Consider the following 72,089-nt stretch of genomic DNA (forward strand, 5'->3'; position numbering starts at 1 on the left):
TCAGTTTTGGGTTCTTTCCAAATGTGTAAACATGGTCATGGCTGATAATTTTGGAAATTAAAACTCACTATCTCATAGCTTTGGAAGGCTAAAGTAAAGTAATGCAGTCATGCCAAAAACTTTGAGCATAGCCAGTGATTTTGCTCTGAGTTCATAAATGAGAATTAATGGCTTCAGCCTTTGATAAATTCGATCCCATGATATCAAGATGAATGAAGACTATTCTCAGAAACGTGAATTTGCTTTGTTTAGGTTTTTACACTATTGTTTACTTTTAAAGATACTTTGAGAAGGATTGCTTATTTTTTGCTGTATGCAGATGTCAAATGATATGTTTTAAAAAAACCTTCTTAAATATGTGACCTTCGTATGGTTACTATTGCAAATCTCCTTGTCTTAAGTTACCCAGGCTGAAATGATTCTTGGGAGGAAGATCCAAAGAAGATACAATAAATAAACATGGCATGTCATTATCTCAACTTTGAGTAAATGCAAAGAAACAAAACAAACAATCTATCCAGGAGCCTTCTCTTTCTTGAGAATGACTTAGGAGTGCAAATAAAAGCCACCAATAATTAGCTGGAAACACGCCAACAAGATATTAGAAATCTAAATAGCCAAAAAGGGCTTTTCCCAACCACATAACATGCTGCACTGTGATCATTTAGCCAGTAGAAAAAGGCTCAAGAAAATGCCAGGTCTTCTAGATGAGGTGCTTATTTACTGCAGAAATCTAGTAGTATATGTATTATAAGGAATACTCTTCCACAACTTGGGTATCATCAGTTACATGTAGATAATTCTTAAAATACCCTGTTACTCTGCCCATTACTGATACCCCAATTGTTAAAATTCAGAGGTTAAATTGTGAAAGGCAAATATAGCTAAGTTGGTCTAGTTAAGGGGAAGGGCCATTTACACATAGCTAGGGAAATAGTTTAAATGAATACTTGAAAAACTGCCATCGGGGTCACCCTCATAAGACTCTAAAAAGCTTGTGAGGTGTATGATTTAAGACCTGCCCACTTTTTAAATTGCAACATTGTATTTTCCTATTTATTTATTTGTTTTTTATTTCTTTATATGTCACCCATCCCACTATTCAAAGCAAGTCTTGTCAGTTTACAATAAAATTATACATTTAAAAACACTTTTAAGACAACCTGCTTGGTTCAGATGTCTTTTGTCCTAAATCATTATTAAAATGCATCCAGAAAGACAAAAATGTAGGTGCATTTCAAGATTTATACTTGCATAATTTTTTATGCAAATGTAAATCTTGCATCGTATATTCTTAGGAATATACTTAAACGTGAACTCTCTGCCTCCCTTCTGAAAAACAAATAAACATTGGCTACTTTTGAGCAACATTGGTTGCTCAAAACCTGTTTTAAAAAAGTCTCCCAAGGATTAATAAACTCTGATTATATTAATAACATGTTAACAAAACAATCAATTTTAATTTTAAAAAAATTATTTGTGGCACTTAAAGCAATACATGCAGGAAAATATAACTGGGGACCATTTTCATGGTGGTTGTGTGAGTAACAGTAACAGAGTTGGAAGGGACCTTGGAGGTCATCTAGTCCACCCCTGCTCACACAGGAGACCTATACTAGGGATTCGAACTGCCGACCTTTCTGATCGACAAGCTCAGTGTCTTAGCCACTGAGCCACCTAGTCAGTAATGTCCAACATCATTCCTTCCTGCCATCCAAAAATGACTGGTAGCCTATACTGGTAATGAGACAACAGCTGCCTTGGATTGTTATAACAGTCTCAGTTCCCAAGCAATACCCTATATATGTTGGGTTGCAATCGTATAGTTACTTCCATTAGTTCTACCTAATCTTCTGAGGCATTCTTTTCTATGTCAGTCCCACTAGGTAGACCAGACCAGGAAATCAACTCCACAGAAAAGCTAAAACTACTTTGATGAAATTGTCTGTAATAGTAGAATCTCACAAGACTGGTTGTGTTGTATTTCCTCCCTTTCTTATATGGTAGTTAAACAGCATTTGCCCAAACTGCTTCCAAATGCTATCTCATTGATCTGGACTTGTGTTTCAACTGCTTTTGCCTAGGTGACATGTTCTTGCACATCTCCATCAAGGTCATTGTCCACACTCTCTACAGAAAGCATATATAGCAAACTCTATCTATGATCAATCATCATCTGCCATCCTTCAATTATTGTCTTCCTGAAAAGTATTTCATGCAATTTCACAACATTCATGGTGTAGACAAATTATTTCTGCATTATTTTTGACATAATTGTGCTGGGTTTTCAAAGTACAGCTCCTAATGCAGATGGAATATTTAAGCCCTTCCTTCCTCCCTTCCTCCTGCCTTGAATTATTTTGATTAATTTTTAATTAAAAATAAATTTAGACTTATTAGTAAATCTGGCTAAGCTAGTTTGTAATTCTTTTCCACCCCAGAGAAACAAAATAAACCCATCATCAGGCTGTGTTTTTATGTAGCAAAATATTTATAACTACATATCATGATGGTATAATATAGACTTTGGAGATTTAATGAGCTAAAAGATTCATGTTCTATGTCTGGACAGAAAAAACATGAAGTACAGCATTACATACTTATTGAAATGATTAATTTGAAATAAATGCTTAAGTATCTTTTCACTACTTGTTCTGTTTCCATACTGTCTGTAGAAACAAATGGATTTTGCTGTTTTCAAAACTCACAAATAATAAAAAATAACCTGTACATTTTTATAAACAGCAAAATAAAGCAATAAAAAGATATAGTGACATCTAAAAATTAAGTAACACCTTCAAATAAAAATACATTCAATATTGTCATTGATTTATCACACATTTCCTATTTTATAGTATGTTTTCTATGTATGACAGAGATAGAGACAAAGTAATGAGCACATTTTTTTTTCTTCTCTCAAAAATGAAATTACCAATACTATATCACAGTCTTTCTGGCTATGTCCTGCTGGTTCAGATGCTATTTCTTTTAATTTTCTCCTCTGATTCAATAGCTAAGGTGCATGCTATACAAAACAAAAATTTCTGGAGAACACTGGTAATTCCATGAACACTATACACTAGCCATTTAAGGCCCATTCACAAGAATTAAGACTAGCAAACACATTAACTGTTGCACATATATATGTCCAGAAATAATTCCTATCCATACTGAAGGCTCAGAAATAATTTTAACAAGCCACTATGAAGAATTGACAGACTCTTCAGCACGAGGACAATGGCCAACTTGATGATCTTGAAAAGATTAATAGCTTTTATTTGACCACAAAAATTAAAATAGCTGAAGCAGTGGCCTTTTCAGGGGCATTCAATTTAGAGAACTAGGTATCAAGAAGTAGTGACAAAAATAAAATAAAACAAGGATCTATCAAAACTGAACATTTAATAGAATTATTAGGCCTACTTGAATATTCAAGAAAACCAATCAGCCTAACTTGGGCCACATAAGCTTTTTTATATTATTATATGACAAGAGATTTTCATATTCAGGACATGTGATGGAAACAGATAATGGAGTACAAAAACAGCTAGGCTGGCAAATTTAATGAAAGGAGAAGACAGTAGGTAATGTGAAAGGGCAGGATCAAAAAGATTATAAAAGTGTCCTTGGAAGATTTGTGGATTATTGTGATGTCAGGCTGAGATAGTAACTATTATGAGGTGAAGATTAGCCAATGAGGCAAAGTTATGACTCATTATCATTGCCATTAGATAAGGTATTTCTTCAGAGTAAAGGTATTCTCTCAGATATACAGTATTGTACAAATGTTTTAGGCAGTTGTGCAAAAATGCTGCAAATTAAGAATGCTTTCAGAAATGTAAGTGTTAATGGTTTATTTTTATCAATTCAAAAAATAGAAAGGAAAATGAACAGAAGAGAACTCCAGATCAAATCAATATTTGGGGTGGCCATCCTTTACCTTCAAAATAGCATCAATTCTTACACTTGCACATTTGCACAAAGTGCGGGATTTTGTAGGATTAGAGCTAGGTATATGATTAAGCAATTATACCAAGCAGGGGCTAATGATCATCAATTTCATATGTAGGTTGAAACACAGTCATTAATTGAAACAGAGGGGTAGGAGGCTTAAAACTGGGTGAGGCACAGTCAAACTCTGCTACAAAGGTGAGATTGTGGAAGGCAGTTTCATGTCACAGATCATACACCGGTAAAACTGAGCATAGGAACAAGACGAAAGATCGTTATACTGCATCAGCAAGGTCCCTCCCAGGCAAAGATTGCAAAGCAGATTGGGGTTTCAAGATGGGTTCTTTTCAAGCTCTTTTGAAGAAGTACAAAGAAATGGGCAACTTTGAGGACCACAGATGCAGTGTGGGGCCCAGATACACCCATCTATTGTCTGGAGAGGTCTGGCCAGAAGTGGTCTTCATGAATTGCAGCCAAAAAGCCATACCTCCAATGCAGCAATACAACTAAACAACTCAACTTGGCACGCAAACATTACAACTGGGGTGTAGAAAAATGGCAGCAGGTGCTCTGGATTGATGAGACAAAAGGTGAAATATTTGGCTGTAGCAGGATGTGGTTTGTTAGTCAAAGGGCTGGATAGTTTACATAATGAGTGTCTGCAGGCAATATGAAGCGTGGTGGAGGTTCCTTGCAAGTTTGGGGCTGCATTTCTTCAAATAGAGTTGGAGATTTGGTCAGGATCAATGGTGTCCTCAATGCTCAAAAAAGCAGGTAAATACCTATCCATCATGCCATTCTATCATAGAGGCTTGTGATTGGTCCCAAATTTATTCTGCAGCAGGACAATGACCACAAACATACAGCCAATGTCATTAAGAACTATCTTCAGTATAAAGAAGAACAAAGAGTCCTGGAAGTGGAAATTTGATCCCCAGAGAACCCTGATCTCAACATTTATTTATTTATTTATATTTATTTTGTCACACAGTATATATAAGCATAAGCATGAAACATATATAAGCATATATATAAGCATGAGTATGTAATAGCTATATTAATTGGATATAACGAAAGGAAACAATAGGAGAGGAACGGTAGGCACGCTTGTGCTCATATGCACGCCCCTTCATCATCCGACTCTGTTCAGGATTACATGAAGAGGCAGAAGGAGTTAAGGCAGCCTACATCCATAGAAGATCTGTCATTAGTTCTCCAAGATGTTTGTAACAACCTTGAAGTAACCTTGTCAAGTTCCTTCAAAAACTGTATGCAACTGTATCTAGAAGAATTAATGCTGTTTTGAAGGCAAAGGGTGGCCACTCCAAATATTGATTTAATTTGGATTTCTCTTCTGTTCATTTAGTTTCCATTTTGTTAACTGATGAAAATAAACTATTAACATTTCTACTTCTGAAAGCATACTTAATTTACAACATTTTTGCACAAATGCCTAAAACGTTTGCACAATACTATATGCCTAGCTCAGTCTAAATTTGCAGTATTTTGCAATACTTTTTACTCAAAACAGAACATTTCTTCCATCATTTAACCTAATATTTAACAGGTTATATGAAGACAACCTGGAGGTTATATGCTCACTTCATTTCAGGTTGTTTATTAATTTTTCAGTCCTTCTGTGAAGAGTGACTCACTGGATTAAAAAATCTTTTTATTTGTGAAATATTTTTCTGCCTACGTTCTAGGACTCCAGAGAATTCTTCCACAAGCAGGCTATGTCAGAAAGTTATTCAGAACTCTGCTGATAAGTGAAGTTTAATTAGCTAATTCTATCATTTAGTTTACCAAATAGTTGGTTTACTTTATTTATTAATCATATTTAAATTCCACCACAATCCCTAAGGACTGTTAGTAGTTCATCAAGATAGAAGTATCTGAATACTAGGGCCTTCTCTGTTGGAGCTCCTACGCTTTGGAACGAACTTCCCCCTGGTCTACATCAAGTGCCTGATCTTTGGACTTTTCGCCGTGAGCTGAAAATGCACCTATTTATTCAAGCGGGACTGGCTTAGATGTTTTACTAAATTTTAATTGGGGCTATTTATATTTTAGGGTCTTAAACTGTTTTAAATTCCGGCCATCTTGTAATATGTTTTGTTTTAGTCTTGTTTTAAAGTGTATATTGTGGGTTTTTATTTGGCTGTACACCGCCCTGAGTCCTTCGGGAGAAGGGCGGTATAAAAATTGAATAAAATAAATAAAATAAATAAATATAAATATAAATATAAATATAAATATAAATATAAATATAAATATAAATATAAATATAAATATAAATATAAATATAAATATATATATAGTCGTGTCCCACCCCCCACTCCAACGAACGAGTCAAGGAAGTCCGTGACAAACTTGGAAGTCTGCAGCTTGCCAAGTTCCTTCGAGGTTTATCAGGGCAGGCAGGAGTCCAAGTTGTGACTTCAGCGATAGGGTCCGGTATCAGCAAACTCGATAAGACTTTGCTTGACTCAAGGTTGGAATGCCAAAATCAGGTCCTTTATATAGGCTGTGCGGTGTGGCTCCATGACTCAGCATTTATCCAGGCCTGCCCCTCCCTTCCTTCTGCTGGCGTCGCCTCTCAGATCTCTGGAAGCGAGGATCCTCCCACTTTGAATTGTCTTCAGCTAGATCTGCTGTCTGGGAAAGGGAGGGGTCAAAAGGAGTAGGCCCGAGCAATTCCAATACCTGGCTGGCTTCCTGCTCTGACGGCTGAGCCAAAGGAACACACGCTGTATGAGTTAGATTTATTGGGCTACTCCTTTCACTCCTGGAATTGTCTCTGGGCATGGGGCCAGGGCCGGGGGCTGGAGGCATGACAGGCCGTTCATCTTCATTATCAGACTAGGAGTCTGATAACAGGCCCGGTTGGAGACGGGAGGGGCCCGGCTGAGGAGAGGAGGGAGGACGAGTTACAACATATATATATATATGCAGATTTTGGTATGTTCAGGTCTTTTCCCGTGTAAGATTGGAAGTATTTAGGCCTAAATACTTCCAATCTTACACGGCAAAAGACCGAACATACCAAAATCTGCATACATATACCGTGAAAAACTACGAAAACAAATATATATATCCAAAATCCAAATTAAAATTAAAATAAAAGTTGGAGTACAAAAATATACAAATAAAAAAGAATCAATCTATTAACTTAACATGTAACCAAAAATCCTCCAGAAGAGCTCTGTTTTGAGGTTCTTCTGGAACACTGTCAAAGAAAGCAATCTGATGTCCACCAGAAAGCCTTTCCAAAGGACTAGTACTGTCACCTAAAGTAAAGAGCCAAAATCAGCTTTTCCTGGCTAAATTGAATTGGCCTGGTTGAAAAATATGGTCCTGGATAGGCCAATCCTGGTTTTATAGTTTTGTACTAAGGCTTTAATTTGTACCCAGAAATCTATCAGCAATCAGTATAAGAACTTCACTATTGGTAAAATGTGCTCCTACTAGCAAACACATGGGCAACTGTACTTCTGAGTAGTCTTTAAAGGCAGTCCCATGTAAAGTGTGTTGCAGAAGTCCAAACAGGTGGTATGAGGACATCAGTCCCTGTAGCAAGGATCTTCTCCCGTACATTGGGCTACACGTACTAAATTATCCAAAACTGGATGAAGTCATCCCTGACTAACCTGTGCCTGCTGCTCAACAAGTTTAAAAGTTGCTTTAAAAATCAGCTTTTAGGATGCATGTTTTAATTCAATATCTAAAGAAGCTAAATTAGGGCTGTCAAACTACCAGCCCACGAGCCAGATCGTCATGCACTGGCCCCCCCCACACCTGGTTTAGTGAAGAGGAAAAAAGTCCCAATACGTCACGTGACGCCACTGTGATGACGTGAGTTTGACACCCCTGATCTAAATGCTGCTGGTGTGGCTGTGATGAGATCATCCCAGGTGCCTTGAAAATTGACAGTCTTGAACTACATGTTTTATAGTATTTTTTCCAGAGCATCACAGTCTCATTGTGGGCTCTTGCCATTCCCCACTTAAAGAGCTTTGCCTTAGTTCTGGCATGGTCTGTCCTGATTCTGTTCAGATGGCTCCATATTTTGGGGGCAACTGCATTTCTGGAATTGATTTTGTTGGATCTGCATGATCTGTTTGGTTGTAGTTATTAAAGGTCACCCATCTTAATCATCCTTTGTCATCTAGAACCCAAGATATATTATTCCAAATTTGTTTCTTAGATTTAAGTCTCATGAGAAGTAGAGTGTCTAATATTTTATGTATTGGAAGATTCTCTAGGAGTTGATGACATGTTTACCACTGTTAGAATGTCTGTTGTTTTTGCGTGAGATCAGGAGGGCCAATGTTAGAAAGAACATGGAGTCATAAAAATGGTATGGATTTAAGACTTCCAGATATTATTTTCATGTTCATCAAGGTGAAAATTAATCTTGTTGATATCACAACTTCTTCTCCATACAGGTGCACAGTATTCAATATGGTATGGTATGAAATCTCCGATCTTAATTGCCATTCTTCATCAAGATCATAAGATATAGTATACTATCCCAAATTGATTTCCTAGACTTAAGACTACCTCCATAATGGTATACTCTGTGCAACATATTGTCTTAACAGAGCAGCTAAAAATCTATACACATGGCTACCAAGCTGGTTATTGCATCCCTCACAGAAGAGGCAGCAATTAGACTACAACAGTTATTTTAAGAACTCACTGAAAAAAGATATTGGATTCCAGATCATATTTTGCAATTAAATCCAAAAGACTTACCGTATATACTCGAGTATAAGCCGAGTTTTTCAGCACGTTTTTTGTGCTGAAAAACGTCCCCTCGGCTTATACTCGAGTATATACGGCTTATACTTGAGGGTTTTTTTTTTCTTCTTTTTTTCACATTATACCGGATGGTGCAAACTTCGCGGGCTTTTGCATTAGCACGGGGAAGCCCTGCCGGTGCAGTGAGAGGGCGGGGCGGGGGAGCCGCCAGCCTTCTCGGCTGAGGGAGGGAGGCTTTCCCTGACCGGTAGCTGCCTCATTTCCCTCCCTCGGCTTATACTCGAGTCCCCAGTTTACCCCAGTTTTTTGGGGTAAAATTGGGGACCTCGGCTTATACTCGGATCGGCTTATATTCGAGTATATACGGTAAGTAGAAATAAATGTGATTGAAATGTGTTTGAATATTACTAGCTCAAGTTGGTAGTTAGGTTGTTGGTTTGAGTTCCGAGCTTGGCAGTTTGGTTGCAAACGTTTCATCACCATTCAAGGAGATGTTGTCAGTGAGTTTTGAATTTCAATTCAACTCAAACCAGCAGCATAAATGTGATTACCTAAGAAGATTGTCCATAGATAATAGATGTTATAACACTACAAAAGATTTATTTGGTTGACAAGGAACAAATTAAAGCTCAAGGAAAAACCCTGGGGTACAAAATTGTAGCAGACATAATGTTTAATGTTCGTGGCTCTATTTAAAAAAATCAGCATAATGTATACATTAATTTACATTACATTAAATCCATACTATAAAAACCAGGGTGGGTCCTTACAGAAGCCCACAAGGGTGATTGGAAGGGAGTGTACACTATGTTGGTGGTAGATTGTTTGCTTTACATAGCAAAGATCCCAGGATCAAACCTTGGATCTTGAGTTAAATTTAAGAACATAATTGAAAATATTTCTGCTTTAAATCCTACCATTTGGGTAGACAGGTAGACATTCTGACCTGGGATAAGGCATTGTTTTCCTGTACTTTTTATATTTGGTTTTGTTTTAGGTTACACACTAACTTCCATCACTATGTTGATCAGTCCACCGAGTTTCTATATGTATGAGCTACAGTAAATAAGCATCTAAAGCCATCCAATGCTCCCCTACAGCTATGAATTTCAAAAGGGGAAGTGACAAGCTGTCACTAAGATCACTCTGTTTTCCACTGGTAACCCCCAGTAGGTTTCCTGGAATCCCTAGGAAATATTTGGATAACTACTTAACCCACCCTTAGTCATTTGTTTTCAGAAGAACAGTTTACTGCCTGTGTCTACTGTCCCTTCTTGCCCCCTGACTGTTTCACTCATCAGAAAATCCACAGCACTTTAAATATGCTGAAGATGGAAACTCAAAGATGTTAGAGACAAAAAAGGGAAGGGTAGAAAATAGAACTTTCACTGTGTATATCTTAGATTTTCCCCCCTTTTGCTTCTGTAAAGAAGAATAATCCATTTTCAAGATTATTTTCACACAGATTAGATATCTGAATTTTAATTTTCTATTGTATTCTCTATAAAAGGAGAATATTATTCTGATAACATTCCTATATTCATGTATGCATGCATTCATACATTCATTCATTAAGTTCTAGTTCTATTATATTTCAGTGGTCTTATAAATAGTGTGTTTTTAACTTGATTTGCTCCTCATTGTTTTCATTTAGTCTTGTTTTAAAGTGTATATTGTGGGTTTTTATTTGGCTGTACACCGCCCTGAGTCCTTCGGGAGAAGGGCGGTATAAAAATTGAATAAAATAAATAAAATAAATAAATATAAATATAAATATAAATATAAATATAAATATAAATATAAATATAAATATAAATATAAATATAAATATAAATATAAATATATATATAGTCGTGTCCCACCCCCCACTCCAACGAACGAGTCAAGGAAGTCCGTGACAAACTTGGAAGTCTGCAGCTTGCCAAGTTCCTTCGAGGTTTATCAGGGCAGGCAGGAGTCCAAGTTGTGACTTCAGCGATAGGGTCCGGTATCAGCAAACTCGATAAGACTTTGCTTGACTCAAGGTTGGAATGCCAAAATCAGGTCCTTTATATAGGCTGTGCGGTGTGGCTCCATGACTCAGCATTTATCCAGGCCTGCCCCTCCCTTCCTTCTGCTGGCGTCGCCTCTCAGATCTCTGGAAGCGAGGATCCTCCCACTTTGAATTGTCTTCAGCTAGATCTGCTGTCTGGGAAAGGGAGGGGTCAAATGGAGTAGGCCCGAGCAATTCCAATACCTGGCTGGCTTCCTGCTCTGACGGCTGAGCCAAAGGAACCCACGCTGTATGAGTTAGATTTATTGGGCTACTCCTTTCACTCCTGGAATTGTCTCTGGGCATGGGGCCAGGGCCGGGGGCTGGAGGCATGACAGGCCGTTCATCTTCATTATCAGACTAGGAGTCTGATAACAGGCCCGGTTGGAGACGGGAGGCCCGCTGAGGAGAGGAGGAGGACGAGTTACAACATATATATATGCAGATTTTGGTATGTTCAGGTCTTTTCCGTGTAAGATTGGAAGTATTTAGGCCTAAATACTTCCAATCTTACACGGCAAAAGACCGAACATACCAAAATCTGCATACATATACCGTGAAAACTACGAAACAAATATATATATCCAAAATCCAAATTAAAATTAAAATAAAAGTTGGAGTACAAAAATATACAAATAAAAAGAATCAATCTATTAACTTAACATGTAACCAAAAATCCTCCAGAAGAGCTCTGTTTTGAGGTTCTTCTGGAACACTGTCAAAGAAAGCAATCTGATGTCCACCAGAAAGCCTTTCCAAAGGACTAGTACTGTCACCTAAAGTAAAGAGCCAAAATCAGCTTTTCCTGGCTAAATTGAATTGGCCTGGTTGAAAAATATGGTCCTGGATAGGCCAATCCTGGTTTTATAGTTTTGTACTAAGGCTTTAATTTGTACCCAGAAATCTATCAGCAATCAGTATAAGAACTTCACTATTGGTAAAATGTGCTCCTACTAGCAAACACATGGGCAACTGTACTTCTGAGTAGTCTTTAAAGGCAGTCCCATGTAAAGTGTGTTGCAGAAGTCCAAACAGGTGGTATGAGGACATCAGTCCCTGTAGCAAGGATCTTCTCCCGTACATTGGGCTACACGTACTAAATTATCCAAAACTGGATGAAGTCATCCCTGACTAACCTGTGCCTGCTGCTCAACAAGTTTAAAAAGTTGCTTTAAAAAAATCAGCTTTTAGGATGCATGTTTTAATTCAATATCTAAAGAAGCTAAATTAGGGCTGTCAAACTACCAGCCCACGAGCCAGATGCGTCATGCACTGGCCACACCCACACCTGGTTTAGTGAAGAGGAAAAAAGTCCCAATACGTCACGTGACGCCACTGTGATGACGTGAGTTTGACACCCCTGATCTAAATGCTGCTGGTGTGGCTGTGATGAGATCATCCCAGGTGCCTTGAAAATTGACAGTCTTGAACTACATGTTTTATAGTATTTTTTCCAGAGCATCACAGTCTCATTGTGGGCTCTTGCCATTCCCCACTTAAAGAGCTTTGCCTTAGTTCTGGCATGGTCTGTCCTGATTCTGTTCAGATGGCTCCATATTTTGGGGGCAACTGCATTTCTGGAATTGATTTTGTTGGATCTGCATGATCTGTTTGGTTGTAGTTATTAAAGGTCACCCATCTTAATCATCCTTTGTCATCTAGAACCCAAGATATATTATTCCAAATTTGTTTCTTAGATTTAAGTCTCATGAGAAGTAGAGTGTCTAATATTTTATGTATTGGAAGATTCTCTAGGAGTTGATGACATGTTTACCACTGTTAGAATGTCTGTTGTTTTTGCGTGAGATCAGGAGGGCCAATGTTAGAAAGAACATGGAGTCATAAAAATGGTATGGATTTAAGACTTCCAGATATTATTTTCATGTTCATCAAGGTGAAAATTAATCTTGTTGATATCACAACTTCTTCTCCATACAGGTGCACAGTATTCAATATGGTATGGTATGAAATCTCCGATCTTAATTGCCATTCTTCATCAAGATCATAAGATATAGTATACTATCCCAAATTGATTTCCTAGACTTAAGACTACCTCCATAATGGTATACTCTGTGCAACATATTGTCTTAACAGAGCAGCTAAAAATCTATACACATGGCTACCAAGCTGGTTATTGCATCCCTCACAGAAGAGGCAGCAATTAGACTACAACAGTTATTTTAAGAACTCACTGAAAAAAGATATTGGATTCCAGATCATATTTTGCAATTAAATCCAAAAGACTTACCGTATATACTCGAGTATAAGCCGAGTTTTTCAGCACGTTTTTTGTGCTGAAAAACGTCCCCTCGGCTTATACTCGAGTATATACGGCTTATACTTGAGGGTGTTTTTTTTTTTGTTTTTTTCACATTATACCGGATGGTGCAAACTTCGCGGGCTTTTGCATTAGCGCGGGGAAGCCCTGCCGGTGCAGTGAGAGGGCGGGGCGGGGGAGCCGCCAGCCTTCTCGGCTGAGGGAGGGAGGCTTTCCCTGACCGGTAGCTGCCTCATTTCCCTCCCTCGGCTTATACTCGAGTCCCCAGTTTACCCCAGTTTTTTGGGGTAAAATTGGGGACCTCGGCTTATACTCGGATCGGCTTATATTCGAGTATATACGGTAAGTAGAAATAAATGTGATTGAAATGTGTTTGAATATTACTAGCTCAAGTTGGTAGTTAGGTTGTTGGTTTGAGTTCCGAGCTTGGCAGTTTGGTTGCAAACGTTTCATCACCATTCAAGGAGATGTTGTCAGTGAGTTTTGAATTTCAATTCAACTCAAACCAGCAGCATAAATGTGATTACCTAAGAAGATTGTCCATAGATAATAGATGTTATAACACTACAAAAGATTTATTTGGTTGACAAGGAACAAATTAAAGCTCAAGGAAAAACCCTGGGGTACAAAATTGTAGCAGACATAATGTTTAATGTTCGTGGCTCTATTTTAAAAAATCAGCATAATGTATACATTAATTTACATTACATTAAATCCATACTATAAAAACCAGGGTGGGTCCTTACAGAAGCCCACAAGGGTGATTGGAAGGGAGTGTACACTATGTTGGTGGTAGATTGTTTGCTTTACATAGCAAAGATCCCAGGATCAAACCTTGGATCTTGAGTTAAATTTAAGAACATAATTGAAAATATCTCTGCTTTAAATCCTACCATTTGGGTAGACAGGTAGACATTCTGACCTGGGATAAGGCATTGTTTTCCTGTACTTTTTATATTTGGTTTTGTTTTAGGTTACACACTAACTTCTATCACTATGTTGATCAGTCCACCGAGTTTCTATATGTATGAGCTACAGTAAATAAGCATCTAAAGCCATCCAATGCTCCCCTACAGCTATGAATTTCAAAAGGGGAAGTGACAAGCTGTCACTAAGATCACTCTGTTTTCCACTGGTAACCCCCAGTAGGTTTCCTGGAATCCCTAGGAAATGTTTGGATAACTACTTAACCCACCCTTAGTCATTTGTTTTCAGAAGAACAGCTTACTGCCTGTGTCTACTGTCGCTTCTTGCCCCCTGACTGTTTCACTCATCAGAAAATCCACAGCACTTTAAATATGCTGAAGATGGAAACTCAAAGATGTTAGGGACAAAAAAGGGAAGGGTAGAAAATAGAACTTTCACTGTGTATATCTTAGATTTTCCCCCCTTTTGCTTCTGTAAAGAAGAATAATCCATTTTCAAGATTATTTTCACACAGATTAGATATCTGAATTTTAATTTTCTATTGTATTCTCTATAAAAGGAGAATATTATTCTGATAACATTCCTATATTCATGTATGCATGCATTCATACATTCATTCATTAAGTTCTAGTTCTATTATATTTCAGTGGTCTTATAAATAGTGTGTTTTTAACTTGATTTGCTCCTCATTGTTTTTCATTTCCAATGCTGTTGCAGCTATGTCCATTTTTTGGTATGCTTGGTTACCATCCCCTGGTGACATAATTGTGCCTTCCTTTTAAAAGGGCAAATTCTTCTCCTTAGCTAAACAATCTGACAGCTCAGTAAATGAAGATCTTGGGTAGCCTTGGTTGTTTTCTCAAACACCATCCCATTTTTCAACCAAACATACTAATTATAGGAGAGATGTTTCATCTTATTTATCATATTTTGTCTTCCTTTCCTAGAACAGGTATCTTCCTCTTTCTCCTCCTCTTTCAAAAATCTGGTTCTTATATATTTGTATATTACTGATAAAGTGGTTGCCTGGGAGTTGACAAATGTCTATCTATCAACCCACACTGCACCAGCAGACATAGACATAGACATAGACATAGACATAGACATAGACATAGACATAGACATAGACATAGACATAGACATAGACATAGACATAGACATAGAAGAGTTGGAAAGGACTTTGGATATCTTCTAATCCAATCCCCTGGTCAAGTAGGAGACCCTATACCATTTCAGACAAATAGTTATCTAGTCTCTTTTTGAAAGCCTTCAGTGATGGAGGATCCATAATTTCTGAAGGCAAGCTAGTCCATTGGCTGATTGGTCTAACCATTAGGAAATTTCTCCTTAATTTAGGTTACTTCTCTCTTTGATTAGTTTCTATTCATTGCTTCTTGTCTTGCCTTTTGGTGTTTGGGAAAATAGTTTGCCTCCCTTGTCTTTGTGATAACCCCTCAAATATTGGAACACTGCTATCATGTCTCCCCAGTCTTTTTTTTCTTCATTAACTTCATTAGACTAATTATGGGTGATTATTATCATCCAGAATCTGCAATTAATTGATTTGTTATAATAATAATAACAATAATGTTATTGGTTAGAGGTTCCCAGTTCAGTAGGAATCAGACAGCTTCCAAATTCAATAATAAAATAAGATGAAATAAAACGTATTTATTTGATTTTTACAGCAGCCCTGTGAGTCAGCAAGTGATTCTTATCAATATAAATATTGTTAATATTGTAAATATTGTTATAAACAATATAACAATAACATAAAAGTGCATTACATGTACATAGTTATTAGGAAGAGAATGGAATTCCCAGTGTTGGTGACAGTTAGAATTGGCAAACCCAAGGAAGAAAATGGGGAAATTGGACATTGTGCAGGACTTTGCTTTTGTTTATATTTTTCCTTCCTTCTCTTACACTTTGAGGGACTTTCTTTTGAACAAATATGTGTATAGAAATGTAAAAAAAATTGCTGAATCTTTATTATTTTTATGTATATTTTATGTTTTGCTGGCTGCAGTATATCTGTTTGGTAGCCTTTGAGAAGAACGTTTATTTATATCTGCTGGAACTGTGCCTCTGAGAAGAGCAGCAATATACAGTAAGTCCAGCATTTTCTTCTCTAGACAGATTGCAAAATAAATAAATAAATAAAAAACAAGTTGGAGAGATATAAGCAACACTTTAAACAAAAATAAATCTGAGGAAGTCTTCCATGATGTTTGACTTTTTTATATACTCTCGACGGATATTAGCATGAAATTTATCATCTCGTCTGCTATATATTTTCCGTTCTTAGGAATTAGATTTGCATCAACATATTCTAATCATCATAGCAAGGTCTAGAACATTATAAATACAAACCTTTCAGAAAAAAGAATTCATTTAGCTTTGGCATCATAACATAGGATTAACCATTGCTTTAATTTCAAAATAATTACATGCATTTTAACAAATGTATCCTCTTCCCCCAAAATCCTCATTAAAAAAAAAAAAATCTGCTTCACAATATATTTGCAGATAGCTGGTAACCCAGCATACTTCCAGACCTCCCACCAAGATATAATTAATTTGAATGAGATGTTTCAATCACAAAAGACAAAGGTGGCAGAAGTGATGTAACACTACCTGTCTTATGCTGGGTTTGCACTGCTCCTTCCTTATAACTGGCTTCATGCACTGATTAATAGTCTCTTTCCACTTCAGACTTTAATTAAAAGCTATAAAAGCAGTCAGCTGTAATCCATGAATGTGTTGGCGACAAAAAAAGTGCCATTATATAGTGGTAAGATCAAGCACTGTACAAATTTAGTGTGAAACCCTGTTAAATGGATCCATATGCCTTCATTTAATGTAATATTTCAAGGGCTACTTGGTAGGAGTGGAAAACGACTGAGATAGGCAAGTATCAATTAAAGTCAGAACCCATGGTATGAGGCATAATTATTTTTACTTACATAGCGATAGCCTGAAAGGCAAGCTGCATTGTAAGAGATTATCTATTCACAACAGTCAATGCATATTATATAAAACAATTCAGATCTTTTGGCAATTTAAGCAATTATATTGACCTCTGTGGGGGGGGAAGGGAGAGGGAGAGGGAGAGATGAATTTGCATTCATAATGATACAGAGATTCATTTGTGAGATTCTGGCTCACAAATAGATATTTGAGAAGATAGATAATGATGCAGATTATATATAATCTTTCTTCTCCAGAAAGATTACACTACTAACCAGGGATGGGTTCTATTTTTTTTACTACCGGTTCTGTGGGCGTAGCTTATTTTATGGGTGTGTCTTGATGGTCATGTGACAGTGGGTGTGGCTTGATGGTCATGTGACTGGGTAGGAGTGGCCAACTCAATGTCACTCACGTCAAGGAGTACCTTGCCTGGCCCCTCCCCTCCCAGCCATTCCTTGTCACACCCAGCCTCAACGTATCTATAGTTCTGCAAAAATGTTGTTCATCTTTTTTCAGCTTTATTATCTACATACTATATAGATCAGGGGTCTCCAAACTTGGGCACTTTAAGACTTGTGGACTTCAACTCCCAGAATTCCTCAGTCTTTGCTGTCTTGAAGTCTTAAAGCGGCCAAGGTTAGAGACCTCTACTATAGATGCACTATCATGGACCACTGAAAGGAGGAAATGGCTCACATGCTTTGCTTAAAACGGGTTTTAAGGGACTGCTAGAAAGAACGGGGGGGGCAAAGTATTTTCCAAAGCACCAGAAGGCAAAACAAGAAGCAATGGATAGAAACTCAACAAAGAGAGAAGCAACCTAAAGCTAAGGACAAACTTCCGAACAATGTGAACCTATATAGGTTTCAGTCATAATTTCACATAAAATAGCCATTCATGTAATACAACCTGCATATTGTTCAAAACAGTCATTAGTATTATGGCTGATGTTTGACAGCAAGCCCAAAATCCCCATTTCCTCCCCACTCCAGGGGAAGGTTACTTCAAAATCCCCATTTCCTCCCCACCCCACTAATCTGTTCTGGGAAGGAATCAAACTCCCCCCTCTTCATTTCCCAAATAAAATATCCCAGATAATTAAGGAATAATCAAGCTGCTAGCAAGGAACCTGCCTGGAATTCCACATTCCTGCCAGCTGCATAAAGGAAACTTTGTAAGCAGAAAACAGCTACTGGTGCTTAGAGGTGGAAGTCGGAAGTTCGGCTCCATTTACAAGCAGGCAGAAAACTCATTCAAGACAGGATACTTCACAATGGAAATCGCCCAAACCCTTTTAGAAACACAAAGCCCATGTTGCACAAACCCCAAAACTTCAAAAACTTTGAACCATATAAGAATTCTTCCACTTATCCAATTTGTTGTTCAGCTGACCCAGAATGGAGCTTCCAGCTCTGTCAATTTAAAGCTACAGCATTTTTTTTTCCCCTTCTTTTTTGCCAAGAGATCTCCTGGCTGAGAAGCAGTCCTGATTTTTTCATTGTAGCCAAACAGTTGGGAGGCTTCTTGGCTTCTCAATTTAAAATGACGGTGTCTTCTGGTTTTTTTTTCTCTTCTTTTTCAAGTGAGCCCTGAATTTTTTCCTTCCAGCCAATCAGCTGGGAGTCGGGAGGCAGCAATAGATTGTGGGCGGGGCCAGGTAGAATTTTTACTACCGGTTCTCCGAACTACTCAAAATATTTACTACTGGTTCTTGTGAACTGGGGAGAACCGATAGCAACCCACCACTGCTACCAAACACAGCATACAAAACATTTGCTAGACCAATTCTCAAATACAGCTCGCCTGTCTGGAACACACACCTCATTTCAGACATTAATACAATTGAGCGTGTCCAGAAATATTTTACAAGAAGAGTTCTCCACTCCTCTGATCACAACAAAATACCTTATGCCACCAGACTTGAAATCCTGGGTTTAGAAAATTTAGAACTCTGCCGGCTTCGGCATGACCTGAGTATAACTCATAAAATCAGTTGTTCAGGAAGATGGGTGACTTGGTGCTGGGCGACTTCGGGGGCGAGGGGAGGAGCCCCGGAGGGGTTGCGCCCAGTGGAGATCTGGAGGGCCTCCCGGGCTCCCGTCGGCCTTGTTGGCTTCCTGGCGGCGGTGGCGGCCTGGCTTTTCTTCGTTTGGCGCTGGCGCCGGTGGAGCCCCGGGATTGCTGGCAGGATTTGGCGACTGGCGTCCCTTCCTAGATGGTGGGGATGTCGGTGGCCTCATGCGGCGGCGATGGGACGCTTTCGGCGGCGATGGCCGGGCGGAGGTGGCCGGTGGCGGCGGCCTGCCTCGGTGTTTCAAGGCGGCGGACGGCCTGTTTACATCTTTATCATCGGTCCCCCCCCTCCTTCTTCCTTAGTCCACCCCTGACTATTTATATGGGGTGGTGAACTGACTGAGTGAGCGGTTTTGTCCTCTACCGCACAAGGATCACCATTGACTGTTTCCCATCAGGACAGACTGGTCGTGGTCACTGTATCATCTGTTACCATCTTGACCGGCCCAGGATGGGCCTCCTGCCGGACTTTATCTGTGATGCGAACGTTTACTGTGGCTGACCTTCTTGCCCTGCGAGATGCCCCTCTCTCGTGGGTTTGGCCCTCCATATTATCGAGGGCCCACCTTGAGGACGGGCTTTGGAGCCCCGAGAGGTGGCATGCTAAAAATAGGAGGCTTAGGGGCTTTTTAATTAGCTGTTTTAATAGATTTTTTAAGGGGAGTTTTAATGGGAATTTTAAGGGTTGGGAGGGGGGGAGGGATTTGACGGGTAGGGGAGAGAACCCGTCGGGGAGGGATCCAGCCCCTGTGCTTGTTTGCGACATTATTACATCTGGTCCGAAGGCAGGGGGGGAGGGTTCTGTTCCAGGACTAGAGGGTTGTTCAATCTGTACGGTAAGTGGGAGAGGCAGATATGGCGGAGGGGGGGGCATATCGAGTGTTGGGAGCACGTGCTCGATGTTTGACGGCAATCACGTGCTCCAGCCCCTCAGTCCCTACACGTTCCTCAGGCGGCCATGATCCTCAGAGCCTGGATCTTCGGTTGATGTTATGTAATGCCCGGTCCGTGGCTAATAAAGCCCCCCTGATTTGTGATCTTATTCAGGGGGAGTCCGCGGACCTTATGGGCATTACGGAGACCTGGTTGGGTCCGGAGGGGGTTCCCTCGTTGAGCTGTGCCTCCAGGTTTCGAGCATTTCATCAGCCGAGGCCCAAGGTAGGGGTGGGGGGGTGGCGGTTGTCATTAAGGAAGATCTAGAGCCGAGGGAGGCCACTGTTCCTCAGATTGCCGGTTGTGAATCCCTCTATGTGAGGTGGGGCCATGGGAATCAGTTGGGCTTGTTGATCGCGTACCTGGCTCCTTGCTGCGTGACCACAGCCCTGCCCGAGCTGTTGGAGGTACTTGCCTCTGTGGTGGTTGAGACCCCCAGACTTATAGTCATGGGGGATTTCAACTTGCCATCGGCTGGCTTGTTATCGACTGCAGCTCGGGAGTTCCAGGCTTCCATGACGGCCTTGGACCTTATTCGGGTAAATGATGGCCCCACGCACATGGGGGGAGGCACACTGGACCTGATTTATATCTCTGGACAGTGGTTAAATGATCTGGAATTAGATGATTTAGTAACAGAACCGATGTCATGGTCCGATCATTTCCTCCTTCGACTAGACTTCCGAACCGCCATCCACCATCGCAGGGAGACGGAGCCTATATGGTGGTTCCGTCCCAGGCGCCTGATGGACCCTGAGAGGTTCCTGATGGAGCTTGGGCCATTCCCTGAGGATCTGGCCCACGGCACGACTGAGGAACTAGTTGCGGCCTGGGAGCGGGCCGCGGCTGGGGCCTTGGACCGTGTCGTGCCTTTGCGACCTCTGACCCGGCGTAGATCTCGTTTGGCCCCTTGGTTCTCCGAGGGGCTGAGGGAGATGAAACGCCGGAGAAGACGTCTAGAGAGCACCTGCAGGTCCAGCCGTTCCAAAGCTGATCGGACACTAGTTAGGTCCTATTCTAGGACCTACCTAGTGGCAATGAGGGAGGCGAGGCGCTCATATGCCTCCACCCTCATTGCGTCGGCAGATAACCGCCCAGCCGCCCTGTTTCGGGTGACCCGCTCCCTCCTTCATCAGGAGGTGCGGGATGACCCGTTGCAGGGACGTGCTGAGGAGTTTAGTGGTTATCTATACGATAAAATCGCTCAGCTCCGGGATGGTCTGGACCGAAATTGGGATGATCCAAGCGAGGGAGAGGAGACACGTCTTGTTGAGTCCATTTGGGATGAGTTTGACCCTGTGGCTCCCGAGGACGTGGACAGGCTGTTGGGGAGGCTTCACGCCACTACATGTTTACTGGACCCGTGTCCTTCCTGGCTGGTACTGGCCACTCAGGAGGTGACACGAGGCTGGCTCCAGGAGATTATCAACGCTTCTTTGTTGGAAGGGGTTTTCCCTGCCGCCTTGAAAGAGGCGGTGGTGAGACCCCTCCTCAAGAAGCCCTCCCTGGACCCAGCTATTTTGGGTAATTATCGTCCAGTCTCCAACCTTCACTTTGTTGCAAAGGTTGTAGAGAGTGCTGTGGCGCGACAGCTACCCCAATACCTGGATGAAGCCGTCTATCTAGACCCGTTCCAGTCCGGCTTCCGACCCGGGTACAGCACGGAGACAGCTTTGGTCGCATTGGTGGATGATCTCTGGAGGGCCAGGGACAGGGGTTATTCCTCTGCCCTGGTCCTATTAGACCTCTCAGCGGCTTTTGATACCATCGACCATGGTATCCTGCTGCGCCAGTTGGGGGGATTGGGAATGGGAGGCACCGTGTATCGGTGGTTCTCCTCCTATCTCTCTGACCGGTCGCAGACGGTGTTGACAGGGGGGCAGAGGTTGACCGCGAGGGACCTCACTTGTGGGGTGCCGCAGGGGTCGATTCTCTCGCCCCTTCTGTTCAACATCTATATGAAGCCGTTGGGTGAGATCATCAGTGGCTTTGGGGTGAGATACCAGCTGTACGCTGATGACACCCAGCTGTACTTCTCCACCCCAGGCCACCCCAATGAAGCTGTTGAAGTGCTGTCCCGGTGCGTGGAAGCCGTACGGGTCTGGATGGGGAGAAACAGGCTCAAGCTTAATCCCTCCAAGACGGAGTGGCTGTGGATGCCGGCACCCCGATTCAGTCAGCTGCAGCCACGGCTGACTGTTGGAGGCGAGTTATTGGCCCCAAAGGATAGGGTGCGCAACTTAGGTGTCCTCCTGGATGAACGGCTGTCGTTTGAAGATCATTTGACGGCCGTCTCCAGGGGGGCCTTCCACCAGGTTCGCCTGGTTCGGCAGTTGCACCCCTTCCTTGATCGGGATGCCTTGTGCACAGTCACTCATGCGCTCGTTACCTCTCGCTTGGATTATTGTAATGCTCTCTACATGGGGCTCCCCTTGAAGTGCACTCAGAGGCTTCAGTTAGTCCAGAATGCAGCTGCGCAGGTGATAGAGGGAGCTCCGCGTAGCTCCCATATAACACCGCTCCTGCGCAGACTGCACTGGCTGCCTGTGGCCTTTCGAGGGCACTTTAAGGTGCTGGTTACGACCTTTAAAGCGCTCCATGGCTTAGGGCCTGGGTACTTATGGGACCGCCTGCTGTTACCACATGCCTCCCACCGACCCGTACGCTCTCACAGAGAGGGACTTCTCAGGGTGCCATCCGCCAAGCAATGTCCGCTGGCGGCCCCAGGAAGGTCCTTCTGTGGGGGCTCCCACACTCTGGAACGAACTTCCCCCGGGTTTACGCCAAATACCTGACCTTCGGACATTCCGTCGCGAACTGAAGACACATCTTTTTATTCGCGCGGGGCTGTCTTAAATTGAATTTTATCAAATTTTTAAAATTCTTATTAATTAATTTTAAATGGGGTTTTTAGCTCACTGTATATTTTAATTTTCAGGCCAATTTTAAAATAAGTTTTTTAATTGCATTTTAAATTATATATTGTACTGTTTGTTTTATTTTTGCCTGTACACCGCCCTGAGTCCTTCGGGAGAAGGGCGGTATAGAAATAAAATAAATAAAATAAATAAATAAAATAAATAAATAAAATCATCTGCTACAATGTCCTTCCTGTCGAAGACTACTTCAGCTTCAATCGCAACAATACACGAGCACACAATAGATTTAAACTTAAAGTGAACCGCTCCAATCTTGATTGTAGAAAATATGACTTCAGTAACAGAGTTGTTAATCCCTGGAATGCACTACCTGACTCCGTGATCTCTTCCCAAAATCCCCAAAGTTTTAACCAAAGACTATCTACTGTTGACCTCATCCCATTCCTAAGAGGTCTGTAAGGGGCGTGCATAAGAGCACCAACGTGCCTACCGTTCCTGTCCTAATGTTCCCTTTGATTGTATCCAATTCGTATAGTTATTTCATGCTTATATATACTGTTGTGTTTGACAAAATAAATAAATAAATATAATATATTCTGGATGAGGAATTCTGGGAATTGACATCCATACATTTTAAAGTTTCTTTAAAATGTATGGATGGAGATGGAGAAACACTGATCTAGATGATGAAAATCAAGTTGAAAGACTGATTGATTGACTAATTAAATAAGTAAATAAATAAACATCAAATAGAGTTACAAAGCATCCCTTTATTAAAGCCATCTTTCATACCTGTAACTGGGGACTCAAGACACAAATTCTCAGGTGTTGATTCCCTGAGGACTAACTGTAACCTTGTCAAGCCATGTTATTGTCATAAAATTGAGGTCAAAGTACTCAAAATAGATTTTTTTCTCCAGTAGTTCTTTTATTCTTGTGTTATTCAGACAAAAAGCAAAGAAAGCGTGCAACTAAGCTTAATTAGTTCCTTTATATTTGTACATATATAGTACTTGTCTAATTTCAAAGCTATCTTGCTATAATAAACTGTGCCCAACAAGGCTATCAAGAAACTATGCTCAACAAGGCTATTCAAGTTGCTGTAAGTATTGTTGCCCAACTAGGCTACATATTCACAGAATACTCACACACACTTTCAACACAGATAATCAGAGTGGGCCAGAAAGCAGAGTCAGGGCATCCCCTTCTCCAACAAGAGTCATCTTGCACTTCAGGGTCTGGGTTTATTCCAGTCATCTCTTTATATCTAGCTTGTTTACTCTGAATTCATGTATATGGTACATCTTGCCCAATCGTGTCAGGAACTTCACATTCTTACTCACTATTTCATGACTCCACAAAAAAAATGCAATCCACTGCATTCCTTGTACCCACTAATATTCCACCTTGTATCATCAGTAATAATTTATTCATCCATCCATCCATCCATCCATTTATTTATTTTATTTATTTATTTAATCACATTTTTATACCGCCCTATCTCCCGAAGGACTCAGGGTGGTTTACAGCCTGATTAAAAACACAAATATAAATATAAGATAAAACACTAATTAAAAAACTTATTAAGTAAGGCCGAATTTAAAATTATAATTAAAATAATAAAACCCCGTTAAAAACTAAATTTAAAATTAAAATTCTAGTCCAGTCTTGCACAGATAAATAGATGTGTCTTAAGCTCGCGACAAAAGGTTCAAAGGTCAGGAAGTTGACGAAGACCTGGGGGAAATTCATTCCAGAGGGTGAGCCCCCACAGAGAAGGCCCTTCCCCTGGGTGTCGCCAGTCGGCACTGCCTGGCGGACGGCACCCTAAGGAGTCCCTCCCTGTGAGAGCGCACGGGTCGGTGGGAGGCAATCGGTGGCAGCTGACGGTCCCGTAAGTAACCTGGCCCTAAACCATGGAGCACTTTGAAGATAGTTACCAAAACCTTGAAGCGCACCCGAAAGGCCACAGGTAGCCAGTGCAGTCTGCGCAGGAGAGGTGTCACATGGGAGCCACGAGGGGCTCCCTCTATCACCCGCGCAGCTGCATTCTGGACTAACTGGAGCCTCCGGGTGCTCTTCAAGGGAAGCCCTATGTAGAGAGCATTGCAGTAATCCAGGCGAGATGTCACGAGAGCATGAGTGACCGTGCATAGGGCATCCCGGTCTAGAAATCAAGGATCTTCTATTTTCAGTGATACACACATTCCAACAATGTGAGTTTCCCAGGGGGTTCATGAAAAAGCTAGATATGGTTATATTCATGACTTACATTAGATATGGTTATAGAAGGTGTGGTTATATACCCATACTTATTCTAATATATTACATATTGTGTATCATATTTTTAATATATTCGTAGCATATAACATATTGTTTTTGAGATATTTTTCCAGGTCAGTTCTATATTTTCAAAATACCCTTTCCCTTTGGCAGGTATGTAGTAGCAGTACTAGAAGGTAATCCACTCTTCATCATCTATTAGGTCCCCTGAAACATATTTATCTCATAAACTGAATCCAATTCTTTAATGGAATAATTACTCATTTGATGCTTCCACATTGCATGTGGCAGCTGATTTCTCTAAAACCGATTGTTCCAAGACAAAGCAGCATAATCGGAAAGTTGACCTTGTGCCTTTCAAAGTCTTTCAAAATTACATGATTAAATACTCCAGTATGTCAAGTGTTGCTTTACCATGGCCAATAATATGCACAGCTATGCTGAAAATTTCATTTGTATTTTGCGACTAATTTCAATTAATTTCACAGAAAAGAAAAAGGAAGGTTACATTTATCATAGTTACATAGTTTGTAAGAGGAATGTATGAATATCCCACATTAGTGTCAAACTGTTTCTCCAATGAGCTATTCTTTCCTGTTGTTCAGTCCAAGGAGAGCAATCATGGAACAACTAATAGGCTTTTTAAGATCACAAAGCAAATAATATCAGACAGGCTGCAAAGTGATAGTGATATGCCTAGTAAGTGAAACAAAAGCACAGAAGTAGAATCCTCTTAAGACACAATTCTCATTTTTCTAAATGCAAGTACATTTAGATACAGTATGATCGTGTTTGTCCAAAAAAAAAAAAAATCACAGAAATGAAATTTGTCAAATTATATCTACAACTCCATCCAGAAATACAATTTAAAGCTTTCTGATACTTTTGTTCTCCCAAAATCCATCAGGAAAAACTCAATTGTCAATTTGTTCATACGGGTAGAGTACCAGGTTTTTCCCAAATTCATCAGAAGTTTCCTTAATGTAACCAGAGTCTATGATTTCACTACAGAATAAACTAAACTTATTTTTAACACTTACCCTGATTGTAGAAAAATGCTAAGTACTTCTTTAGCTACATTTTCTGAATCTTCAACCTGTGCAATTATCTAAGACTGTTCTCATAAGCCTGGAATCTAACCATCCATTCTTCCACATTTCTTCCATTCCATCTCTCATTTCTCCAAATCTTTGTAAAAAAAGAGATGTACAGTACTTTTACCAATACAGAATATAACTAGAGCACTTATTCTCTGTGGTTTGGAAGCTACACTTGTTGCCTAAAACTGCATTTGCCCTTTCAACAGCATGTTATATTGCTGGCTTTTTTCAGTTTGTAACCAACCATAATTCCAAAATTCTATTTAAACACCCTAGTACCAAAAACAAAAACCTGCATGCCCCACTTCAGTTTGAAACATTAATATTGTTGAGCATTTTCAAGTATAATTTTCTAATAAGACATATGTCTACCTGAGAAACATGTCATCCAACTCATACTTAGTTTATTAATCGTAACCCCATGTTTTTATGAAGGCAAGATATATTACATCCATAACATCCCCACAATTTACTAAGGATTTGGCAGCCTATAGTGATCTGCTCCTTCATTCATCCTCCAGAATAACTGAAAATACACATTTCGCTAGACTATTGTAAGGACAAGGAGAAGGATGGAGGTTCCAGTTCATTGTTATGGGTGGAAGGAGGAGAGGAAATTCTTGCTCAAGTTTGAAATACATTCTGTCATGTCTGATCTGGTTTCTTTTTCTCAGAGAAAAATGACCCAAAATATAAATTGAGTAAATCAGCCTTTTATTTGCTACAAGTCCTCTCTTGCAAGAATAATTAAAGTCCTTCTTCACAATTATTTTCTGCTTTTTTGGTTGAGTGCTCAGCTGGTCAACAACAAAGATGCTGTTGTTACTCATTGTTCCACTTATTTTAACCTAGATTCTCTGAAACTGCCAAGTTCATATTCTTGGATTTCTGTGTAAATGTGTGTTTTGTGTGTGTGTATTCATACATGCAATGCAAACTCCTACTCCTTTTTTTTATTGCTTTGCTTCTTTTTGAACAAGTTTTATCCATCAGTTGCTCTATTCCAATTATGGGAGTTATCCCAGCACATCTCATTAAATCCTATTACTTGTTCTTTAATAAGAGTTCACATTCATCTTGTCTATTTTCTTATCACGAGCATTAGTTTGTAATAAAAAAAAAGACCATGAACTTAATAATTTCTTGATGTTTTATCATGTGGGCTAACGGCCTTAATACGGTTACTCTCTCACTTATACTTGTAATGCACAAATTATTACTTTATTTACCTTAGTTCTTACTTCCGGATTTCCATTTTTAAAGCTCTCTGGATTCTATTTAAAATCCTTCTGATCAGGTTTATCATTCTACAGCATGACACATTTCTTCACCACAATTTGTGAGATATAATACTTTGGGAAAATAATTTGTTCTCACACAGATAAGCAGGAATTGACACCTGAGAGTAGCCTAATGAGTCTCCTTCACGTTCCTTTTTCCTTTTTCTGAGAGACAGAATACTTCATAAACCAGTAGGGCTGGCTAGCACATATTACCTTCTCATTCTACAAAATCACCAGCTACTGCAACTGTCATCTTTGTTTCTTAGCTGTTTAGGCCTCTGGCCTTCATCTTTAGTTTATTTCTTGGACACTCAAAGTCTGTTTCTGCAAATGCCTGAGAGCTATTTTGGAGTTCCAGTTGTGCAGAAAATCTTGTACATCTATTATTTCTGTTATGGCTCTTATCCAGTGAGCTTGCTCCTTTGTTTGACTCTCTTCTTTTTAAAGAGATGCTTCCTTTGTCAACTCCTGTTGTAGCAGATTCTGACTTTGATTTTAAAAAAAAAAATCTCTCTTATGAGCTGACACGTGGGTTTTCCCTGCTCCAATTTTCATTCTTCTTTCTTCAAGCAAGCTTCCTTTTGCTAGCCTTTTTTTTTATCCAATAACATATTTAATGTACCATCATATACAATTAATCAGATCTGCCCGGTCACCACCCCCTTCCTTTTCCTTTTACTCTCCTTCTCTACCTTCTTCTACTTTCCACAACCATCCTCCCCCTCTCTTATCTACATCCTCTCCTCCTTCCTCCCTATTCCTTTCTTCTCCCTCTTCTATCCCTCTTCCTTCCTTTCCTCTTCCTCCTCTTCTCTTTCCTACCTCCTTCTCTCTTCTACTTCCTTCTTTCCCATCATTCTGAAGTGGTAGCTGGGCAGCTCCGATCTTACATTAATTATACATCTTCAATCATCTTTGTACATTAACTATCAATCCCTTTTCTTCCCCCCCCCCCCTTCTTCCCCTTCCTCCCCACCCCGGGACTCCGAGAACCAAATACAGGGTATGAAACTAACAACAAAAATTAAAATATAGCACAAATCATAATCCATAATCATTCCTTAAAACCTCCACTCCCCTTCCAGAGACAAAGAAGATACTTTTCTTCCAATCCATTATATATCAGACCATTCCACTCCTAGAGTTCTCAGAAATTTCCGATTGAGTTAGTGTTTGTTCTTGAATAAAGTACATAGTTTTTAATATCCAACCTTCATCAATCAATATCAAAACAACGTTCCATCTTCCAATATTCACCAAGGGTTCTTCTAAAATGTCTTTCTTCCTTAAGCAGTCTCTCAAGAATAGTTCATATTTCCAACTTAATTTCTTTAATTTTTCTGTCCAACCTTCAAGGGTAAACAATAGTCCATCTTTTCACATCTTTAACATTTATATACAACAAATAATATTACAAATATCCAATATATCAATTGTAATAATTAAAATCTTCACTTTACCTTACTTATATCAAATAACATTATTAAAATTACACCTATAACTTATCCAAAATATATCTATTATAACAATTACATTCTAATTAGCCATATAACAACATTACATCCATCTCTTAAATATAATATTTAATCCAAATTCCTAAATTTTACTATCTATCCTCCAAAGTTAAACAATATTCCATCTTCCTATTCCTTTATACCTTAAATATATCAAATAGTACCCCTAAAATTACACATTTATATCCACAATAAATCATTTACAAAAATTAACCATAATCATATATAATAAAGTTAAACATTCTCCCTCCCCTTCTTCTGTCTTACATTTTCCACCATCTATTCACCATTCAACTTAACATCTATTAATAAAGAATTCCCAATCTTTAATACATTAGTATAAAAATCTCGTGCTTTACAAATTGTATCGAGAAAATACTTTCTTCCTTTATAATTCACTGTTAAACCAGCTGGAACCTCCCATCTAAAATATATCTGATGTTTCTTAAACTCATCCACCAAAAAGGCAAATTCTTTTCTCTTTCTTAACATTTTAGGAGGAATTTCCTTCATCATTATTATATCTTGTCCTAATATTTGAAATTTATTTTTATAAAATGCTTGCAAAATTCCATACCTAATCTTCTTATTTGTAAAATAAATAACCACATCTCTCGGTAAACACTTCTGCCTTGCCCACCAAGAATTAACACGATAAATTTTTTCAATATTAACTTCAAAATCTTCTGGTTCCACTCACTCTATCTGAGCAAAGGCCTGAATAAAAATCTCTTTCAAATTTTTTCCTTACACTCTTTAGTCCTCTCACCCTTATAGCATATTCCATTAATTTATATTGTAATATAACCCTTTCTTCATCTGCCTTATCAACCTTAACCTGAATATCGTCTATTTTATTTTCTAAATTCAGATTAATTTGAACTTCATCTATTTTCCTTTGCAAATCTAAATTAATTTGGTTAAATTCATCCAGTCTTTCTTCTGTCTGTGTGCTAGATAACAATAATGGGGTAATTGATTCCTTTAATTTTTTCATCTCCCTCCTCTGCTCTTCCACCAGATCTTTAAAATCCAGTATTTCTTTCTCCATTTCATTAAATTTTTGATCTATTTCTGAAAGATGAGCCTCCATAAGCTCCTGTAAAAAATTCCTTAGACTTTCTTTAATATCCTCTCTCAATTTCCATACCTGAAGTGAAGAAATTTCCAATATTTTAGAAGTGGTTAAATCTCTTTGCTTAAAGGCCATTTTTAAACTAAGTAATATCAAGAAGAAGGAAAAAAAGGAATAAAAAGAAAAAAAAATCAATAAACTTTTCTTCTTAAACACTGTAAGAAAAAGATAATAAAAAAAAGAAGAGATTTTAAAAAAGAAAGAATTCCATTTAAAAAAAAAATCTTGTTATATTCTTCTTAAAGGTTCCACGCCAGCAATTGTAATCAGCATTTCCTTAGCTTTCGCTTATCTTAGCTTTCACTTTCAAGAACGCCATCTTTCATCATCTCCACTCTTAAATACAAATACCTTCTCTGTCAGGGAGTTAAAATCATCTTACAATCAAATGCCAGCCCTCCTATTTTCGGCTCTTTCCGTGTTGGCAATCTATCAATAATCCTTTTCAGTCACGGAGATGGACGCTGCATTTTGTTCTGCTTTTGCAGAAGCGTTCTGGATTCTGGAGCTTTTTTCGAGCTATAGAAGGAGCGTTCCCAACAAACCACCAGAAATCATTCTGGGGCTTTTCTTGGGGGCTCTACTTCAGCTCAAATGCTCATCTCCCCCTCTTTGCCCGAGGGCAGAGATTTACGAGCTGTTGACAGCAGATTAACGCTGTCTAAACAGCTCTTACAGAATCACACAGAACTGGCGGACTGAGATCGCCCGCCATTAACGAAGCGGAGCCACCCGGAAGTCTCTAGCCTTAATAGCTAGCCTGCATCTTCTGCAAATATATTTTTTTCATGTGGGAACACAAACATAACATAAATATTGCAGGCACATCAATTCATCTTCATTAAATTAGCATAAAAATAGATTATTTTCTTCTTGTTCCCCCTCACATTCTCAAATTAACCAAATAAACATAGTTTTAAAGAAAAAAGTTAAGAAGCTTTCTCTAAAAATTCTCACTGAATTCCCTTGTTACACTCCTACTAGTTTTTCCTATTTACTTGCTCAATCATCTTTAGCTATGATACATCAGAAGAGTATAATGCTACTTGTGGGAGGTAGTGATAAAGATTACAGGTATTGTAGTCTTAAAATCTATAAGATTTTAAGGATTAGAGGTCATAGTCCTCTGAATACCATTTCTGTAGATACAAAATATGAATGATATTACATTTGGCATATTTGCCTTATAAACTCAGAGAGTCAATTGTTATAAGAATTGATATATTGATATATAGTTTATATCTAGTTTATTAAGTGGCCAATATCTAGTTTATTAAGTGGCCAATGCTATAAGAGTTTATTCTAGCAAATCCATCCATACTTCACATTGGAGCAAACTTACTAAAGACGATGGTAAATTATTAATATAGCTTTCCTTAGAATTGTTCTTTTAATGTTTAGAGAAATCAATCATTCATAGAGCATTTGAAAAAGTTTAGTTTATAAATCATTTACAGAAGACCATAACTTTGATGAAAATAAGTATAACAGAAAATAGTATAATACATAACTTTATTTGTATGACTTGAGAATAATATTTTGCAACTTGCAATTTTTCAGCTGAAATAAACTGCATATTATGGTATTTTGTTTTTTATATTGTGAGAGTTGAATGAAATTGGACAGATATAAGTCAAATAAAATAAAGATCAGAAACTGACCATTGCATGAGTTACAAGAAACAGTTCAGCCTTATAAAAAAGGAAGAAAATATTATTTATGTCAAACAGATTATTCAAGCTTTTCTAGATAGTTTGCATGCAAACTATTACACATGCTAATAAAGTTATGTCATGAGAAAATTAGTTAAAGATGGTTGTGCCTTAGCAAACATTACATTATCTAGTGTAAAATCAGTGTCCATTTACTGGTGAAAAAGAAAAAAAAATAAACGCAGTATAGTAAAAAGAAATCCATTAATTCATACCTATGAACATTTTCATGTGAGGTATATAAGAAACTAATCCAGTTAAAATTGATCAGGTCACAGACTCATTGAAATAACATAAAATTTATGAAACAGTTAATAAGATGTAGAACACAACACACTAGTTACTGAATGTATAGGATTTCTCTGCATGTATATTAATGCTGTACATATACAATGTCATTACTTATCTGGGAATAATACCCATTAAACCCAATAAAATTACTTCTGGCTAGACATATATTAAGCTGTACTAGTAAGTAAGAAAGGAGCCTTAACCTTCTGATGAAGAAAAACAACCCTAATCTTTTAATAGAAGATAGAATAAGACTGAAAAGATCCACTGGTCTATCTCAAAATATGCACACACACTCAGCAGGATTTCAGATGTGGCTGTACATTTCTCACACTTCCACTACCCATTGCTACATTTACTTAGGGAGACTTATCCCTGCCAAGCTCAGGTAGATGACGGCAAAAGTTGATTAAGTGTCTTACAAGTGAATGCTGGCAAAGTAGGGTTAAATCTCAGGATGACCCAAAATATTTTTCTCACCAAGTTTCTTCATTGCTCTTCTAAATCTCAGGAAATCAATAAGAGACAAGGATAAAATGATGGTATTAAAAGCAATATAACTCCACACCTATACCAGAGTCATCAACCTCAGACAGACAGTCTCAATGTTAAAGGAATAGTAGAGGGCTATTTTGTCAAGAATTATATGTTACACTTACTGGCTTTATTTTTTGTGTTTTAACTCTAATGGACTTAGATCAGGGGTCTCCAACCTCGGCAACTTTAAGACTTGAAGTCCACAAGTTGAAGTCCACAAATCTTAAAGTTGCCAAGGTTGGAGACCCCTGACTTAGATTATTTGACACTGCATCTTATAGTTTCATACAGTTTTGAAAGGTTATAAAATATCCTCAGGAAACTGCTTTGGAGAGATGTATTCCTCCAACAAATTAATAATGTATAAGCAAATGGTTAAATTCTTTGCAGAATTTAACAAAATGGAGATTCTTCTTTTAAAGGGTTAGCTCTCTTACTTGTGAGAGACCCTATTACCATTCTATCAAGCAAAGCAAATTGTTTCTTCCAGATGTTGAACCCAGAGCACCCAGTCAGTGTGATTGAAAAATTCATATTATAATTAAAAAAGCAAGATATTTCTCCTCAGAACCTAAAAAAGAAACTCCCATGTAAATTATTAGTGTAGGCATCAGTGTTCTCATTTTTTAAAAAGGATTATGCAAAACTTTGTTTGGTTTATACGCATCCTGGCTTTGCATAAGTTTTCTTCAGTTCCTGTAAGGCCAAATAAAAATTATACATTTGCTTAACAAACTTACTATGATATTTTAACAATTACTATTACTATTACTGATCCAAATCTAAAGGCAATGATCTTCAGCTAGGCAAAACAAAAGAAAGTCTAACTTGACCAAAAAAAAGTGTCCAATTTTATTTTGTTCCAATCCGTTAGTGTTTTAGTATTTTAATTCACATTTTGGTATCTGCTGTCTCTGAGAAACACCCTCAGTGGGCTCAAAATTAAAATACATTTACATATGTATCCCATTTCATAATAGCACACTTGCATTGAAATGTATTAAACTGAGGCATCCATTTTAATGAAAGCTTTTAACAGTCTCAGTATGGCAATAGTCTACAATCTGGTGGATAAATATGCCACAAATGACAAATTAATATGTGCTGGCCTTCATCAGCAATGGAGACAAATGTTATTCTAATATTTTGGATTCAACTCAGTTTTGTCTGCCTAGGGAAAAACTGATGCAAATGGCTTATCGATCTGCAATAAAGAGGAACCAAGCGCCCTCTATCTGTGAAAAGAGAGAGCTGCATCTCAGACACAGAAAGACTAAAGAGGTATAAAATTCAGAGAGAAATGGATTGTATTAAGCTGCCAAAGCCATTAAACTGCTTATATATAAAAGGAAGTGTGATATTGAAAGCCCAGTGGGACTCCTGTTTAGATGGGCCAGGAACTGTTATTTTCTGCCAAAGGATAATCTCTTTTCAACATACTAAGTATTCTCATTGACGTCACTTCACTTCGGAGATTTTTTATTTTGGGGGAGGGGTTGTCTTCGGATCAGAAAAATTTTGAATTCTTAAGTATCCTTGTTGTGAATTCTTGGCATTTACTAGGAGGAACTAAGTCACAATTACCTGTAAAATCATCACTTTATTTCTTTGCGAAGTTGCAGAAGTTAAACGTTTGAGGGAAGGAGCCCAGAAATAAGCAACTTTGGTATCTTTGTTTGTTTCTTCTGCCTTTCCAATGTGACAAAATATCTATAGGCAGAATAACATGTTTGCTAATAAAACCAAGATGGTATCTGTGACCTCAAGATTTAAGTTCCACATCTTTTAATATATGCCACAGACATACAAAGGGGTGGGTTTCACTCACATGGTTACCCTCACCTTCTTCATTTTTTTGACATTTCTCCCTTCCATACCAGATGCTTCTAAACCCTCTCCCTCAAATGTTAAATTTGAAAGCATGACATAAAAAGCTAAATGCTATAACGGGAGAATTTTCTTCCAAAGACCCAGACCAGATGGTTAATATTTGGTTTTTGCTTTTTAGAAGTGAGAAACCAAAAAAAAAAAAGGAAGGAGAAAGATTCTATTGGGTCATGGTAAGTAAAAAAACATCCATAAATTAAACCTGAAGGATTCCACTTTCCAAAGATACAAAGCTGATAGCATGGAGAGCAAAAAAGCCTATTCAGTGCAAAAAGAGCCATCCATTATTTCAAATTTCAGTGCCACTCTTACCAATATTTCAGATGGAAGCTTTGGTTTGCTTTCTTCCCAGGCCCAATGAAGGCATAGCAAGCTCCATTTCACCGCCTGAAGCTTTTCAGACAGCCACAATAACCCCAATGGTCAAATTCATGTCAGACTTCCAGCATCAGAAGCTTAATTCAGAAAGTCCTGAAATTTAATATAGACTTGCAGCCTTCTTTGAGGCTTTTCAGCTTTGAATGTGTCACTTTTTTCCATTACAGCTGTCTCATGTTTATTAAGTTCCCTTAATTCCATGTATCTCTAACGGTACCCATATCAAGCTGATGCATACATGTAACTGAATAGATCTGAATATAGTCTTTTAAACAAAAAATCAACTAAAATGTATTTGATAGCAAAGAATATGGCTGATATGCAGTGAAGGATATGGTGAATGATATCCCTAGGGAAATGGATTTCTATGTCCTTATTTGGGAATGATATGAGATATTGTTGGACTTTTGGATGGCCCACAATGATTATGTGCTGAACAGTAGAATAGAACAGAACAGAATAGAATAGAATAGAATTTTTTATTGGCCAAGTGTCATTGGACACACAAGGAATTTGTCTTGGTGCATACACTCCCGGTGTACATAAAAGAAAAGATACATTCATTATATTGTGCAGTATACAGGTCCTCAATGAAAGGCAGGTTGCTGGTAATTGTTTTTTCTGCAGTTCTAATTATCCTCTGAAGTCTGTGTCTGTCTTGTGGGGTAGCAGAACCAAACCAGACAATTATAGAGGTGCAGATGACAGACTCAATAATTCCTCCATAGAACTGTTTCAGCAGCTCCTTGGGCACTTTGAACATTCTGAGTTGGCGCAGAAAGAACATTCTTTGCTGTGCTTTTTTGATGACATTTTTGATGTTAGCTGTCCATTTTAGATCTTGCAATATGGTAGAACCTAGAAATTTGAAAGTCTCTACTGTTGATACTGTGTTGTCTAGTATTGTAAGGGTTGGAAGGGTTTCTCCTAAAGTCTACCACCATTTCTACGGTTTTGAGTGTGTTCAGTTCCAGATTGTTCCGGTCACACTACATGGCTAGTTGTTCAACCTCCCGTCTGTATGTGGATTCATAATTGTCTCGAACGAGACCAATCACCGTTGTGTCTGTGAACTTCAGTAGTTTAACAGATGGATCATTAGATATGCAGTCATTGGTATACAGAGAGAAGAGAAGTGGGGAGACCACACAACATTGGAGTGCCCCTGTGCTAATTGTACAGGTATCTGATGTGATTCTGCTTAGCTTCACCTGCTGCTTCCTGTTTGTTAGGAAGCTTATGATCCACTTAAAAGTGTGTTCAGGTATTGAATGCTGAACTAAAGTCTACAAAGAGGACCTTCTGTAGGTCTTTGGAGATTCAAGATGTTGTAGGATGTAGTGAAGAGCCATATTAACAGCATCATCTGTTGATCTATTTGCTCGGTATGCAAATTGCAAGGACTCTAACAGTGGATCCATGATGGTTTTCAAGTGGGACAGCACTAGTCTTTCAAAGGTTTTCATGACTACAGATGTTAGAGCAACTGGTCTGTAGTCATTCAATTCTTGATGGTGGGCTTCTTCGGCACTGGGATGATAGTAGAGCATTTGAAGCAAGAAGGAACATAGCACATCTCTAGCAATTTATTGAAGAGTCAGGTGAAGATGGGGGCCAATTGGTCAGCACAGGCTTTTAAGCAAGAAGGAGTTATCTTGTTTGGGCCTGGAGCTTTTCCTGGCTTTTGTCTGTGAAATAGGTCTTGCACTTCCTTTTCTATGATCACTAGGGGTTGTGAACCCAATGGGATGGGGTCAGTTGTAGGAGGCTTGGCTGTTGTTGGTGTGTCTGAGATGCAGGTTATGGAGATAGGTAGTCATATTCAACAATGTTTTCATCCCCTTGTGATACCATGACATTCCCAACACACTGAATGGACAATTATAGTGGGTGATAGAAGGGAAATCAATACAAAATGTCTATATAATTTAACTTTTTAAATGTAACAATTTAAAGACAGAGAAAGCATATAATCAGGAGAGATGGAGAAAGAGTGATACTAGGAAATCTGAATCATTTCTGATAATTTAGGACCATATACAGTATGTCAATGAGTTGAATGAATAAAAATGCTTAGTTTAATGAGCCAAAACTCAATAAGATTCATCATAAACTATCTTCAGAAACTAAGCATTAACTATTTTATGGATTAATTTCAATGATACTTGTACAAAAGACATAATCTGGGACCTTATACCATCCATTTTTTTAAAAAAAAAAGCACTAAGATTCAAAATATTTAGTAAAATGTCAAACACACACACACACACACATTTAGTCTGTGTATGATATGGACATGAAGCTGTTTGGTACCATCTGCTATTGAATTTCAGAGAAATGCATTATTATTAAGGTTTTTTTCTTCAAGTTATTTTTAGTTGCATTTTTGTCTCCTTTTTTAACCATAAAAGGTCGGAAGGGTAAAGAATGAATAGAAAAAAGGTGTGGAAATACGTTCTCATTTAAATTAGTATGGACATTTTCTGAACAAGTTAGATGCTAAAATTAGAAAAATTCTGAATAAACATTTCTACAAATTGCCATCTGCTCATATATAACTCACAAAAAAGTAATAAATTACAAGCCATCCCAAAAATTAATTACAAATGCTTCAGTCAACCAACCCCATTTGCATTTGTGAAAAATATCCAGAAGATCTTTCTTATAAGACACAGTATAATAACTTATCCACAGCTTCCCAGATTTTATGGTTATTTCAGTACTAAACTCCACGAACAATAAAAATGTATGAAGACAGCCAAGATAACATACCAGTTTGCCAGCACAGTCTATTAGCAAATCTGAAGAGAATTCTTCCATAGCTATTCATTTTATTTATGGAAATACAGCTGAACTTCCAGATGTTGGTAGAATCACAACTTTACCCATGTTGCAGAAAGAGATGGGCATAATGGAGTAAATCAGGGGTAGTCAACCTTTTTATACCTACCGCCCACTTTTGTATCTCTGTTAGTAGTAAAATTTTCTAACCACCCACCAGTTCCACAGTAATGCACCTTGTATCATTGTCTGCACATGCCTCTCTCACATTGTGGATTGGGTTGGGGGGGCGCCAGCTACCAGCTCTGCTTGTCTGTTACAGCTGGGTGGTGTGGGGGGAGATGTGCGAGCTATTCTGGGACGAGGCTCTTTTGTTTGCAGTCGCACTATAGCGCCATTTAGTTTCACTTATGTAACGTGAACTAAACTTATGCGCGGGCGATACAAATAGTATATTTTCAGAAATTTAAATTGTCACGGGGAATTTTATGAAAACCTAATGAAAACGTTTTTAAATAATGCTATAAAAATTTTTAAATTAAAAAAAAGGAAAGTGCTTCAGTATCGGACAAAACTCCTACCACCCACCATGAAAGCTGGAACTCCCACTAGTGGGCGGTAGAGACCAGGTTGACTACCACTGGAGTAAATCCTTTCAATGAATATAAGGAATTAACAATTTAGAATATACCCTAACTTAGAAATTCCCTATCAGGAGAAAATGTGTAAATTAAAAAAAAAATGATCAAGTAATTTGTTAAGGAAAAAAAAATCCCTGTGAAAAATGCTTACATTTTTCTATTTCAGAAAAAAAATGCTTGAGTATTTTTTTTAAAAAAATATCTTGGTTGGGTATCAGACTTGCCCCAACTTGGGTGTCTAGGAAAGAAAGATCCTTGACTCCATTTGGTTGAAGTGAAGTGAAGTTCTTTTACTAAAGTTACATGGTTGTAGTGAAGCTAAAGTTAGATCTGAGTATTCCCGGACATACACTTTCCCCCCGTCCCTTGACCCTCCCTCCTTGACCAGTCCATCAGTGTTCAATAGCACGGCAATTTGATGTTTGGGGAACTGCTTAGATGCATGGAGCCTCTTCAGGCAGTTTCACATTCTTTTCCAAGGACAGGTGTCCTTAGCAGCTGCTTTATTCCAATTTGGCACCTCTGGTTCTCCTCTCTCCATCGTTTGTCTGCTCCTCCCCATGCCTGAATTTTACCATCCCAAATTCCTCCCTCCCCTGAGTTTTATGGCAGACTGGACATAGGGTTTGTTGCCCATTAAGTAGACCAAACCAAGAAATCAATTCCGTAGGAAGGCTACTTTTACTGAGATTGGCTATAATTACAGAACCTTGCAAGTATGATGGTGAACTGTATGTCCTCCTCCTTCTTATAGTTCAGTGAATTAAGCATCTGCCTAACCTATTTCTCATTGTACCGGATTTAATAAACGCTGTAGTCTTTTTGCCTAGATAACAACTCCTGCATATCTCTATCAAAGTCATCTTTCTTACTCTTCAAATCCTCTGGCTACCTACAGTCCCCATTTTTTTAAAAAAAAAGTTCCTTTAGGATGTCATAGTTTGAGATTTAATTAATAAAGTCTGAGGAACTTATGAAGTTGCATTGGAAGAGATGTTATGATCATTTTAGGTCATTGGCCACCTGGTAAATAAATAAGTGTAAGGTTATAATTTTGTAACTGTGAGAATTTCACTACATTTGTTTCCCTTTGGAAAAATAATAAATTTCAGTTTCATAAAAAACATACCTATTTAACTGCGCAGGACTGAGTTAGATTTTAGTTTGTGGGTTTTAACTTGGGTTTTAATTTTTTATATTTTTAATTATTAGGCTTTTGAATAAGTTTTTTAATTGTTTTTAGAATTGTATTTATTGCTTTTAAATGCCTGTAAACCGCCCTGAGTCCTTTGGGAGATAGGGCGGTATATAAATATAAACAATAAATAAATAAATAAAACCAGGTGAAAGGTTTCTTGAAAAAAAAAATCAGGGTAATGTTACTTTTAGGCAGTGGTGGGATTCAGCCTGTTTGCACCACTTCAGGAGAACCGGTTGTTAACTTTCTGAGCAGTTTGGCAAACTGGTTGTTGGAAGAAATCATTAAGGCAGAGAACCAGTTGTTAAATTATTTGAATCCCACCACTGCTTTTAGGGTACTAACAAACTTTCATTTAGCCAGCTTAGAACAATCTCAGAAGTTAAGAAAGTTTGGCCCAGTTAGAACTTGGATGGAAGTTATCCTGGAAATTCCAGTAAAAAAACTGTGGTATAAGTTTTTGTGGTAAAAGAAAGCAAAGATAGGATCAAAAGTAGTAGGTGCAATCCCAAAACATCTGAAGCACCATTCGAACAACATTGGCATCGACAAAAATCACTAGTAAAAGGCAGCTTTTCTTGAAACACCTTATAAGTTGTGTTGATACTTTCACGCCATTAAATAACAGCATCTGACCATCCCATGTTCCTGAGAAGGACTCAATAGGTGGATATTGCAAATCTAATCTAAACATCTGGGTGACTGTGCAACAAACCATTAAAATGTAAGAAGATCATATGAATAGATTATAGACAATGACATACCATAACATAGTTTCCAAAATGATTCACTGAAGCATCGATAAAAATTATAATGTGCCAGTAATAGAAAAATTGGTGGGAACATATAGTTGACAAAGAAGTAAAAATGAACAGGTTAAAATATTGTGGGATTTCTGAATCCAACCTGATAAAGTCTTGGCACATAGCACACCAGAATTAACTGTGGTTGAAAAGAAGAAAGTGTGGATAATTGATGTGACAGTACCAGGGAATAATGGAACAGAAGACAAAGAATTGAGTGGGGAAAATCACAAAGTGAAGTTGAAAGATTTCAGCATAAACTGGCTGTGGTGATCCCAGTGGTTATTGGCACACATTACCATTCCATAAAGCACTGGACAGCACTTAGAAAATCTGCACGTTGGCAAAATTTCCATCTGTCAATTACAAAAGGCCACACTGCTTGCATCTTCACGTGTACAATACCAATTACATTACAACATCCTAGATTGTTGGGAAGAACTTAACGTATATGAAGGCCAAAACCAACTAAAGAACTGGCAGCTTTGATTTCACATTGTTGTGAATATAATAATAATTTATTAAATTTATATGCAGTCTGACTGCCAACAACTCTAGGAGTTTTACAATTGTTAAAACATGTAAAAACAAAGAACTATACAAAAGGAACGCAAGAAAGAAAGAATGCAAGAAGGAAGGAAGGAAGGAAGGAAGGAAGGAAGGAAGGAAGGAAGGAAGGAAGGAAGGAAGGAAGGAAGGAAGGAAGGAAGGAAGATGGAAAGAAAGTAGATAAGAAAAAAATGTAAGATAGGAATTCATGGCTTGGAAGCATTAAATCAGAGAAGGACTTGTCTGTAACCATTGACAGCAAACAGAACAGGAACCAGCTGGGTGAAACAACTGCTAGAAGGACTAACAAAATTCTGACCTGGGCTGCCTTAGAAGAAGCATTTATCAAATAAGTATAAAGCCCTCTACTTTACATTAGTGGTGTCACTCCATTTCTAGAAGGATACTGACAAGCTAGAATAGATCAGAAGAGGGTGACAAAGATGATACGCGGGCATGCCCTTTGAGGACAGGTTAAATAAACTTCAGAGATTTAGGGGAGACACAACATGAGTGTGCAGATCCATAAAAGAGACATTGATCAGGAATTACTTTCTATTGCCAAAGTTACTAAAACCAGAAATAATGTTAAAAGATGCAGCTACCTACATTTCAATAAAATATAAGGGGCGGGGAATAAACTTCCTGACATGTACAACAGTAAAACAGTCAACAGAACTAACTACAGAAGTTGTGGGACCTCTACGAGTTTTTAAGAATCTAAAGAGCCACCTCTCAAGGATAGTTTAATTGACTTTCCTGCAAATTGCAAAGGTTGAACTTCGTGGTCCTTTCCAAATCCACAACTGTATGAGTCTATTATCTCAGGTGTCTATCATCTCATATTCCTGTTTCAGCAGAAAATGACTAAACCTCATAGTAATACAATAGTCCTCTCCTTCAGAAGAGTGAAGATGCCCTTTGCAGAGCAATCAGCAATAACCCTCACAATCTGGAGATATCTGAAACTTTCTGCCCTTGTAACATTTATTAAAGTAAATACATTAGATCTCACTCTCATGCATTCCTTCTTTAGTACATTTGCCAACAATTCATTTCTCTCTGATTAATAAATCTTTAAACAGGAAAGGCTGCTCAAAAAAAATGTTTTAATGGCTTCTACTTTCTCAGGCCAATCAAGCTGTGTGTTTGAAATAATTAAGATAATCAGCACTGAAATACTCTATTGAAATTGCTGTGGCTAGAATTCACTGAAAGTGAAGCAAATAAAGTGTGCTTAAATAAATATTGTATCATGAGTAAAGAATTAAAGGTGGGAAAGAAAAAAAGGGAGGGGGCAAGATTGATGAGAAAAAAAAACACTGATTTGATTCCTTAGAGGAAGATGCAAACTTCTTTCATTACAACTCATTCAAAACTTAATCCTTTCCTTCACCATCTACACAGTGCAGATACAGGCATCATTCTTTTACTTTCTTCTCGAGCTATTTTCTCCCAAAGTATTCTTAAACAGGAGAACATGGCATCAAGTTCAGGTAGCCCTCAACTTACAACCATTTGTAGCATGTGTTCCTACATAGCAAGAGTTCAGCAGGCACTGGAACAATTAACTTAGGACTGATCTTCACACTTACGACTGTTGTAGCATCCTCACAATCACATGATCAAAATTCGGGTGTTTGACAACAGGCACATATTTACAATAGGTGCAGTATCTCAGGGTCATGTGATCACCATTTGTGACTTTCCTAACCAGTTTCTGACAAGCAAGATTTGAAATGCAACCTTCCATTGCATATGCTGCTACATATGCATATATACATACATATATATGTATGTGTGTGTATATATATATATATATATATATATATATGTATGTATGTATGTATGTATGTATGTAAATATTCATACACACACACATACACATACACACACACACACACACACACACACACATATATACAGTATATATGTTTTCTGAGGTTTTCGCGGGTGTTTGTATGTAGGTCTTTGGTTATTTGGGTTTTCTCCCGCGTAAAATTGGAAGTGTCTTGGCGACGTTTCGACGAAGTCTCATTCGTCATCTTCAGGCTTCAGCTTTGTGCTTCTGGGAGCTTCTGAGACAGTGTGTGTGTGTGTGTGTATATATATATATATGACACTACTGTGTCAATAGTACTTTAAAATAAAAACCATAGAGAAGATTAAAAGAACAACAAGATAGAATGCAAAGATTTTTTTAAAAAAGAATTTCAATCAATAGGTCTACCACAAATATTAGAAATGGTGGTTTATTTCTTCATGGCCAGTTGCTATTTAGAATGATATTTTGCTTTTGACCAGGGAGGTCTTCCTCCTTTTTTATGTAGGTTGCAGCATGAAAGGATTCTAATCACATATTTGTGGCGACCATATTGATCTTCCTTGATCGGGACTCCTTACGCACGGTCACTCATGCCCTCGTCACTTCCCGCCTGGACTATTGCAATGCTCTCTACGTGAAGCTCCCCTTGAAGAGCACCGGGAGGCTCCAACTAGTCCAGAATGCGGCCGCGCGGGTGATAGAGGGGGCACCACGTTGCTCCCGTATAACACCCATCCTGCGCCGCCTGCACTGGCTGCCGGTAGCTTTCCAGGTGCAATTCAAGGTGCTGGTTATCACCTTTAAAGCGCTTCATGGCTTAGGACCAGGGTATTTGCGAGACCGCCTTCTGCCACCGATTGCCTCCCAACGACCTGTACGCTCCCACAGAGTGGGCCTCCTCAGGGTGCCGTCGACCAAACAATGTAGGTTGGCGGCCCCCAGGGGGAGGGCCTTCTCTGTGGCGGCACCAGCCCTATGGAACAAGTTACCTCCGGTGTTACGCCAACTCCCCGACCTCTGGGCCTTCAAGCGTGAACTAAAGACTTTATTATTTCACCGAGCGGGACTAGCCTAAGAATGTATTTTAGCGAAATTTTAATGGGTTTTTAATCGGTCTTCGACCGTTTTAGTGATTCGGCCACTAAATATTTGTTTTTAAATTGTTTTTTAAATAGTGTTTATTTATTATATTTATATCATAGTGTTATGTGTATTTTAATATTGGCTGTACACCGCCCTGAGTCCTTCGGGAGATGGTGCGGTATAAAAAATGTAATTATAAATAAATAAATCTTTTGACTCCCTCCCTGAGGACACTTTTACTCTTGATAATTCCCTAAATTAATATTTGGCAGATTTATTTTTCCCATGGTATGGTATATATATGGGGTGTATGTGTGTAGCTCACACAGTAGTTAGCTCACTGCAGAAATCCTGATAGAAATTATATTTCAAGATGCATTATTTTAGGAGCATACCTACTGGTGTTCCTGTGTTTGTGCATGCAAATTTGGGTTGATTATTTAACTATTTTTGCTATAATAACAGCATTATGGCATAACCATAATGCTGTTATTATAGCAAAAATAGTTAAATAATCAACCCAAATTTGCATGCACAAACACAGGAACACCAGTAGGTATGCTCCTAAAATAAGATATTTCAACATCTGTGTAATCACATGCAACTCTTATTATATATTTTAAACGTTTTTCATATAAGAATAAAAGGAGGAAAAAATAAGGCTAGACATCAGAATAAATTAAAAAAAAGAGCCAACAAGCCGGCAGTAAAGTATTATTAAAAAGAATAAAGAAATAAACGGTTTGTTTTGTCACAGGAACGTTTCCCACAGAACTCATTCATGGAATTTCGCACAACTTCAATTCTAACAAGACATAAATTAAAACGGGAGATAAAATAAATAGTGGGATACATAGTGGATCAATAGTGCTTCCTGGAATAATGGAAAAAGCTAAAGGCTGAACTGATTTGGGGACATTTTGATAGGGCCGTCCTTACGGGAGGAATGAAACATTATCCACAAATACATGAAGATTTTATCTGCTCAATCAGATGTCAATTCAGCTGCCAAGCCTGTAGTCTAGGGCAGAGTTTCTCAACCTCAGCAACTTTCTGACTAACAATGAGGCTAAAAGGAGCCCTATGGATGTTTTTTCATTTGTTTTAGAGGTGATGCTGAATAGTGGTGAATATCTGTAGCTCAGGTGTTGGATGAGGTGCGTTCTCCAAGCTTGTAGGTTGGTTTCTGAACATTTCATTACCAGACTACAGTAGAACTTAGGGGATATCAGTGTCAGTGTAGTTCTGTTTATAAGGGCTTCAGGTGTGGGTGTGTCAAATCAACCATACAGCCAACCAGAAACAGCACCAACCCTCAACCAACCCATGCAACCCTCCCAGACCAGCAGTTCACCTTGCAAGGTTCTTGACCTGAAGTAATCTCCTTATCACAGGACCCATCACAAGACTCACTGATGACTCACAGCTGACCCATCACAAGACCCTCACTTGACACACCTATACTTGAAGCCCTTATTAATAGAAGAACACTGACTCCTAAACCCTGAATGATAGCTAAATATCGGATACCTGGTATAAGATTTCATACATTCTCAATCAAAACCATCAAAGTCTCTTGAGATTTCATTCAAGAATATCTACATTTTACAAGGGGACCAAGATTGCACAATATGATGGCAATTTTATGGAATAATTATAAAATAGTTGTCATTTTTGGTGGTATCACTTAAAGCTGTCTTATTCTGTATCACTCTGGTTTCCTAAAATTACTTAAATATAACTATATCTTGATATATGATCAGGAAATAATTAAAACTAGGTTGTTCTCCCAGGCCTTAGAATACAATAAAGTCCCCATGGTGACTTTATTGGTGATGCATAACCTTCTGGTTGGTTGTGATATTTGTATATATGTCATTTTTCTCTTTTAATTATATGCCTCCAGAGTCACTGGGAGTTAGGAGGCATATAAATTTAAGAATTAATTTAATTTAATGTGTATGCCTCCCAAATTAAATTAAATTGTTTGAGGACCTTGAATCTGGAAAAAGGAGAAACTATTTTTGAAATCTCCTTTCCTGAATAATAAATTTTGTGTTTCTAAATACGACTACATGAAGAATTTATTTTGCCTGATGGACTATCTTTACCTAGGTTTCTCAACTAAATAAAAAACAATCTCAACCAAATAAAAGGGTTGTAATCATATTTCCAACAGTAAGAAAGAAGGAAATGGTGGTGGCTGTTGTTTTTTTCTTCAGATGATGAGTTTAAATAATTTTCTTGGACAAGGAGCAAACTAAAAATTTCCAGTTAAAATAGCCCCAAAACATTTGAACTTATGCTTGTATTGAATTTGTGGAAGAGCTCCAAAACACAATTTAAAATAGCCTTGATATATCAGTTGGCTGCAGGACTATTGAAATGCTGTGCTCGTATATATTGCTTTCATAGATACATACGCATATACATAAAAACACATTATTACAAAAAGCACAAATAAGAATAAAAAGGCTCCATCAAAAAATAAATAAAACCAACCGATACAAGACAAATATTTATTTTAAAAAGACATTTTAGTATTGCCTACCACTTTCTAAAAATCCATACCAAGTGTCAGGAAAATGGAAAAAAAGAATAATGAAACTCAATGAATCAACCAATACTTCCCCAAATATATTGAAACCCCAATCCTTTTGTTCTCATAACTATAAATTGCAACATACAAACATCTCCACCCTCACTTCATCTTCTCAGCTCCAAGGCAATTCTGGAGAGCAATAATATATTTCAAAATATAGAATATTTGTCATAAATTTACAAAACCAATCAGAATGTAGTATTTAATAGAAACTCCCTTGAGGACAAAATGTTGTTTGCCTGTTTAAAAAAATGACCTCTTTCTGCAGGTATCTATTTAAACATTAATGTAAGTGGGAGAGGCAGATATGACGGAGGCAGGGGGCCGCATCGTTCTTCGGGAGCACGTGTTTGATGTTTAAAAGCGATCACGTGCTCCGGCCCCTCAGTCCTCACTCGTTCCCAGGATGGTCAAGACCCTCAGAGCTTGAGTCTTCGGCTAATGCTTTGCAATGCCCGGTCCGTGGTTAATAAGGCTCCCCTGATTTGTGATCTTATTCAGAGGGAGTCCGCGGACATTATGGCATTACGGAGACCTGGTTGGGCACAGAGGGGGGTGTACCCCTGGTTGAACTGTGCCCTCCGGGTTTCCATGCATTCCATCAGCCGAGGGCCCAAGGTAGGGGTGGGGGGGTGGCGGTTGTGATTAAAGAGAGTCTGGAGCCGAGGGAGTCCACTGTCCCTCAGATAGCTGGTTGTGAATCCCTCCTTGTGAAGTGGGGCCATCAGAATCAGATGGGGCTGTTGATCACGTACCTGGCTCCTTGCTGCGTGACTACAGCCCTACCTGAGCTACTAGAGGTGCTTGCTGGCGTGGCGGTTGAGATTCCCAGACTTTTGGTCTTGGGAGATTTCAACTTGCCATCGGCCGGCTTGTTGTCGACGGTGGTTCGGGAGTTCCAGGCCTCCATGACAGCCTTGGACCTGGTTCAAGTAACTGATGGCCCTACACATATTGGGGGAGGCACACTAGACTTGATTTTTATCTCTGGTCAGTGGGTTAATGATCTGGATTTAGGAGATATAGTGATGGAATCGGTGTCATGGTCAGATCATTTTCTCCTTCGCCTAGACTTTCAGACCGCCGCTCACCACCACAGGGAGATGGAGCCAATACGTTGGTTCCGTCCCAGGCGCCTGATGGACCCGGAGAGGTTCCTGACGGAGCTTGGGCTGTTTCCTGAGGACCTTGCCCACGGCACGACTGAAGAACTGGTTGCAGCCTGGGAACGGGCCGTGGCTGGGGCTTTGGACCGTGTCGTGCCTTTGCGGCCTCTGACCCGGCGTAGATCTCAATTGGCTCCCTGGTTTTCTGAGGAGCTGAGAAAGATGAAACGCCAGAGAAGACGCCTAGAGAGCTCTTGGAGGTCCAGCCATTCCGAAACTGATCGGACACTAGTGAGGTCTTTTACTAAGACCTACCTAGTGGCATTGAGGGAGGCGAAACGTTCTTACGTTTCCACCCTCATTGCATCGGCAGATAACCGCCCGGCCGCCCTGTTTCAGGTGACCCGTTCCCTCCTTCATCAGGAGGGACGGGATGACCCTTTACAGGGACGAGCTGAGAAGTTTAACGGTTATCTATACGATAAAATCATTCAGCTTCGGGATAGCTTGGACCAAGATTGTGATGATCCGACCGAGATGACTGAGACACGTCTTGTTGAGGTTATTTGGGATGAGTTTGATTCTGTGGCTCCCGAGGACGTGGACAGGTTGCTAGGGAGGTTACATGCAACTACATGTTTACTGGACCCGTGTCCTTCCTGGCTAGTGCGGGCTGCTCAGGAAGTGACACGAGGCTGGCTCCAGGGGATTATAAATGCTTCTTTGGTGGAAGGGGTCTTCCCCGCCGCCTTGAAAGAGGCGGTGGTGAGACCTCTCCTTAAGAAGCCTTCCCTGGACCCAGCTATTTTGGGGAATTACCGTCCAGTCTCCAACCTTCGCTTTGTGGCGAAGGTTGTAGAGAGTGTGGTTGCATGGCAGCTTCCCCGGCACCTGGATGAAGTTGTCTATCTAGACCCGTTCCAGTCCGGCTTCCGACCCGGTTATAGCATGGAGACGGCTTTGGTCGCGTTGGTGGATGACCTCTGGAGGGCCAGGGATAGGGGTTGTTCCTCTGCCCTGGTCCTATTAGATCTCTCAGCGGCTTTTGATACCATCGACCATGGTATCCTGCTGCGCCGGTTGGAGGGATTGGGAGTGGGAGGCACCGTTTATCGGTGGTTCTCCTCCTATCTCTCTGACCGGTCGCAGACGGTGTTGACAGGGGGGCAGAGGTCGTCCGCGAGGCACCTCACTTGTGGGGTGCCTCAGGGGTCGATTCTCTCGCCTACCCTGTTCAACATCTATATGAAGCCGCTGGGTGAGGTCATCAGTGGTTTCGGGGTGAGTTATCATCTGTACGCTGATGATACTCAGCTGTACCTCTCCACCCCGGACCACCCCAACGAAGCGGTCGAAGTGCTGTCCCGGTGCCTGGAAGCCGTACGGGTCTGGATGGGGAGAAACAGACTCAGGCTCAATCCCTCCAAGACGGAGTGGCTGTGGATGCCGGCACCCCGGTACAGTCAGCTGCAGCCGCAGCTGACTGTTGGGGGCGAGTTAGTGGCCCCAAAGGAGGTGGTTCGCAACTTGGGTGTCCTCCTGGATGGACGGCTGTCCTTTGATGAACATCTGGCGGCCATTTCCAGGAGGGCTTTCTACCAAGTTCGCTTGGTTTGCCAGTTGCGTCCCTTCCTTGACCGGGATGCCTTATGCACAGTCACTCACGCTCTGGTCACGTCTCGGTTGGATTACTGCAATGCTCTCTACATGGGGCTGCCCTTGAGGTGCACCCGGAGGCTACAGTTGGTCCAGAATGCGGATGCGCGAGTAGTAACGGGAGCCGCTTGCGGCTCCCATGTAACATCACTGCTGCGTAGTCTGCACTGGCTTCCTGTGGTCTTTTGGGTGCGCTTCAAGATTTCGGTTACCACCTTCAAAGCGCTCCATGGCTTAGGACCCGGGTACTTACGAGACCGCCTGCTGTTACCCTATGCCTCCCACCGACCCGTACGCTCTCACAGAGAAGGTCTCCTCAGGGTGCCGTCCGCCAAACAGTGTCGGCTGGCGGCCCCCAGGAGTAGGGCCTTCTCTGTTGGAGCATCGACGCTCTGGAATGAACTTCCCCCTGGCCTACGTCAAGTGCCTGATCTTCGGACCTTCCGTCGTGAGCTAAAAACATATTTATTTATTCAAGCGGGACTGGCATAATGGTTTTTATAGTTATAATCTTAAATTGGGGTTTTTATTGGGTTTTTTAAATTTTTTATAATTTTAAATTTAAACTTTTAATTATCAACCTTTTGAAATTTGCTAGGTTTTAATTGTTGGTTTTAATTGTATATGTATTGTGTTTTATCTTTGGCTGTACACCGCCCTGAGTCCTTCGGGAGAAGGGCGGTATAAAAATTTAATAAATAAAATAAAAATAAATAATGCAAGCATTTAACAATTGATAAATTGTGTTTACTTATCTTTGGAAATAGGACTCTCCTTGCTATCAGAGCTGATCCAAATGGTAAGATAAACAGTGCTTGATATGTCAGCCTGAAAATGAACAGTAGGCCATCCTTCAGTTAGTTATAATTATTTTTAAAAAAAATATATTCAATTAGTTTTTAAATATCTTTCCTTTTCTTTCTTTTTCATGCCATTTTGTTTCAGGTTACAGAAAGCAAATAACATTTATCACTCTGAACCATAAAGCTATTCACTTTTTCTAATATCTATACCGCAGATTATCAGGGAGGAAAACATCAATGAGGTAAACTTAAAGATGTTGCCACATTTTTAAACCAGATAACTAAAAAGGCTATGTTATTAAGTAATTTTGAACAGCTAAATTTGTATTCTAATACAAAATCTTGGTACCTTCTGAGCTTGGCTGTTTGCTTGCAGATGTTTAATTACATACATACTTGCTTGTCTTGCCAGTTTGGGTGTGTGAGCTTCAAAGCTCTCAATCCAGCTTGGCCAGTGGTGGGATTCAAGTAATTTAATAACCGGTTCTCTGCCTTAATGATTTCTTCCAACAACCAGTTTGCCAAACTGCTCAGAAAGTTAACAACCGGTTCTCTTGAAGTGGTGCGAACTAACTGAATCCCACCACTGAGCTTGGCTTATAAACCAGCTTTCATTGTATAATTATAGAAATGATGGTCTAGGAACCTGTTTTGTCAGCCACAGAAGCTCTTTTGTATCAGTTGCTACCATTAATCCCACCTATCTCACAAGGTTATATTTTGTGGATAAAATTGGAAACAGGACTGTTATATATGCAATCATGAACTCTTGAAATAAAGGTAAGATATGATTCTAACAAGCTTTCTGTGCTGTCATCAGGTGGACAAGACCATTTCTAAGAGCCTTATCAACAAAAAAGTAATGGTGAAAAGTTGCTAGGATTCGTAGTCTGTCCAGTTTTCTGTCTCAGCTAAGACTTTGACATTCTGGCAATCTAGAATTCTGGAAGAGGAGGATGCTTAACAAGAAGACTTTAGTCATTATTAAATCTTCTTGTTAAGCATTCTTCTCTTCCAGAACTCTAGCAGTCTTCTGCTTGGTTCAACTGAAGAATATCTATAGGAAAAAGGACATGGGGAGCTCACAAGAAGATGGGGTAAAGTGAGGACAGAGGAATCTCTTCATTTCATTTCAAAAAAATAAAATAGATTTAAACTTAATGTTAACCGCTTCAATCTTGATTGCAGAAAATATGACTTTTGTAACAGAGTTGTTAACGCTTGGAACACACTACCTGACTCTATGGTCTCTTCTCAAAATCCCAAAAACTTCAGCCAAAAACTGTCTACTATTGACCTCACCCCATTCCTAAGAGGACTATAAGGGGCGTGCATAAGAGCACAAAAGTGCCTACCGTTCCTGTCCTATTGTTTCCTTTCATTATATCAAATTAATATAGTTATTGCATACTTTTGCTTATATATATGCCTATATGATGTGTTGTTGTTTTATGTTGATGCTTGTGTATACTCTTGTGACAAAATAAAAAAAATCAAACATGGTTGCAAGCACTATATGGCTTTTTGTGGACTTTCCCCTTAATTTATGCCTTTTTTAAAATATAATTACACTACTATTTGCATTAAGGGTGGTTTTTTTGCTTCATTTTTAAATGTGACTAGACAATATAAATTCAGATAAGTATGAAAAGTAGAATAACAATTATATGTTAGTTTACAGATGAAATCAAGAACTGTGGATCAGGTTTGTTCACACTGATATATATGCCAAACACTTAGGACCACTCTTCCTGAAAAAGTAAAAGGTTATAGGATTTGTAAGTCTGCAAGAAATCCCAAAGAGAGAAAAAAATGGAAGGCATTTCAACAAGAGTTTTTAAATTAACTTAAGGATCACAAGAAATATCTTTCTGTCTAATATAACTGTTTGGATCCAGTCCTGAATCAGCTGAACATTTTAGGATAATTTCAACTGAGGGAATTGGAAGAAGATATAGAGTTCTCTTTTATCAGGCAGAACAATAGTTATTTTTGGGAAGAAAAATGCAATATCTCAATGAAAAATGATACAATGTTCATATCTTTGTTTTTCTTCTGAAGGGTTTTTTCCCCACTTATCATTTGTAATCATCCATAATGCTCAGATGCACTGAACAAATGACATTCTTCTCATACTGTTCACTACTGTTTATACAAATTCTAAGCATGGGAAAAATACAGAGTAGCTTATTCTTCTGATATAATTCAATTAATTATCTCAGAAGAATAATCTACTCAGTATTTTTCTACTCAAAACATCATTATTTCAATAAGTAACTTCTTAACTAAGTATTGCCTTGCTAGGCTTTGGGGTATGCTATTCTTTCATCATCCTAGTATACTGTTTGTCACATGTGAGGATTTGCTTGAATGATAGGAAGACGGTTGCATCAACTGGTTGCCATTAGCTTTGTTAGGATTTGTAAGAATAATATAGAGATAATGGAGCAATATAATAATATATCATATATCATATCATAATACAATAAAAATAGTGAAGTCAAGCTATTTCCCTAAGCACTAAGGCAAGGTGAGAAAGAATGGATGGAAACTAACCAAGGCAAGAAACAATCTAGAATTAAGCAGAAATTTCCTAAAAGTGAGGGCAATCAAGCAATGGAACAACTTGCTTTCAGAAGCTGTGGGTGCCGACACCGAAGGCTTTAAAAAACAGACTGGACAACCATTTATCTGAAATGGTATAACTTATCATGCTTGAGCTGCAGGTTGAACTAGAAGATCTCAAAGGTCCCTTCTAATTCTAGTATTCTATGTTCTTTTTCAAGCTAAAAATGCAGGATTTCCTTTATTTCATGACATGAGTAACTGAGAAAGGATTTTTAAACATTACTTTAATTCCCTGTATCATTTCTTTATATACACACAAATACACACACATTAGACCTTGACTGCATTAATTTTGAACTGGACAAAGGTTATATATTTCAAAAATTATAATAATTAGTTTCGTCTTTTAAAACAGTTCCAGGCACTTACCATTGTGATAGAATCAGATTGAATATATAACTTAAGCAAAGGTTTAATTTCAATTAATAGACCTAGATAAATATTTGACTGTCCGTAATGTCTCATTTATCATATAGCATTTTTATAACAACTTACTTCCAAGATGAACCAGTAAAATCAATATTATTGTTACTGTTATTGTTGTAATTATTGTTATTTCAAGATCTGGTTTATTTGACATAGTGTCCCCAAGGAACAATTAATTTGGAAGATTTAATGGAATATTCTCCCTCCCCTATCTGACTGATAGACCTGTGAAAGGCTTAGGCATTCCTCTATTAAAGTATTCTAATTAAATCAGTCATCCTATTCCCATCTGTTATTTAGTGCTTTCACGTAGAGAAGAGGCGGTTGGATTATCTCCAAGTAAGCCAATCTATTGAGCTTCCTTCATGGCTGGTTGGTTATTGCACACAGGAGACTCTTGTTCACAGTTAGATAGTCTCTCTCTCACCCACCCACCCTTCCTCCCTCCCCCTCTCTCCCCCTCCCTTTCTCTCTCTCTCTCTTCCTTCTCTCTCTCTTTCTCTCTCTCCTCCTCACCCTGTTTTTGTGTGTGTGTGTTGCTGACAGAATAAACTTCTGGATATTCAAATCACCCCAAAAATCCTTCTCTGCATATCTTCAAAAGATAAACTAGATTTATTGTTGTTGTTATTGTTGCCATTTCTCTTCACTGACTCTGCATCCACTTTCAGTTTTTGGAAATAGGTAATGAATGAGAAACCGGAGCAATCTTTGCAATCTCATCATGTTTGCCTTAACGGATCAACCTTGCTACAGTAATTGTAATGTGCATGGCATGAAATATAGTGGGATATTCCTGGCAAAGCTCTTCGACTTCCACTGAATTTCTGGACTGTCTCCCGAAAATAAATGGAACACTTTTTCAGATGCAAAAGGAAAAAAAAGTGCTGCTCTTATTCCTACTATTGGTGACAACAGCTACTCCAGGTTATTTATTTATTTCTATACCACTCTTCTTTATGGAGGAGACTTGAAGTGTTTTACAACAAAACATTATTTTTCTTTCATGATATCCCATAGCATTTTTATATCACCTAAATTTCTGGGTATTTTGCCAGGGGTGGATTCTACTTACCTTTACTACCGGTTCTCATCATGCCTGCCCGCATGCGCAGATTGCTTTTGATGACGTTCAGGTCAGTGGGCGGAACCTCCCACCGGTTCTATAGAACCTCTGCGAACCGGGGGCAACCCACCACTGTATTGTGCACAGCATAGTTGCCAACAGTCTTTGATGTTAGGGATTAACTTTTCTTGTTTTACTGAGTATATTTTTATTGATTAATGATTGAAATTGAGTTTTTGTCTGTCTGTTACAGCATAGAAATACAGGTAGTCCTCATTTAATGACCACTTATTCAGTGATCATTTGAAGTTATGACATCAGTGAGCAAGAGATATGATTGGTCTTCATAGTAGCAGCCATTGCAGGGTCTCTGCAGTTAGTAATAGTAATTTGGGTGCTTAGAATGTTTAGGCACTTAAACAGTTATATGGCTTTGCAACTTTCACTGCCAGCTTTGGACAAACGGATTCAGTGGGGAAGCCAACAAGAAGTTGCAAATGATGATCATATAAACCATAAGGGACTTGCCTAAGTATGGCAACTGCCAGCATCACCATTCTAAATCAGCTTAGTCACATGATGTCAAGTCTTATGACTTAGCAATGGCGTTCCTGATCCCCATTATTTTGAGGACTAGCTGTAATTAAAAACTCAGCATAAGCATTAAGCAATATAATAAATAAAAGGAACACATGAAATGGAATGTTACTCAAGGAAAATCTTCAAAACTGAAGTTTTCTGAAACAAAAAGTGCCTTCACAAGAGGAGGAACCCAGAGCAGACTCTTCCTCAATGGTTACGCCAGATGGGGAGAATTTGTTTAGTAAGAAGAGTTTTCAGTAGGTTTTTTTTAAATACAGGTAAGTGTTTTTCTTTAGACATTGGATCTTAGATTAGTTTTTTTCTCCCGGTATTTTTGGTTTATATTTTTTAATTGTGTAGTTGATTGAATTTATTGGGTTTTTAAAAATTATTTACAACACCCTGACTCATGTGCTAAATGGGCAGCTATACTAGAGGGCTTTAAACTAAAATTAAACTAAAATTAAAATATTTAGGATCTCCAGGACCTAATTCTGAACAAAAACCCATAGAAAGCAAGTCAAATAACGAAGTAAAGAGGGATGGGAAAGAAGACAAACTCAAACACCAAATTAGAGACATAGGAAGCATACCCAGCATCAAACATAAAGATCTCAAGTGCCTATATACAAATGCACAGAGTCTGGGGAACAAATAGGGTGAACTAGAAGTACTAATACATGAAGATGGAGATGATATAGTTGGAATAACAGAAACTGTTATTCAGTTTCAGGAATAAAACCCATGAATGGAACATACTGATAGAAGGATACAAACTGTTCAAAAAAAACCAGACTCCATAAAAAAGGAGGTGGAGTTGCATTATATGTAAAGGACCACTATATTGCTACAGAAATGCATGAAACCAAAGACGAAAACCTAGAATACATATGGGTCAATATAAAAAAAAGACATGGCTATAGGTATATACTATATGCCACCCAGTCAAGTATGTCCTTTTTGCCAACCAACTAACAAATATATGTAGAAAACACACTACAATAGTAATGGGTGACTTCAATTACTCTGATATCAATTGGAAAACTAATTCTGCACCAAGTGAGAAATCAAATAGGTTCTTAACCAACCTAGCTGACAACTTTGCTGTCCCAAAGGTAGAGGAGGGAACTAGAGAGACAGCCATACTGGACTTAATTCTTACAAACAGAGAAGAAATGATAGAGGGAGTTGAAACTGCAGGAACCTTGAGTGAGACTGACCATGTCATACTAGAATTCAACATAACACAAACACAAGCAATAGAACATAATGATACCAGAGTCTTAGATTTTAAAAGAGTTGATTTTAATAAATTCAGAGATAACTTGGAAAAGATTCCTTGGATGAAAATCCTATTCCTGTTAGCAGGAATAGCTAACACCCTGGAAGATAGGCTCAAGATCTAGAAGGATCTTAACAGAGATGTGTTGTAAATGTTGTACCTTGATGAACGTATCTTTTCTTTTATGTACACTGAGAGCATATGCACCAAGACAAATTCCTTGTGTGTCCAATCACACTTGGCCAATAAAATTCTATTCTATTCTATTCTATTCTAACAAAGTTGAACACTGGGCCCTATCTAACAAAATGAAATTCAATGTAGAGAAAAGTAAAGTCCTACACTTAAGCAAGAAAAACCAAAAGTACACATATAGACTGGTTGAAACCAGGCTTAATAGCAGTAACTGTGAGAGGGATATTGTAGTCTTAATTGCCAACCAGCTAAATATGAGCCAGCAGTGTGCAGTGGCAGCCAAAAAAGCCAGTGCAATCCTAAATTGTATTAACAGACAGATACAATCAAGATCAAGAGAGGTACTAATTCCACACTATAAAGCCTTAGTAATACCACACCACTGCATCAAGTTTTGGTCATCATATAAAAAGATGTTGAGACTCTAGAAAAAATGAAGAGAAGAGCAACCAGGATGATTAGGGGACTGGAAACTAAAACATATGAAGAACTATTACAGGAACTAGGCATGGCTAGTCTAGTGAAGAGAAGGACCAGGGGAGACATGATAGCAGTGTTCCAATATTTGAGGGACTGCCACAGAGAGGAGGTGATCAGGCTGCTTTCCAAAGCACCTGAAGGCCAGACAAGGAATAATGGATGGAAACTGACCAAAGAGAGATTCAACCTAGAAATGAGGAGGAACTTTCTGACAGTGAGAACAATCAACCAATGGAAAAGCTTGCCTTCAGAAGTTGTGGGAGCTTCATCACTTGAGACTTTCAAGAAGAGATTTGACTGCCATTTGTCAGAAATGATGTAGGGTCTCCTGTTTGTGTGGGGGTTGGCCTAGATGACCTACAAGGTCCCTTCCAACTCTGTTAATCTGTATTATGGATTGCAATTTAAGGATGAAATTAATTCATTAGCAAATAGTATCTCAGTTATATGGAACCCTTCAAATAATATTTAACAAAATATGACACATTAGATTTCTTATGTTAGCAATGTAAGAAGTTAGAAGGTTTTTTAACTCTTCAATTTAGTCTTGTTCTATTTTAGTTTTATTCTAGTTTTAAAACAATAAGTATGTTAATATAATTGGGGGAAATATTACATTTATTTATCTCAGTTTGACATTGAATTATTTTCCTAAAATATGGAATCTGTTACTTATATCAAGAAATAGCAACTTTGACTCTGTGGAAAGGTTTGGGTATAGCAAAGAAGATAAGCCTAAATAACTGAGGGGGAAAAATGCCTATTTTAAACAGTGGAACAAATATATACATTTTGACTCAGAAAAATGTTCTTCATAATCACATTTTAATGTAGACTCTTTTCTTTTGTATTTCTCTACTTTGACCAATAACAACTTTTTTTAAAAAAAAATAACTGCTAATTTATTGTTGATAGGCTGGGATTTGGGGTTTGGGGCAGAGGTGGGTTTTTATGCGAAGTAAGGCCCACTGATTTCATTGAATGTTTTGTGATATACACACAATTCAGAAATGACATCCAAAGACTGTTCACCGCAGAGACAGAACAGAGTTGTGCAAAAATTATTGCATTTTGTTTCTTCGTTTTGTTCAATTTATAGACTCCCAGAACATCTGGGAAAAAGTTCCATTGGGTGTTTTTTTTCCCCCCCTGCCTCCAGAGAGCTGTACAATGCTTGAACTAGCTGTACAAAGAGCCCCCAATACAGCTGAGCAAATGTTCAAGCTCAGCCTTTTATATCGTGTAACTGTAATGTGTAATGTGTATATAATTTATAATGTGCAATTATCTGTATTGTGTGCAAACCCTCCTCTGTGACATAAAAATGGCAACTTACCAAAATCCAGCTCTGTCCTCATGGAGACTGCACAGAAATGCCAACATTAGTGTGTCTCCCACACTTGCAAAAGTTATGATGTGATGATTGCCGGGTGTGTTTGGGTTTTTTTTTTTAAATGAAACGAAGGAAGCACTTCCTTATCTGCTTCTGATTTCAATCATTCAGCAAGGCAAATTATTAAGAATATGAAACAGTCTATGTCTACTTTCAGGGCACAAGATCTGACCCTTGCAGGAAATAGATGCAAAAGTAATGTATAAGATTTATTGGTAAAAAGAAGACATTATACATTGGCATAGAAAACACTTTGTCTGTCTGTCTGTCTGTCTGTCTTACCTGTCTCGTCTTTCTCTCTCCCCCTTACAGATAAACTATTTCCCATATTACACAAACAAAAAGCATGCAACTGAAAATGAGCATTTTCCTTGTCTTCTGATTTATTTCAAGCGACCATCTATCTAATCCTAAACAAAGCAAAACAAAACCACTCATCTATTACCTTATCCCTTCAATTTCAGCTGCTTAACCTCCCTGTTTGCTACTTCCCCATACTATACTCTATGCCTCTTTTGTGTTCTTTCAATTATCACTATTATTATCACTGCATACTAGTCTCTCAGGATTTAAAATCCACTCACTCTTCACCCTTCCTTCTCCTCCTGGTGGTCTAGTCTTATTAATGTTAATTTTCTTTTTCCCCTGGACTGGATTCCTTGCCTCTCTAGTAGCCCTTTCCTGAAATCAAAAGTCTGCACACTTTTCCCCCCCAGATGGAACCGTTTCTCTCTTCACAGGGGCAGCCATCAGTGAAAGGCCAAATGGACAAGTAGTAGAGCAAGATAAGCATGCAAATAATAATAATGATTTAAAAAATCATTATTATCCCTCTGCCTTAGGGATTAAAAAGCTGACTTCAAAAATCAGATGCATTGTGAACATAAATGTGTCCATTCTGAATGGAGGAAAAATATCTTAAGATGAGAGATTTGACACCATACGATGTCTTTCTGTCTTTAAAACCAGAGTTGGCTAGTGTGTATCAACACATATAAATGGTCAATTAACTCCCTACAATCTTTGCTCATAGTCAGAGTCCCTTTACATTCAGAACTTTTGTAAAAAAAATTAATAATAACAATCAGATAATAACATTGGGAAGGGAAAAAAAAGAAGTCCATGTTACTCACAGTAGATAAATCACTAAATGATGTTGTCAACCTTTATTGGAGAAAGAATAAACCGTTGAGTTGAAGAATTTCTAACTACAGAATTAAAATGAAAATTGCTGTGTTTTATGACATTATATGAATTCTAATTATATATATTCTAATTACAGCTAAAGTGGTACACTCACTTTTCTTCTTGGTCTTTTTTGGATGAAAGAGCTGTACAGAAATTCCACATAAGAATTCAATTTCAAAACTTCTAGACGAGGAGCTGGAGAAAGAGAACTCCAGTTGAACTTGGGAGTGTGATGATGTTTCCTATTCAAACATCATTTAAAATAGCTACCTTGCTATCGCATGATGGATAGAAAAGACAGGAGGTGAGAAATAACATGAGGCCCTCATGAGAGGAAACAAGTATTTTTTTTCTTCTATCCTAAACTGTAACATAATATGAAAATGGTTCTCTGTAGTTTCACCGTTAACTCACCGCATCATTTACTACAGACTTATTGCCAATTTGTGAGCTGCTACGTACAAGAGAACAGATAAAATAATCAGAAGCAGAAACATCCACTATTCTTAGCTCATAGAAAAACAGAGTTGGAAGGGACCTTGAAGGTCTTCTAGTCCGACCCCCTGCTCAAGCAGGAGACCCTATACTATTTCAGACAGGTGGTTGTCCAGTCTTTTCTTTAAAGCTCCCAGTGATGGGGCACTTATAACTTCTGAAGGCAAGCTGTTTCACTGGGTAATTGTTAATTATTCTCACTATTAGGAAATTTCTCCTTAGTTCTACATTCTCTCCTTGATTGGTTTCCATCCATTGTTTCTTGTCTTGACTTCTGGTGCTTTGGAAAACAGGTTGACCTCCCCTCATCTTTGTGGTAGCCCCTCAAATATTGGAACACTGCTATCCTGTTTCCCCTAGTCCTACTTTTCACTAGACTAGATAAACCAATTTCCTGCAACTGTTCTTCATATGTTTTCGTTTCCAGGCCTTTAATCATTTTAGTTGCACTTTTTCCAGAGTCTCAACATCTTTTTTAGATTGTTGTGACAAGAACTGAGTGCAGTATTCCAAATGTGTCCTTACTAAGGCTTCCCTGTTCTTGTGAAATGCAGCCCATCCCTTGCAAAGAGCCCTTCATGTAGGTAATACAGACCATGGTCAAGGAATCTAAAGTTTTCTTGATAGCACCAATCTTAAGCCAGTAGTTCATTGCTAAACTTTTGCTCCCTCATAGGATGTTGGCCTTTTGTTGGAAGTATAGATGAAAATACCACTTGTGCTCCTAAGTCCTTTCTTATCTAGCTGTTTTAATCTCTTGTTATTTTGGCGGGGGGGGGGTGTTTCATTGCCATGTCCTTAGTCCCCATGTGAAGGAGAAGAAAGGGTAGTAATCTGTGGAACTGATTATTTTAGTAAGGATCTCAGGCAGGGGTGGACTGGTTCGGGTAAACCAAATGCTAATTTTACATCTGGTTCACCCAACCAGTAGTTGCAAGGACTGGTTGGCCCCATCCACCCCTCCCTTCCCAGGAGTTTCCATGCAGCCTGTTTTGGATAAATCAGCGCCTGCACAGAGGCTCTGAGAGGGTGAAAAACAGGCCTCCCAGCTCTGGAAGTCTGGAGATGGGCCTGTGTCCGGCTCCCAGAGGGCCTCCGGAGCCTGGGGGAAGCTGTTTTCCCCCTCCTGGAGGCTCAAGGAAAGCCTCTGGAGCCTGGGGAAGGTGAAAAACAGGCCTCCCAGAAGTTCCAGAAGTCCAGAAACAGGCCAATTTCCGGCCTCCAGAGGGCCTCCGGAGCCCAGGGGAGGCCATTTTCACTCTCCCAGAGATTTGAGGAAAGCCTCCAGAGCTTGGAGAAGGTGAAAATGCCCCCCACCCACCGTGGTGCAAAAGCCCGAGATGGCAGAGAACCGGTTGCTAACATTTTTGAATACCATCCCTAATCTCAGTCACATTTTTTATTTTATTTTCCAGGGAGATAACATGCCTCCCTAGATTGAATGTCTGGTTTGCTGACTACAGATTCTGTTCCCTAAAAATTGAATCTTCTATAACCAGTACTTTTTTTTTCCTTTGGGAGGTCTGCCTCTTTTTTAGGTGTTTACATAATTTCTTCCAGGGAGAGGCTGTGAAAACAATTGTTCAGTACCAGAGGAACTTCATTGGAGTGGGCTGGAATAGACAGTAAGGTTCTGCCTCACGAGATTTTCTTATTTAAAAAAAAAATAGAATACGTGGTGACTTGATGTCTGTGCAACATAAAGGAAATTTGTGTTAAAACAATTTGCCCAATGTTAATGATCCAATACCACAGACGATTTGAGGTACTATTACATATTTTTGTTATCTTCAATTAAAGTACAGATGAAAAGGCCATAAATAATTATTTGAAACTGACATTTCTTTTGTGCCATAATTTGGGAGTTTTAATTCATATTTTAACTTTTCAGTTCAGTGTTAAAAAATAGACTGAAAAATAAAGAAGCAAAGGCAATGAGCATGAGATGGATATGAAAATATATATTTAAATATTTCCTGTTAAAATATGATACTTATACCCTACATATAAACCAAATACAAACTTTGTAAAGTATCTGGAAAAATACACTTTTCCCTTTTCTTGAGGAAATGATAATGAACTTTTACTGGTTTAATGGAATACCCATTAGGCTAAGTTGATTTGGGAAATCTTTATGCTAAATTTTAGAAAGTGACTACATAAATATTGTTCAACAGTGACCTAATTAGAATAATTTGCATGCAAATGAGACTTTGAATGAGATAAACAATGACATGCTAATAATAACCTTACTTTTCAAGATAAGGTAATTCTATTTTGTCACAATTTCCTTTAAAAAATAATTATAGACCTGAACAATTTACTTTGCAAAATCTATAGCTTTTAATTTTTGAATCTATTGTATATATATCCATTATATATAAAAAATCAAAATTGTTCTTGATTCTTAGATCAATTTGCAGAAAGGAAAGGGAAAATATGCTTGCATAATTCTTAACAAAGTCAAAATCATTTTCTATATTTGAAGAGTTCTGCATGTATTGTTCCTGAAATATTGATGCAAACTATAACTGTCCAGGGAAATGGTTTCAATCATTCTTAATATTTCAGATATCTACTAGCCAGCAACATTACAAATGTGAGCAATTCAGGAACAATGTGACCCTTTGGAATATGCATAATCTTTCTCATTGCCCAATATTTCAAAGTATATGTCATGTACGTGCTCACAATCTGTGGCTTCATTTCATTCACAACTGAAAGATAAGTGAGTGAGTTTAGGTCTGGAAAGCTGGAATTTAAAATATAGAAATTTAACAACTACTGAAAATGTGGAGAAAATCAGAGATTATAAAATGCATAAGGTGACATTATAAGGTCTAATGAGTACCATGACTACAATCAGATCCATAGCTTCTGTAAGAAGGAAATATACCGAACAAATAATGAAAGGAACATTGTGGTGCACCTTGAACAGCAGGTTTATAGCCTAATCTGGAAGGTAGGATATAACAAAAATGTTTTAATTTTCCCTTTGACCCTGGACCTCAAAAACTTAGTGAATTTGTTTTGATCAGGTCTGGGAGAACAATGAAAAATAAAAACTATTTTTCTGAAATAGGATTCTGATACCGTCCTGTATGTTTGGGTTTTATGTTCCTTTGGAACATCCATCCCAAGTTCTACTTTTTCCCACCAAGTCAGAATAATTGCTTTTCTCCTAACCTTTTCCTAAAGTATCTATTGGCTGTACATTTTCAGTTTATACAAATATTAAATGAAGTAAATCCATAATATTTGTCTATTTGATTCCCACCTGTCTGATTTTTTTTCTTGGCTGTTGCTTTCCTCATTCTTAGTAATGTCATGGCATTTTCCAGGTTTTTTTATTTTTTCCCTCTGGAATTCTACTGGGAGAGTAGCATTTTCTACTTCCTCTTAAAGATACCAAGAAAAAAATTAGATCTAAACACAGAATTGTTGACAAGATATAGGATCAAAAGCTTATAATAAATTGCTTTGACTATTTTTTTTTCAATGAAACCAGAAATTTCCCCAGTTCTCAGTAATAATAGAGATAATTTTCACATCATTATAAATTTTCATTACTCTACATGCAAATGTTCCTTACAGGTCCCAGTGGGTACCTATCATCTGTATCTTCCATTCCCAGTTGACTGTAGAGTCACTAACCCATAAGTTTCTTACAAATACTGTAGCAACTCATGTGAAAATATAAACTTTCAAGATGAAAAAAAATATTTTTGAACTGTACACATTTATAGAGGAAACTTTGAAAACTTAATACTTATCTAGATAAGTATTGTAGATAAATCTACAAGCATTTTTATGGTTCTCAAGCCTAATTTATAATTTTAGGTCTGAAGTTTTGATTTTTCATTCTTTTATTTTGCTTATAATTTGGAATTGGCATCGCTCAAGGAGTGAAAAAATGAACTGAGATGTTTCACAAGGATCCAATCAATTCAATTGACTTAATTCACATCTTCAGTGGTTTATAGATTTCTTTTTGTCGTTGTTATTGTTTCCACAGTGCAAACCACAAAACTTTACCTCATTTCACATTAAAATAACACAAAACCATAAGCTTTTAGTATAAAAATGCCCAAACACACTGAATATGAGCCAATATTGCCATTCTTTCAGGTAAAAATGGTCTGTTTTCAGTTTATATCCAAACCCGTAATAAGAGCAACTAATATGACTGCATGTCAGTCATACATATTATGTATAAGATTATTTTGGCCATGCTACTGATATTTCAGTAAAATATGATGATGAATTTATGTGTGATATTCAAAGATTTAAAGCATGTTCTGCAGCTGTTGAGATTTTACTTTCACAGATGGGGATCAGAGCATGAAACCATGTAAACATCTCATGAGTTTCTGCTTGATTACTTTCAGGAAATATAATTATTTTCTCATATAAGCTAGTCTTCTAAATAATGTCTAAAAATGTTTAAAACTGGGCATTGAATCCATATTGTCGATACTCTGGTAATATTCAGAATACTTCAGACAAAGCAAACATTACAGGAGTACGTAGAAAATGGAAGAACATAAATTAGGCTATAAGCATAAAAAGACTTTCTCCCCCTATATCTTTGGAAGGGTGGGACAAACTTATCCCAAAGGTTCAAATATAAAATGTTAAAAGAAATACAGATTAGATTTGTCAATCTAAAGATTAGCCAGAGAAAATCAAACTCTGAAGAAACAATCAGGAGCAGGAAAATTCCCTTTCAAATGGGCTTTACTGTAGAAATGCATAGTGGAAATAACTCTATAGTCTGTAAAACATACGTGTCAAACTCAAGGCCCACGAGCCAGATCTAATCACATTGGGGGCTGCATCTGGCCCGTGGGCCTTGAGTTTGACATGTGTATTGTAGAAGAAAAGCTTCAAGGAATTCTATTCAGGAAGTTAGAGTGGCCACCACATCCCTCAGGGTGTAGACGGTATATGTGGATCTAAGCGCACCCTTCATTACATCTTCCAAGTGCATTGAATTATAATTTCAAGAATTCCAAGACCCTCTATATTATGGTCATCTGAAGTGTGCTAGAGAGTCTGTTTGTACTGATAGTTTGAAATCTAAGAACCTGAAAACTTTGAATCCATACAAATAAAACTAGATATACTAATATTGTCTAAGTCACCAGAAGCTCATACATTTCTGCAAACATTTCCTGTCCATTTAAGGCCCAGAAACGTCTTAAGAAAAACCATAATTCACTGCCAGCATAGATACCTTGTGTCAAGATGCACAAAAAAAGGGGTCAAGATGCAATCTTTTAAGATTCTTCTGAGAAAATGCAGCCTATTAGTGTCTGCAGTGTTTTTATCTTATACAATGAAGCTGGTGAAGCTTTGAGTCACTGCTAAATAACTGCTAAATAATGAACTGCAATTGGCTGAAAAACAACAAACAGTTTACAATGATTTATTGAAAGTCTTACACTAGAATGTCTTCCTCTTCAAGACCATTAATCTCTCTTTCACATAAAGGTGAAACTGTGCTTTGGTTTATTTTCCTGAAGTTAAGTCACTCTACAGTAAGACTATGCTGTTAACAATTACAATATGCCTAGAAGAAGAAAAAAAAAATGTCCTGGAGACATAATTGTGGCATGAAATTCAAACAAGTGAAAGGCCACCTAGACAGACCACAACGAACTTTTATTTATCTTCAAGGTAACTTGAAAGGTCAGCACAGAATGCTGACATTAATAGGCCTTTGCAAAAATGAGCTTTCTGGACTGTTATCCTAAGAAGCGTGTTTTATGTTTAAAAGTTATGCTATATCTAGGGCAGTCTTTTCAGAAGAAGGATTAGTCATAAAGAGCATACCATGGTATCAATCCACTTAGGGGTGGGTTCTACTTACTTTTACTACTGGTTTGCAATGGGATTGCATGCGAGCGCAAGCAAAGCGAGTACGTGCCCTGGGTTTCTGCGCATGTGCAGAATCTTCTGCACATGCACAGATTGTATATGATGACATATGGTGAGTGGGCGGAGCCTTCCTTGGGTTTGCAAGAACTGGACTGAACCAGGGGCAACCCACCACTGAATCCACTGCTTCTGATAATTGCTCACAATGTTGCAGGTACAATTCCAGGAGGCACTTTAAACCCATAAGCCCCTAAATGCCTCAACAGTGCCTCAATATTCAGGTTTAGCATTTTCCATAGGACTTATTGGAATTGTTAGACAAATTCTTTGTACTACCTATTGTAGGTCAGTTTGGTCCAGTAGTTAAGGTACCAGGGTAGGTGTGAAATCTAGTCCTGTTTTAGCCATGAAAGGCAACTGGATGACTTTGGAAAAGTTTTTTTCATTCAAGCCAGCTCACCTCACTGGGTTGTTGTTGTTGCTGTTGTGGGAAAATAGGAGGAGGAGGAGGAGGAAATTTTCTGTATGTTTACCACTTGGATTTATCTATAAAGATAATAAAGGTGAGATATAAATCGTTAAAAAAAAATCCACTGAATACTCTAGAGCAGGGGTATCAAACTTGCATCATCATGGTGGAGTCACATGACATATCAGGACTTTTTCCCCCTTCACTAAACTGGGCATGGGCGTGGTCAGCACATGACACATCCAGCCCACAGCTCTAGAGTGAGGGATATGTCATGATTTAGTTGGAACCCAAACTTTAAACCTAAAGTGACGTAAAACTCACAAAGAAACACACACAATAAAAGAGAACAGATGAATTTTAATTCATTTAACAAAGCGTCATCTTAATTTTTCTCCAAAAGTTTTAAGAACAAGCAAGAGGCAGTAGCAAATGCTTTTGTTGTTCATTTATGGAGATTAGAACGTTTTGATGGAAAACTCTTGTAACACTGTGATCAGTGTGTGGGCTGCCTGCAGTCAGAGACATCCCAAAATTACACCATCATCATTTAGCAAAAATAAACATATATCAGTGATGGGAAGGCAGGCAGGGAGGAAGGCAGGAAGGAAAGAAGGAAGGAAGGAAGGAAGGAAGGAAGGAAGGAAGGAAGGAAGGAAGGAAGGAAGGAAGGAAATGGAAGCAGGAGGCTCCTAGGAGGCAAAGTGCATTAAAGTCCATATTTTTAAAAATATATCTGCCAATAGTCTCGAGTTCCATGGTCAGGATTGACTGTTTGCTGCTGTAACTTGATGATACAGGTTCAGACCATTGTGGGCTGCAGAGGATTTTTAAAGCTGGAAATGGGAACAATTTGCTCCTCAGAGGCTTCCTACTCCAATTTCAACCCTTAATCTTCTCCTCCACCAAAAACCTTTTAAAATGGCCTTCCTCTTCCTGTATCATCATTATCCAATGATTGGCAATTCCAACTCTGGGAAAGTTGTCCAACCATGACATAACAGCTGTGCAAATTTGCTTTAGTTAGAAAAGGTTAGTTTTAAAGCAAGAAAGGATAGTTTTAAAACCAAAGTGCTTCTTGAAGATTTAGGATACATCCTCATGAGATCTGATCCTTCTGTTTCTCACCTTTCTTTTTTCAACAGCAGGACTCAATTCAGGGGGAAATCATTTACAGACCTCCCCCAATTATTTTTACCCATTTAAAATCCCCTTGTCAGAAGAGATTATCTTTCCTCAAATATCATTTCAACCATTAAAAAAGGTTTCCTTTTTACAGAATCTGGTCAGAGTTTCCTGAGTTATTGGTGCATAAGTATGCATATGTTTTGATGTGTTTGTATGTCTGCATATATACTTTTAAAAACTTTAAATTACATATTACTATATTGTTAACTCAGGCCCAATTGGGTAGTTGTATAATGAAGAAATGTGCATTTATTTATTGTACTGATAAAATGATAATTTTATATCAACATATTGTTAATATTAGCATTCATTATTTTATAATTTTTCAAAGGAACTTTAACTTCATAATTTGTTCCATTTTATCTAAGTCAAAGCAATGTGTCAGACCTAGTGCCTCCCCTAGGATGCAAAATCAAGTTGTTTCCAAAACTTCTGGTTGAAATTCCTTTCTTCTGACAAACACAAATTTGAATGTCATTTGGATACAACACAAGATTATTTTTTAATTTTAAATAATTTTTATTTCCATTTTTCAACATCATATATATATATACAATCTATTATCCATCATTAATCATTAATTTTTATTTGTTACTAATTCAGGCCTGGCCAACTGCCACTTCCTTGCTACACAACTTCCCTCTCTACCCTCTCCAACTTTCCCTTATCCTTCATCCCCTTTACTTTACTACTTCCTCTCCTCCTTCTCCACTCCTCCCTTCTTCCACCCTATCTCACCCTCTTATTCCCTCCTCCTTCTCTACTTTCCTACCTACTTTCTTCCTCCTTCTACTCCTCTCTCCTTTTCTTGAAATGGCAGTCGAGCATCCCCAATATCATTTTAAATTTTTAATTTCATATCTTCTAAGATTACTGTACATTAATAATCAGTCCATGCATCACTTGTTGATTCATTTCCCTTCCCCCTCCTCCCCTTCCCCCGGACTTCCCAGAGCAAATACCGGTATTATAACCACCAATCACAAGCTAAAGTATACAAAATATACATACCTTCCCACCTTAGAGAAAATTTAAAACTATAAATCCCCACACAATAAAAATAAGAAGATAGGAAAGAATAATAAAAAAAAAGAAAAGAAACAATACCAACTTCATAGATTACTTCTTCTTACAGTCCATTTTTAAAATTAGTCCATCTTCTCAAATCCAAATTTTCTCCACTTGTATATTCCTTCAAATTTCATAAGTCCATTTCTCAAATTACAGTCCATCTTCTCGAACTCAAATTTTCATCACTTATATATTTCTTCAATTGCCATAACATTTAATGTCCATTCTTCTTACGGTCCATTTTAAAATTAGTCCATCTTCTAAAGTTCAATTTTTATTTATTCCCCATTTGTATATTCCTTCAAATTTCATAAGTCCATTTCTTAAATTACAATCCAGCTTCTCAAATTCAAATTTTCATCACTTATATATTTCTTCAATTGTCATAAAATTTAATATTCAATCTTCCAATACTACTCCATCAATCAAATATCAAGCAAATAATCATTTTAAACTACATCCACAATATAACAGTAAACAGTTAAAATCATTACATCCACATTATCTAAATTCATAAATTTAACTTTCCAACCTTCACAATTGAGTAATATCATCCGATAGATTTATACCATACAAATAGCAAATAACACAAATCCTATAATTTATATCCTAAACAAATCAATTCCAAAATTAACCATAATCATCATATTCACATCTTAAACATTCCTTCCCTCTCCCATTCTATTTTCCATCATTTCCAAACCAGTTAACTTAGCATCTAACAACAAAGGATTCCCACTCTTTAAAACATTAATATAAAAATGTCTCGCTTTCATAACTGAATTAAGAAAATACTTTCTACCTCTAAAATTCAGTGACAAACCCATTGGGACGTCCCATCTAAAATATATCTGATATTTCTTAAACTCATCCACCAAAAACAAATTCTCTTCTGCTTCTTAACATTTTAGGAGGAATTTCCTTCATCATTTTATATCTTGTCCCAATATCTGAAATTTATTTTTATAAAAGGCTTGCAAAATTTCATACCTAACCTTTTTAGTTGTAAAATAAATAACCACATCCCTAGGTACTCTATTTTGTCTTGCCCACCAAGAATTAACACGATAAATTCTTTCAATATTAATCTCAAAATCTTCTGGCTCCACACCCTTTATCTGAGCAAAGGCTTGCGTAAAATCTCCTTTAAATTTTCCTTCCTATTTTGTTTCAACCCCCTCACCCTTATAGCATATTCCATTAATCTATATTGTAATATTACTCTTTCTTCATCTGCCCTATCTACCTTTGCCTTTAAATATTCCATCTTATTATCTAAGTTCCAATTGTTTTGATTTTTTTGAATATCTTCTATTTTCCTTTGCAGCTCTAAATTAGCTTTATTAAATTCTGCAAGATCGTCCTGCATCTGAATACAAGAACTTAATATTTGCAATTGCATCCTTTACCATTTTCATTTCCTCTTCTGCTCTTCCACCACTTCCTTAAAATCCAACATCTCTTTCTCTATTTCATCAAATTTTTGATCTATTTCTAAAAAATGACTCTCCAAAAACTCCTGTAAAAAATTTCTTACTTCCTTTTTGATTTCTTCTTTTAATTTTTGAATCTGAGCTGAAGAAATTTCAGCTGAAATTTCAAAGTTTTTAATAACTTTTGGCACTATTTGCTTAAAAGCCATTTTAAAAAAAAAGGGATAGCTTAATAATAGACCAAAAAAGAGAAAGAAAAAAATTTTAAAAGAAAATTTCAAAAAAACCTATCTTCTAAATCACTATAATCCCAAGGAAGATGAAAAAATATAAATCATAAGATTCTCATTTCTTCCAATTAGTCAGTCCCCCCAAAAAAGAAAAAAAATATAAATCATAAAATTCTCATCTTCCGTTTAGTCAGTATGTTTCTATGTATCTTCTTTCTTCTATTTCAACACTAGCTGTTAGTAAGCATTTCTACTTTCGTTTTCAGAGCACACATTCCACAAAACCGCCATTTGCTTTCTTCTCTCCTATCTTCGCAGCCAATAAATCCTCAGGGTTTCACAATCTTCTTACAAACAGGTGTTAGAACTCCAGTTTTTGCTCCGTCCACGTTCCAATCCATCATTAAATCAATTCCTGTCGTGGAGATTGGACGCTTCGTTTGTTTGCCATGAAGGCAAATGCCTCTCCTAGCCAGGAGCTCATCAGGTTATAGAAGGAGAACTTCCCACCAGCTTTAAAAGCTTATTAGGGCATCTCAACCTCGAACCTAATTGCTCAACTTTCCTCCTTCACCCGAAGGAAAGAATCCAAGCTGTTGGACTCAGATATACGATGTCCTAACAGCTTTACAGACTAGGGAGTTAGCAGCTAAATCATAGCTGCTTTCTGCACGAAGCGGAGCCAAACCGGAAGTCAACACAAGATTATTTTTCATTTAATTGTCTTACTTGAACTGCAACCCTCTTTGATACCACTATTTACACATTATAAATTGTACCACTAATTAAACATTATAAATTATATAATTGATATATAATATAATATACATTAATTTATTTGTAATTGTGAAATTTACAATTATCCTAACCTACCATCACAAGAGAAGCTACACAAATTGAAAAGTGCTAGATGTGCTAGATGTGTTCATAAATATAATTTCCCAGTTGGTGGCTGACTTGATCAAATAAATTCTTTACACCAATGCCTGAAACAGTTCCAAGTTTTCTAACGGGATGTGGCTATAGATTACTGAGAGGAACGGAAACTGGTGCTTCAAACCAATCCAGAATGGGTTTCTTTTAGTTACATTGTAATCTCAATCAAACCAAGAGGTGTCCATTGGTTGATATTTTAAATAATATAATTAGAGTGTTTATCAAGAGCTATTTTGGTGTAGCAGTTTACACATCAGGCTAGTAACTGGGAGACCGTGAATTCCAGTTCCACCTCAAGCACAAAGCTAGCTGAGTGATCTTTGATCAGTCCTCTTTTCTCAATCTGAAGAAACAGGCAGTGGCAAATCACTTACAAAATCTTGCAAAAATAATTCCAAGGACTTGTCTTGGCAGTCACCAAGATCAATAATTACTTGAAGGCAGCCCCCGCTCCAAAAAATCTGTTTATAAAAGATTGAGAGATTATCATTTCCAACTCATCCATATTTCATGTCAAAAGGCTAATATAATGGGAGTTGAAGCAGACCTAAACTTGGGGCAAGTCTACTTTGAGGGGAAAAGGCAAAATCAGTAAGAAGCCTCCCACTTTTATCATTATATTTATAGTGGATGCATTTCCAAAACACATATTGTTTTGGCTCTCTTCTGAAACTCAGCACACATCACATTAGCCACTAAGGAACTCCTAAAGATGCTTCTCATAATTAGTGAATCACATACTCATGTATTTTCAGTCAATCAGGTTGAAGTTGGAATATAACTCTCCAAGTCCATTTTGTGATCATATGTTTCCTGATTTATTTCCTAGGACTGTTGGGGGATAAAGTAGGAGTATAATAGGTTTACTATATTTGGGCTACAAGCATTCAGATGAGATAAAGAGTTAGAGGTTTCTTTATTAATGAGTTCAAATATGGTAGATAAACATTTCTGAACTCTCTTAAGAAGGTCAACAAAAAAGATACAACATACATACAATATAACACTATCAATATATGTGATATTTGAAAGACCAACACTAGAAACACTTTTGTAAAACACAGATGTTTTATTACACCCATTCAGACATTATAACAATTCAATTCTTCCTTTTCCAAATTAAATTTCCTAAAATAAATTGGGATGTAGTTCTTTTCAAAACTATACCAA

The sequence above is a fragment of the Ahaetulla prasina genome, chromosome 5, assembly GCF_028640845.1.
Source record: "Ahaetulla prasina isolate Xishuangbanna chromosome 5, ASM2864084v1, whole genome shotgun sequence".
NCBI classification, from domain to species: Eukaryota; Metazoa; Chordata; class Lepidosauria; order Squamata; family Colubridae; genus Ahaetulla; species Ahaetulla prasina.